Source organism: Staurois parvus, unplaced genomic scaffold (genome assembly GCF_062004578.1).
Source record: "Staurois parvus isolate SC_StPar_1 unplaced genomic scaffold, SC_StPar_1.0 ptg000054l, whole genome shotgun sequence".
Classification (NCBI taxonomy): domain Eukaryota; kingdom Metazoa; phylum Chordata; class Amphibia; order Anura; family Ranidae; genus Staurois; species Staurois parvus.
This window is the reverse complement of record NW_028317850.1, coordinates 1,990,968-2,063,056: the sequence shown is the minus strand read 5'-3', so window position 1 is coordinate 2,063,056 and position 72,089 is coordinate 1,990,968. Positions and strand designations below refer to the sequence as shown.

At 38.0% G+C, this 72,089-nt stretch overlaps 1 protein-coding gene across 1 annotated transcript; it reads right to left on the bottom strand.

Moving 5' to 3' along the window:
* Nucleotides 1-12,680: 12,680 nt before the first annotated feature.
* Nucleotides 12,681-67,640, bottom strand: ALDH1A2 (aldehyde dehydrogenase 1 family member A2). Its single transcript, XM_089667728.1, has 13 exons — nt 67,405-67,640; nt 49,526-49,630; nt 48,781-48,921; nt 46,478-46,607; nt 38,687-38,748; nt 33,932-34,060; nt 33,693-33,806; nt 24,762-24,864; nt 23,870-24,054; nt 22,771-22,935; nt 20,406-20,563; nt 17,439-17,513; nt 12,681-14,729 (listed from the first exon to the last, which is right to left on the bottom strand). The coding sequence occupies exons 1-13, from the start codon at nt 67,519-67,521 to the stop codon at nt 14,657-14,659; spliced, it is 1,557 nt and encodes a 518-aa protein (XP_089523854.1). The 5' UTR covers nt 67,522-67,640; the 3' UTR covers nt 12,681-14,656.
* Nucleotides 67,641-72,089: the final 4,449 nt, after the last annotated feature.

Genomic DNA, 72,089 nt, shown 5'->3' with positions numbered 1-72,089 from the left:
TTATGGCAACAATAGTAGAGTCCATTCACATAGAACAAGATAGACTGAGCTCTTTAGGTCACCAGCTGATGTCCCCTTTAGACAAACACACCACTTACTCTCTAGCACAAGAGGGGTGGCAGCAGATCTCTCACAGCAGCCTGTACTCACAAATGTACAGTGAAAGTTGATTGCCTCCTTCCAATGTCCTTGCAACACCTTTCTCCTGTGATACCAGACTAGAACTTCAGTTGGCCTCAAAGGCCTCACAAACATCGCACACATGGCAGCACTGCCCAGAGGCTCTGTGTCCCAGATAGTTTATACAGACTCCCAGCAGCCTTCAGGGACACCGTCTCTGGGATGGGCCAGGGCTGTATAAATATTCATACTGCTATTTGAATTGCTCCAAACCTATTCTACTGCTTTCTAAAAAGTAGAGGAAGCAGGTAAACCAGCAACAGCTGAAACATTAAGCAGACCTAACTAATCACATGCAGCTGCACTGATTACAATGAGCACAGCTAAATTTACTTAGCACAACAGCTACACTGGTAACAGTGAGACAACTTAAATTTACCTAACAAACAAAAATACAGCTCCACTGAATCTAAGAGAATGCAACATATGTACATACACACAAACACATATATATATATATATATATATATATACTGTATATATATATATATATACAGTTGTTCTCAAAAGTTTGCATTGATAGTATTAAGGATAGTGATCATATGAAGCCATTTATTATCACATAGGGTTTTGGCTTCTTTTTAAATCATAATGATAACAGAAATCACCCAAATGGCCATGATCAAAAGTTTACATACCATGGAATGTTTGGACTTGGTACAGACACACAAGTTGTAACACACAGGTTAAAATTGCAGTTAAAGATTCATTTCCCACATGTGTGACTTTTTAAACTGCAATTAGCCAATGAGTTTCTTAGCTCTCACATAGATGCACTGAGCAGGCTAGATGCTGAGCCATGGGGAGCAGAAAAGAACTATAAAAAGACCTGTGTAACAAGGTAATGGAACTTTATAAAGATGGAAAAGGATATAAAAATATAACCGAAGCCTTGAATATGCCAGTCAGTACTGTTTAATCGTATGCTAAAAATATAAAAATAAGTGCGAGCTTATAATAATAGTATATTGTTATAATGACAGCAGCTGTACACCAAAGGCACCGTATAAGACCTCCAAATGAACAGTAACATAAAAGAGGGTGCAGCGCTAGTAAAATTTCAGAAAAATAATAAATAAATAAAATCATACATATATATGAATGAATAAATATAATAAAGTGACACTGTGCAATTATATATATATGCCACTAGGATATGTGGCTGATATCGTGAGAGAAATGCACTATATCAAACGGAAGTAAGTCCAAGGTGAAAATGTGAGCGAGATCTCAGATGATCTTCTGACGTCCAATGACACAAATTGTGGATGAGGTGAGAAAAATAGGATATAGACTGCGCACTCACCAGATACGCAACCTTTATGCGCATTTGTGTAATATGACAAGGTCATCAGATGTCTTCACATAGGTCTGGTCAGATCTGGTCACGCATCCTTCACTGCCTCATGGTTTGCACTCAGCGTTCACATTTAAAGATGACCCCTCTGTGGATGTAGCCAGCTCCCTCAGGAGCTCAAAAAAACAGAGGAGGCTGTGGCAGACAGGCTAATCACCGGTGGAACGGGGTTGTGGTAAAAGGGAAGATCATGAATTCCGGTGTTCCACACAAGACAGCCAACATCAGTGGAATCTGAGAAACCATCGATCCCACCAGTGATTAGCCTGTCTGCCACAGCCTCCTCTGTTTTTTTGAACTCCTGAGGGAGCTGGCTACATCCACAGAGTGGTCATAACCCTAAGCACAAGGCCAAGTTGACCCTCCAGTGGTAACAGGATAAAAAGGTGAAGGTTCTGGAGTGACCATCACAATCACTTGATCACAATATCATTGAGCAATACCATATAATGACCCCAACCACAAGGTCAAGTTGACCGTACAGTGATTACAGTAAAAAAAAAGGTGGAGGTGAAGGAGCGGCCATCACAGTCTCCTGGCCCTAATATCATCAAGCCAATTTGGGGATTTCGCAAATGTGCGGTTCATGCAAGATGACCTGGAGGCAGTTTGCAAGATGAATAGGCAGCTATACCACCTGCAAGAACTCGGGGTATCATAGGCAGTTATTACAAAAGACTGCAAGCGGTCATTGATGTTAAACAGGGCATTATACAGTATTAACCTCCCTAGCGGTCTGATTATGTCAGTATTTCTGTGCTCAAAGTGGTAATTTTTTTTGCATGGAAATATGTATTTTTTTATTCTAGGCCTGTAATTTTTAGGAATAACTCACTGAAATCTGTCCGAACAAGAGTCTAGTAAACATCCCGGGTAGGATAAAACTTGAAACACTAAATCATAAATTAGAATTTAATAAATAATCATAAAAAATAATAATATAATAATAATAAATTTAATTCAATAATATAATCAAACCAAAAACACTGAAATTTGAAATTGAGCGCAAAGTTCGCACATCACTGAGCAAAGTTGCAAAATCATTTTCAGTGTCTGATGACAAATTTCCCCACAAATCATTATCACTCAATTCTGCAAGTGGTTCAGATTTACTATCGCTGTTCTCTAGCTGTCTAAAACCGCTTTTGACCAGTAAAAATGCAGGCAGGGCACAGGACAAAGCACTCGGGACAAAATGTATGTGAAATAGTTTGATACAGTAATGTTTTACTATGCGATTTTAGTGTATTTAGTGAATGTCAGTTTTTTACATTTTCAAATTTCCTGCCTGTTCCATCCCCCGTACGTCCTGATACTCGCAGGGGACGGAACCCAGATGACAGATGCCGGCATCCGCCGGAGGACATAGCGGGGGACACTGCAGGAGGGACATCGCGGGAGCGCAGGACAAGGTAAGTGATCGAGGGATCCCCGAGCAGCGCCGCGCGGTAAGCCTGAGTGTAAGCCCCGAGCTCGGGGTTATCGCTTGTGGTACTGAAACCATACCCCGAGCTACACTCGGGAATACCTCCAGGGGGGTTAATAGCTAAGGGTATGCAGACTTTTGGACAGGGGTCATTTAATTTGTTTAGTGGTCTCCATGTTTTGTTTTATGATTATGCCATTTTGTTATGACCAACAGTTGAATATGAATCCCATAAGAAATGAAAAAAAAAAGTTTTCCTGCTCACTTATGTGTAGCACCCTCCTAATTAGCTAGAGGGAGCTAGCTGATTATTATTTTGTTAGAAGAGCTGAGTAACAGCCCTGGCAATAGTCAGCAGGGTCAGGACTGAGAGGACTGCAGATCAGTTCCTTGATACCTCCCCCTGCTCTTAGACAAGATTCTAGAAACAGTGGACGGGATGAGGAAGGGCTGGTCTGCATACTCAATTGACTCCGGCCAATCCCCAAGCAGGAGGCTTGGCATGGGACCAGAGCAGCCCTTAACTATGACTGAGCCTGCTCAGCAGCAGGAGAGTTCTAGTGGAAGATGTGAGGAAGCTGGGATTCAGGAGCCTGGGAGGGGGCCAGTGGGAGGGCCCCACCTGCAGGCAGGAAGCTGGAAAGGAGGAATGTTTAGCCTCACCAGCCCCCAGGGCGAGGACCACCTGTAGAGCCAGGAAAGGAGCCAGCCCAGTGGAAGGCCTGAAGGCATCCACCTACCTCAATCAGCTTGCAGGACTGAGACTGAGTGAGTAGTCCTACACCCCTGGGCCAGTTAAGGGAAAAAGAGCACTCTGGTGGGAAACCTGATTAGCTCCTTACCCAGGACTGTTTCATTTAAAGTGGCAGGCACTGAATTCCCTTGCTCAGGGATTCCCTCAGACAGCTGGATAAGAAGAGCATATCTCTTAGATTGTAAGCTCTAATGAGCAGGGCACTCTGAATCCTCCTGTATTAATATGTATTGTAATTGTACTGTCTGCCCTCATGCTGTAAAGCGCTTCGTAAACTGTTGGCACTATATAAATCCTGTATAATATTAATTATTATTATTATCTGGGGTCTGGGGTGGTACAGCAGGAGAGGCGGGAGAGCTCTCCAAGAAGAGTTTCTGCTGTGTAAAGACTTGTACATACCCCTACTCATTCACCAAAAAAAGTGTAGTGTAAAAAAACACAGGAGGCAGTTTATACAAGTCATCTATTAAAAAAAAAATTTAAAAAATGTCTCCCGGTGTAGATCCATTGTCAATGACAATGCCCACTGTCAACCTGAAAAACAAAATCTCCTGACAAAGGCTCCCACAATCTGACAGCTCTACCGCCTACCCCCACTAAATAAACTAAGGGGCGGTGCTACCCCATACTCATTAACATGGGGGGCATGATCTGGAGCCCCCTTTGTAAAGAGAGCTTGCAGATTTTAATAAGCCCCACAACCACTGGCCAGGGTTTTGGGGAAGAGATTCTTGTTCCCATCAATATGGGGACAAGGTGCTTTGGGGGGTGGGGGCAGAGACACCCTGCCCCAAAGCACACCCCCCACCCATGTTGAGGGCATGTAGCCTGGTATGGTTCACGAGGGGAGGGGCTGCTCATTCATCTCCCCCCCTTTCCTGACCTGCTGGAGTGCATACTCCAATAAGTGCCTGGTATGGATTTTGGGGGGGACCTCACGAACCTTTATTTAAATTTTGGTGTAGGGGTTCCCTTCAAAATCAATACCAGACCTGAAGGGCCTGGTTAGGATCAGAGCAGGCCCCATGCCTCTTTTTCTTAATTTTTCATTGCCAGCAATTCTTTTTTTTTGCATTCAGTTGTCAGCAGGAAACCCTGCTGACAGCTGATGACTTATCAGTTGTTAAAGATGTGGCGGTCACCTGCTCCTTAACAACCAGTACACATTCCTTAAATGCCTTGACCACTATTTAATTACCACATTTAATTATTCTTTACCTTCTGTGAATTGAGTTTAATGTCTGTTCATACTGTATTTACCGAGCGTTTTCAAGGTTTTTCAGTAAATACTGCAAAACGGTATAGTGAATTGACAGATTCAAGATCGCATGTGGTATTTAGAAAAAATGTGTCTAGCTATCTAATGTACATACCACATGCAATCTGGTTCTGTGAATGGAGCCCACTGTACCCAAAGGAAATTTTTATTATTTTTGCACACATATAGAGCATTCTTTTGGTGGTATTTGATCACTACTGTTTAAAGAACACAGTAAAATAAAATTTTGCAAACAAATAATCTTTCTCTATAAATTTAGGCCAAAAATGTATTCTGCTACATTTCCCTAGTAAAATAGCCCAAATCAGTGGATAGTATTTAGTTTGTGTGTAAGTGTTAGAGCACGCCTTGAAATTTCCACTCACCAGCTCGCATTGGTGAGTGGAAATTATGGTGGGGGCGAGTGTGTCCCCAGGGCCGTCTTGCTGAGCAGGCTCGGAACTCAGGACCGGATCTGTCACTTGCACTGGGAGCCGTCAGACTGCTCAATAGTTGAGCAAAGTGAAAGCAAAGGAAGGAGTGTGTGCTGTGCTCTCTGCCTCCCCCTAGAGTGCAGTACCCGGCTCTGTGAGTGAAGGTAACGATATATTGCACATTTTTATAGGGCTGTGTCCATGTGTGTGTGTTTGTGTGTACATGTATCTGTGTGTGTGTTTGTGTGTCTGTGTATGCATGTACATGTGTCTGTGTGTATGTACATGTGTATATCTGTACATGTATCTGTGTGTATGTACATGTATTTGTGTGTGTACATGTGTCTGTGTGCGTGTACATGTGTGTATGTGCGTGTACATGTGTATGTACGTACATGTGTCTGTGTGTACATGTGTCTGTGCGTATGTACATTTGCCTGTGCATGTGTATTTCTGTGTATGTACATGTGTCTGTGTGTATGTACATGTATGTGTGTCTGTATGTGTATACATGTGTCTGTATGTGTGTGTGTGTACGTGTCTCTGTGCATGTGTGTACATGTTTCTGTGTGTATGTACAGGTGTCTGTTTGTGTGTGTATGTGTGTATGTACATATGTCTGTATGTAAACCTACATGTATGGTTGGTTTGGACAGGTTCAGGATTATGTGGTTATTATAGGTGGTAAAGTATGGGACATTTGAGGTACTGCTGGGTAAGATAGTAGGTAGGATATGCTTGGTAGAATTATGGTTTTGTGAGTGAAAGATTATGGGGGGGTTATGGTTGTATGCGGTACATGGTCTAAGTATGATGGAGTGTTTAGGGGGACATTGGAGGCCCTGATGTAGTGTGGGGGGACTCTGGGGACACTGATGTAATGTGAGGGGACTCTGGGGACCCTGATGTAATGTGGGTAACATTTAACAGTGTAATTTCATGAAATAATTTACCAGAGCGTGTTTAGGGTGGAATTAGGGGCGGGGCAGGGTAAGGGTTGGTTGGGGCAACTGGTAGCGAGTAACTCTTAAAGCCTGGTTAGTAGCTCAGGACTTGAAATTTTAAGCCCTGTGTTAGAGTATACCAAATATGATATATACAGTATAAATGAAAATCGATCAATGTACTGACAGCCCATCTAATTTCTTGCAGCCCTAAAATGCCAGGACAGTACAAATACCCCCCAAATTACCTCTTTTTGGAAAGTAGACAGTCCAAGGTATTTAGTAAAAGGCATGGCAAGTTTTTTTAAGTAATTTTCTGTCACAATTTTTTAGAAAAATAGAAGTAGAAATAGAAGTGTTAAAAGCTTATTTATAAAATAACTTATCAAATAACAAAATGGAAAGTACATGAACTGGAAGCGAAATCCAAATCAATTCAATATTTGTAACACAACATAACAACAATAAATATGAGTTATATAAAATATACAGCACAGCAATAGCCCATGTTACAAAGTGTATGACTTTGAGGCTGCATTTCTGCAGAAATTTGGTCAAGATGAATGGTGTCCTCAATACTGACAAATACAGGTAGATATTTATCCATTTTGCCATACCATAAGGGAAGCTTGTGATTGGCTCCAGATTTATCCTGCAGCTGGGCAATGACCCCAAACATACAACCAAGTCCTAGAAGTGATGGTTTGACCCCCACAGAGCTCTGATCTCAACATCCTTGAGTCTGTCTGGGATTACATGAAGAGACAGTAGGATTTGAGGCAGACCATATCCACAGAAGATCCATGGTTAGTTCTCTAAAATGTTTGGAACAACCTACCTGCCAAATTCCTTCAAAAACTTTGTGCAAGTGTACCTGGAAGAACTGATGCTGTTTTGAAGGCAAAGGGAAGTAACACCATATATTGATTTGATTTGGATTTCTCTTCTCTGTGTGTGTATATACTGTATATGATAATGTTAATAATGTCTGTAGCAGTACTAAATTCATAGCAAACTGATTTCAGCTGTAAACTAATCATTTTTTGTGTATTTAATATAGTGCTAACATGTTATTCTATTGCCTAACACAATGCATGTATCCAATTTCATTTATAGCAGAACATGAAGGAAGTAATAATCTAATGCATCTACCAACATCATTCACACACACACACCAAAGCAATAGAAAAATAATATTATTATTATTACTACACATGTCTGCGACTAAAAAGCTGTTTGATCATTTTCATCTAATTTCCATGTATTTTGGTGTGCTGAAAACAAATAAAATATTGAAAAAACTCCTAGACGTCATGATTTGCCACAAAATGCAAAATTGTCTTCAAATTTATCAAATATTTTTAATTTTTGGTATTTTTTTATATTATGGGTTTTTAACTAAATTTAAAGTCCAAATTACTATTAATTAATTCACATAAGTGCATTTAAGATATAAAATGCGAAAAAAAACCTTAAAGGTGTTGTCTGAGTTATGTAAAAAAAAATATAGCACTGTAAATCTGATGGTCAGCAATATATACATACGCTAAGCAAGTTTTAGGGAAACAAATTCTATTTCCTCATTTCCCTAGTTCTCTTCTGGCCCTTTGTTGTTATTTGCAGGTAAACAATCTCTGCCCCCCCCCCCCAGCAAAGGGGGTAAATACAAGTGCTGCTCTGAGTGACATGTCTGACTACTGGAATACTCAGCAGCATGCTGTATGTGTAAGCCTCAGCCCTGAGTCTGTACTTCTAATGGTAAAAGGGGTTAATCTTTCCTGAAGAATCCAGTGGGTGGGATACCAAATACCCTTGTTTTCTGTGTCTATGGGACAGTCCAGTCAAGACCAACAAAATCACTGGACCAAGAATAGTTGGCAGCAGAGGGTGCTAACAGTCGGTGAAAAAAATGTCCTCTGAGAAACTTTGGTACCTTCCCATAAAGTGCTTCTACCATCTCTCCACATAAAATTGGGATTGATGAAGCAATTCGTAAAATCACTTCCAAGAGATGGAGAATGCTTCAAATACTTGGTCACCAAGTTTCCAGGCCTGTCGGAGGGAAAATTGAAGGAAGGTGTGTTCGTCGGACCAGACATTAGAAGGCTTATAGTTGATCTAGAGTTTGTCAATACCATGACGGATCCTCAAAAAGAAGGGTGGATTGCATTTAAAGAAGCCGTACAGACATTTTTAGGCAATAACAAAGATCCTCACTACAAAAAAATTGTCAGACGAATGCTGAAAGCATTTCAAGCTTTAGGTTGCCTGATGAGTTTGAAAGTGCATTTCCTCCAGTCCCACCTTGACTACTTTCCTGAAAATTTGGGAGCTGTGAGTGAGGAACAAGGTGAACGATTCCACCAAGACATTAAAGAGATGGAAAGGAGATACCAGGGAAAATGGAGCATTACAATGATGGCAGACTACTGTTGGATGCTTCAGAGAGACATTCCAGATGCTACTCACAAGCGTAAATGCACCAAGAGGAGCCTCACAGGGAAGAAGAATCGAGTTTAGTGTGTGTACGTAGGTGAGCTCATTTCAGTTCAAAAAAGGATTTTCATGAAAAAAATGTAATAAAACTTTAATTTTATATGACTATTTCCATTTTTTTTTAGGTATTGCCTTATTTAACATAGTTACCTAAATTGTCAGGAAATGTGATGTCCTATGACACAATGGAGGTCATTTTCAGATTCAGCGCACCAAAAAACATAAAGATTACGTGGAATAACCAAAACAGCTCTTGAAAAAACATTTTTGCAGACCTGTGTTATTATACAGGATTTATATAGCGCCAACAGTTTGCTTAGAGATTTACAATATTACGGGAGACAATACAGCAACAATACAGTTCAATACAAGAGGGTTGGAGCTTACAATCTAAGAGGGAGGGGCTAGTGGTACAAAAGATAGTAATTGTGGGGAATGGACTGGTAGGAGGAGTAGAAGATTCTATTATTGGCTGAGGGCAGGATAGGCTTCCCTGAAGTGATTGAAAAAGGTTTTCAGAGATCGCCTAAAAGTGAGAAAAGTAGGCAATAGTCTGATAAATTGGGGTAGAGAGTTCCAGAGGATGGGGGAAGCTCTAGAGAAGTCCTGGAGATGAGCATGGGAGGAGGAGACAAGGGAGCTAGAGAGCAGTAGATGGTGCGAGGAGCAGAGAGTACGGTTTGGGTGATATTTGGAGACAAGATTGGTGATGTAATTTGGGGCAGAGTTATAAATGGCTTTATATGTTATTGTTAATGTTTTGAATTTTATCCGTTGAGCAATGGGAAGCCAGTTGAGGGATTGGCAGATACACAATGGTTAGTAAGGTGGATGAGTCTGGCAGCAGCATTCATGATAGACTGAAGAGGGGATAGCATGCGATGAGGTAGGCCAATGAGGAGGGAGTTGCAATAATCAAGGCGAGAGATAACAAGAGAGTGAATAAGTTGCTTAGTAGTTTCCGAGGTTAAGAACAGGCATATCTTGGAGATGTTGCGGAGGTGAAGGCTACATGATTTGGACAGCGATTGGATTTGGGACTGGAAGGACAGATGGGAGTCTAGGATTACACCTAGTACCCTGCCATGAGGGGAGAAACTGATGGTTGTGTTATTGAAAAATAGAAGCTCATGAAGGAATTCCAAGGAGACAGTATAACCTTACAAGTTATGGTGAGTTGGGTCAAACGGGACCGAAAGTTCTCCACTGAACCAATGCATAGCATAGTAAAGCCTTCTTAGAACAGAAGTTATTTACATGTCTCATTCCACCACTAACCCCAAATTGGGTCAACTGTACAATGAGAACCATTGGAGTATGGCAAAGATACAGCCTAATATTATAGAGACATTTATTCCATGTTGCCTACAGCTGTGTAAGGCTTGTTTGCCATTATGAGTGCATGAAAACGATACTTCTATGGAGTAAGGCTTGGAGTCCTCCAAGAAAGTATAAGCAAACAGGTTATGGTGAGGTGGGTAAAATTAACCAAATGCTCTCCTCTGTTTGCCTTCTTATAACAGAAGGTATTCACATCCCATCACAAGTTCCAAAAATAAAGAGATTTCTTTATCTAATTTCAAGCCAATGCAGGAAGAACAGACTGTATTATCCTAGGTCAGTGATGGCAAATCTTTTAGAACCTGAGTGCCCAAACTGCAACCCAAAACCCACTTATTTATCGCAAAGTGTCAACACTGCAATTAAACCTGATTGCCAAGCTGGACCAATGCTGTCTACACTAACCTGAAAAAACACCATTCAGTATAATTTTTGCACTTTGAAGAAAGCGATTATATTAGGTTATCATAACAGTGACATACATAATGCAAAACAGTCTACTTTTGATGTAGTACATATAGGCAGCATTGTACATAACAATCTGCTGAACTGCTATATGAGTATATGTTCAGCTGTCTATGCAGTCAATAGAAAATCTTGACAACTTGTTTTTTCTGAAGCTGACCTCATGCTTAAAAGGTTAAAGGTATGCTCCATTTACAATATTTTACTTGAAAGGCTCTCAGCAAAGACTGTTGGGCACATAGTATTATATACTAAGGATACCTTAAAGAACAAGTTCAGGCTTGATTCAAAAGCTTCCAACCCTTATTTCCTACCCCCCTAAGCTACCCTAAGCTACATTCCCCTTACTTTGGTGCCTACTTATCTTTCTGTGATCGCAGCTGCCTCCCACAATGTGTACAACTTCCATTTGGAAATCTTCTCAGCTCTGTCTGCCAATGACTTCCCGTAGACCATGGGTGTACTACTCTTGGTACTATTCCCTATCCATGTCTAGGGGAGGTTACTGTGGCACCAAGAAGATTACTAATTATATTGGGCATAAACACCATGGAAGGCTGTGGCTGTAGGAGTCAGGTATTTAGGCACTTGTATGGAGGGGTTTGGCTTAAGTAGGTCAGAGGGATAGTAAGTGAGGACCTTTCATCTGAACCTGTACTGACCCTTTAAACCTTTTATTGTATCATTATTGCATTCTATTGCGAATGTTCTTGAAATACAGTGCATCAAAATGATTTGTATAAGATAAATATAACCCTCAAACATATCTACTTGGCTTATAGTTATTCTAACATGTTTTTCTTTGTAAAGTAGTATACATTACTAACCAAAACATATTTTTAAGAAATGTACTCCAGATAGCAGGTTCACTTAGAATTTTGAGTTAGTTTGAATTAATATAAAAAAAAAATCTAGTCTAAATGGTATATATATATATATATATATATATATATATATATATATATATATACATACATACACACACACACACATATATATATATATAATATTGTACCATAAACAGGTGATAAAAGAGAAGATGAAATATATTGGAAGTAAAAGTACAGTAGCAGAATCCTTATTTAACGAATTATAAAGCAGGTAGCAGCTTACCCACAACCAAACTCTGATATCGATATTGACTCTTGTAAGCATTGGCTTTAGAAATCTATACAAATATTTAAGGTATGCAAGCCACAGGAAAGTTTTCCTGGTGACTAGAAAGTTTTTTCCCATTGAACTTATGCCTACGTTTGCCTGCAATATGGTCACTGAGATTTTCCTCACGTTTTTAGCAGAGATTCTGAAAGTCTAACTAATGGAACATTTCATGTCACTAGACTGTTTCTACCACACCCAAAAACCACAAGGAAATTTCTCAGAATGTACCAGTCTATTTCTTAAATGCCAATGGCTTTAGGCATTCTATCACAGTTAGTATCAGGTTGGTACGACCCTTGGCTCCCACCAAGTAACCCAGCTCAGGAATGGTTAGAAGAGACTCTCAACTCCAATCACTGGAGTCAAATGCATGTTTTCCAGGACTTGTAACAGAATTGCTGTTGAAATAATCCATGCTATAGCAATAAATAATAATTATTTTAGGCTGTTGCTGATAAAATAGCTGTATTACCATCTGGAAGACATTCACATTTGGTGGCCTACTGAAATTGAGAACAGTGCTTTAGGGCTTCTTCTTTTACTTCTTAAAAGGGGTTTCTCCTATTGGGATTTCCTCACTGCTGGGTCTGAAGGGTGTACTGACGTAAATGATACAGTATACATGTATGTGTTTGCCATGCTTCATGGTGACACAAATGTATGCAATGTTTAGGTCTTGGTAGACTAAGCCAGCCTATTGACTTTCAATTGCTTTTCCCTACTGCCTACTCACTACATGGTGAGCATTGGAAAGCTAGGGGAAGCACTTTCTGAAGTATCATTGAGTTTGGACTTGCTTCTACATTTAGTGCATAGGTGAGCATTGCCTAGCAGTGTTGTAAGAAACCACACAGAGACCAATCAGTTAACTGAAATTTTAATGGAAAAAAAATAGAAAATATTAATATCCTTTACATTTTAATAGCTGTACATACATGAATTATGATCAAGCAAAACATGCATGTTGATTTTGCAATATTTTGTGACATTCATCATTTATTATAAAACGGTCAAAGTCTCATTGGCTTGCATATAAGTTACTTTTCCCCAGCCCTATACATTAAAACATCTGCAAAACTACCCTTTATAAATATCAATCTCTCTGGGCATTGTAGGTAAGTGAATTTGTAAATCACAGACTTAAAGCACTGTTTTTTTCAGTTAACATGAGGTATGGTTAAAAAAAAGAAAAAAAAATGTCTGTCACCTGTAAAGCCCATATATGATTGTTTTTAGGATTCTTAACCACTAATTATGCGTGTACCATGAGACTACCTGCTAAGATCATAATGCCGCTATCACACAACTACAATACTCTATCATGGTCCATTCATATTTTCTTGTTGCTAGGGTTTAAGCAGACATTATCTGAATATGTCATTATTAAGGAACCAATATCCCCATGAGAATTTTAGAGCAAACATGCAACTGTTATCATAATTCATGGCTATCACATCTCAGTAGACATCAGGTACATTTAAAACACTGTGGACCACCATAAACATCTTACTCAAATGCAATATACCATGAATATTACTGGTTAAGTTGAGGGCTGCATTTTAACAATCCTCTAATTTAGATTTTGAGAATAACATTAGTGTTGCAGGGCACCTACATTGCATGCATCTAGAGAAAGGCAGATTATATAGTTGTGTAAAGCAAAGACATAGAATAAAATACATATATATTTATATACACGCACATGCAGCACATATTTAAAGTTATTGCAGACAGATTAGGAACAGGAAGACACTTAACCCTGCCCTCATTACAATTTAAAGCAAATATATACAAAGCTAAAAACTCAACCTATAAACTTATAAAACAAAGTCAAAAGAGAAAGCCTTTATGAGTAGGAGTACAGTAACTTTAAATCTGAATGGTTTTTTTTTTTTTTAGTTTTAAGGTCTCCTACAGTGCTCTATAATGGATCCTCTTAAAAGCAGAACTCTTCCAGATTTTATTAGCCATTTTTCAAGTAAACATTTAAAATGTCCAAAAAATGAAACATCTGCTTGATTTATCTAGTGTCCGGTTTATTGAGCAATAAAGCCAGTAATGGAAGCTTTAATATATCATTTAGAATGCTAAGGCCTAACATAGGGCCTTCAGAGTAATCAAGAACAGGAACTACTAGAGAAAGCCCCTGCCCTCCCACCTCCTCTTTCATTTTAAGACCATAATTTGTAATAAGAATCTTACAATTAAAATCCAGTTTAAAAAACATTGGCTAGATCACAGGAAAGTTCAGGGTTCTTATAAATAGGGTAAGTTATCTGGCTTTGAATCTCGACGTTATTATTTTTGTATACACATAAGTGTAAACTTGGCCAAAAGTGGCAAAATCTGGAAGACTGCAAAATGTCCAATGACCAACATGCTAGCAGAAAAAATATCAAATATATTAGACACGTCAAAGAGCTAGAAGACCTATCTACAAGCTTTTACGCAAAAAAAAGTATTTTTTCTTTGCATTACCTATCTAACAACCTCAATACAAAGTTCATCTATTGTAGATGGCAGTAATTTGGCTCCCTTATGTATTAGATTGAGTATATCAAAGACCTAAGGCTGGCTAATACATATTGTCCAGGTTTTACCTGGTAGATACAGAAACAGCATAAAGAGGTCATTGTATAATACATTCTGCTTCTGAGTAGTGGTCTAAATAAACTTGACAGAAGGTGTCAGATATTCTACAAAAAGAGCTTATCCCTAGATATATCTTAACCTTCATCCAGTCAGCATCAGTAAAGTTGTCTAGAATACCAACATCTTAGTTCTTTTTAGCGAGCAATGGTCATCTTTATTATAGTATGCTGGCTTTCATAAACTTGTTAGGAATTCTTCTGTGGGATCTTTATGGTCACTGTCTTTGCTTCTGTGTATTCCCGCAATCCATATTCACCCCTGAAATAAAGAAAAACAAATAAGAAATTATGGGCTTAAGATTCAGTTAAACTGCAAAGTAAAAAAAAAATCAAAGTGACATCCCAATATAAAGTGTTTTATTAAAGACAGAGACATTTGGATTGCTATATGATAGCTTAAAATCTGTACATGCCAGAATGTTTCAACTATGGAAGTAAAATATGGGACATTTATTTATTAAAAATGTAATGCACTATTTTCTAGCATTACTTTCTCCTGACCACTCAACTCTCTTTGTCACTTACCCCTGATGCCTGAACTCTCTGCATTACTTACTTCTAACCTCTGCACTCTGTACGTTACTTACACCTGGCTCCTGCACTCTCTGTGTTACTTTCTCCTGATCTCTGCACTCTCTGTGCTACTAAAGTTGGCCATAGATAAGGAGAATTCGGACAAAAATTCTTAGAAAAGAATGTTCTAAGAAAGTTCATTAATTTTTCTAATCATTAGTGGATCAAATCAATGTTTGTTTTCAACTGCTGTAATGAGAAAATTCAAAGGAACAGGATGGAACATTTTTTCGGACTAATGAATTTCTAACAGTGTATGTGGCCTTTGTTCGATAAAGTCCATTCATTCCAAAAAGCAAATAATACAAGCAAACAAAATATTATAAACAATATTCAAATGTTCTGAGAATTTTCATACATATTTTGGTAAGACTTTTCCTAAAAATTTTCCTTCGAAATTCTATCTATCTATGTCCAGCTTTACACTTGACCTCTGCACTCTATGTGTTACTTACTCCTGATCCTTGCACCCTGTATATTACTTACGCCTGACCCCTGCACTCTGCGTTTTATGCATTTGTGACCCAGAACAGAGTATGTTCAGGCTTTATTTAACGTCTTAGGTTTGTCAAACCTCACTGTTGCCACAATTTGCTCTGGTGCACATTGCTGCACTAATTCTCTTTTGCTTTATTTTCTTTACATATCTTCCTCTTGTACCAAAAGTCTGTTTTTGGGCATGTTACTAATGGGGCATGTTAATAATGGGGGAGTAATTTTATAGGTGTGGCTACAAATGGGGCCATTTTGTGGCTGTGGTTAAAAGTGGGTATGGTCAGTAGGGTGTCCCCACATTTAATTTTCAAAATCTGGTAGCCTTAACTTAATAAGTGAATGAAAGGTGCAATAAAGTAGACATTTACTTTGCAGAGAATAACAAATCATGTGCAAGGAAAATGAAAAAAAATTCTGTTTGAACATGAACATGTTCTACTCCTTCAGTAAATCAACCCCACTGTTTTCATAGTTCTTATTTAAGGGTTTGGCAACCCAAACAACCGTTACTATCGAGACACACAAAGAGCTTGCTAAAGGTTTATACAACCAAGCCTTAATGTAAATATAAAGACAAAAACTGACTGTGGGTCTACTGTGCCCAGTTTCTGACTGTAGGTTCCCCTTTTATTATATTTAGCTACTAGAGAAAACCTAATTTATAATTTTTTTTATAGTAGAAATATTGGAGTTGATTTACTAAAGACAAATAGACTGTGCACTTTGCAAAGTGCAATAGCATTCTGCAAGTGCAGTTGCTCCAGAGCTTAGTAAATCCGGTAAAGCTTCCCTTTGCCAATAATACCCAATCACATGCCAGGAAAATAAAAAACAGCATTTGTGCTTGCACACGATTAGATGAAGGAAGTCAGCAGAGCTTCTGCTCATTTACTAAGTTCTGGAACAACTGCACTTGCAGAGTGCAATTGTACTTTGCAAATTGCAGTTTAATTGCCTTTAGTAAATCAAACCCATAGTCAATTAATAATTGACTAGCTTGTGCAGGGGATAGTTGGAACACAATGGCAGAGATTTACTAAAACTGGAGAGTGCAAAATCTGGTGCAGCTCTGAATAGAAACCAATCAGCTTCCAGGTTTTATTGTAAAAGCTTAAAAGAACAAGCTGAAGCTGGAAGCTGATTGGCTGCCATGCACAGCTGCACCAGATTCTGATCACTCCAGTTTGAGTAAATCTACTCCAATGTGTGATATTGAGACCTTATATTGCAAACCTAGGTATAGACACTATAAACATATTCCAACTTACCAAACTTCTGGGCTATGTCCTGTCCAACTGCTATTCCCCTGTCCAGTAAGAGCAATTCAGAGGCCATTATGGCTATTTTTATTGTACAGGGTGCTGACAGGTGGAAGAAGAGTAGCCCTGAAGTCAGAAACAAGCCTCTAATAACAAAAAAGAAAACATAACCAGAAAGTAACAAAAAAAGTATGTTTTCTTGCTAGTAAAGTTAATAGCAGATGCCTTTTGGTGACTGCTCGTAGGCTGGAGTTTTGCATTCTCTGAAAAGTATATTCTCTGATCAAGTTGCGATGGATGGTTCCATTCCAAGACTCATGTACTATGTGCTGTTCTTGTGTAGTGGCTCCATGACTACATTTAGTTTGGTTGCCCCAGAGTTAAATGCGGAAAATGGTTTGGGGAATGGATTCTTTAACTGCAGCCTCTTGACTCAGGTGTTTGGCTTTAGGAGAGATGTTCTTTACATGTATTTTTATAAATAACTACATATGTTACAGTGGTAATGCCATATTTGACATGAAAAGGTTGACACTAACACCTGAATACATGTGAAAACAATTTCTTGTATAAAATGGCAAAGTACTGTCATTCATATATAGAACGTGATGATTTCATAAGATATTTAAAAGTGAACTTACATTTCTCTTCCATTTCCAGACATTTTGTATCCTCCAAATGGGCTTTGAGCATTTAAAGCATTGTAACAATTTATCCTGCGTTAGGAAAATATGCACATTTAGTTTGCATGAAAACTATATTACTTGCAAATTTTCAGAGGCTAACAGTTCCACATACTCTAAATATATTGTTTAGCACTCGCCTCTAAACATTCATCATTGTACTGGGAAAATGTCTAGTCAACTCAATACACATTAGCAGGACAGGATTTAGTTGCTAAAATACACATCAGTTGACCAGTGGTACAATACACATGGGAATTCATTTATAAACATCAAAGTGTTGTGTATTGCAGCTAAATTTAAGGTGATATTTATCCAAAGAGAATTTCTGGTGAATAAATGAAAATTTTTCAAGGTATTAAACTTTAGAGTTACAGGATTGGTCTTTTTTTGTGCATTCTTTGCCATGCCTGGAGGATATCTCTAATCGGAGTAAACAATTTTTTCTGGTATACTTAGCAGATAGCCTGTGTAATTAAAAAAGAAATACAGCCTTACAATTTGTGTTAAAAATAGAGTTTTTAGTGCACAACATTTGCAAATATACAGTATGTGGAAACCCCACTGCCTTGTCTGATCCCCTCTGTAAAAAGCAGTCTTCTCTTTAGACTATGAGAGCCTCCATGCTGGAATCTACTTTATATAGCAATTGATAAATAGCTATAATAAACCCCACGAGATATGGTAATGATTAAAGAACTAATTAAATCAAACTTCAAATCAATTTTGTGATTTTTTTAAAGATAATTTTTACTTATTTCAACTCATTGGATCTTTAGCTTCATATTATTGCTCAAGACTAAAATAGTGTTTAGTTAGCTTAGTGAATAAATTGCATCTATGTTAACCTAAACATGAGCAAGGCAAAATACTTTTTTTTATTCTCCAACACACTATTCGCTACTCAAAATAATCTGTTTTCCTTTTAATTTATGCTGTTTGCATCCATAATTGTTAAGGGTTGGAATGCTACTAAATTATTTTTTACGATACGTCCCATGCACGATTATTACACCACACTATATTATTGTATAGTGTAATATATATATATATATATATATATATAAAAATAATGTATATTATACTATACAATAGCATATTATTAACTTTATTACCTTTATATATATGAATTGCCAACAAATTAAAAGTATATGTATAGCATATTTAAAGCATAGCTAACCCAGGGCAATAATTTATCACAGCTGACCAATCTTCAGAATTAGTGGCTGCATTAGTTTTTTTATATACGGTTTTAAAATATTTTTTTTAAACCTGGTATTCCAGCCAGTAACACATTCTGTCCTAGGGTGACAACATTCATTCAGTGAACTGTGTTTAGAGCCATTGTTGCCACCTTAAAGTGACACTAAAGCTTAATTTTTTAAAAATAACAAACACATCTATACTTACCTGCTCTGTGCAGTGATTTTGCACAAAGCAGCACCGATCAGGGGTGGACTGACCATTTGAAAACTCGGGCACTGCCTGAGGGCCCGGAGTCAGTAGGGGGCCCCATGAGATGCCCCTGGTACCTTTTTCATAGGCTTTTTTGAGTTTGGGCAAGAGCACAGGGGCCCCATGATCCCCTATTGCCCGGGGGCCCCATGAGTTGTTAGTCCGCCCCTGGCACCGATCCTCTTCTTTTCGAGTCTCTGCCGGCACTCCTAGCTTCTCCCACTCAAGCAGTGCCCCCAGGAAAAGCTGCTCAACCTCGAGCCACTGCTCTCTCCTCATTGGCTCACTGGCTGTGATTCAAGCAGCAGGAGCTGTCTTGGCAAATAAGGAGGAAGAGTCCCCGGACAGCAGAAGCTGTTGAGAACATCGCTGTATCGGAGGGGGCTCAAGTAAGGATTGGGGAGGGGGAGCTGTGGGACCACTCAACACAGAGGGTTTTTTTACCTTCCTGCATAGAATACATGAAGGTAAAAAACTTTGAGCCTTTAGAACCACTTTAAGGCGGGACTCAAAAACCACCCCATCTCCCTTTCTCCATAACATAGGGAAGGGGAGCTGTATTCCTCAACAATAGCAGGGAGCAATGTAACTAACAGAAATGCAGCATAGATAGAGAGCATAGGAAGTTACATCTTACAACATTTTTGACAAGCCTAACAGGCACTTATTCACCAGATGTAACAAGGAGCTTTCAATAGTATATTTAAGAGACTAAATAAGAGAAATTCATTGTTAGTGTTTAAATACCCTTTAATTGATTAATTCTGCTCCAGGGGCGGACTGACCATTTGGAAACTCGGGCACTGCCCGAGGGCCCGGGGTCAGTAGGGGGCCCCATGAGATGCCCTTGGTACCTTTTTCATAGGCTTTTTTGACTTTGGGCAAGGACATAGGGGCCCCATGAGTTGTCAGTCCGCCCCTGTTCTGCTCTTTCCTTACTAGTGATGGGGGCAAAATTCAGAACGTCAAGAGCTCCAGTCTTAGTTTGAGGTTCTGCTGAAATGTCCTTGCAGCAGTTTCATTTGTATTTTTACTATAAAATTCAGAATATAGTTGTTATTAAATAGCTCCTTGGGCTATATGCAGCATAAATAGCACTGTAGCTAAAAACAAAAAGCTGACGTCATATATGCTTTAATTAGGCTTCTTTGCTATTAAAGTATTTTCATGGACTCAGAAAAGGCCATATTGATCTATATAAAAATGCCAAAGGAAGAAATCCAAATCAGCCTGTATTTTTATTTAAGAAACTGCATTTTGAAAAAGACCGATATTGCAGGATCTTAAAGTTTTTTTTCATATTTAGTAAGGTTTACATTAATTTAAAGTTAGATTGTATTGGATATATAATTGTTTGTCCATTTGTTTATATTAATTGTTATGATAATGCATAATAAAAAAAATCAATACAGCATAAGAACAAAAATTAATTTAAAAAGTTGGAAAATAAAATCTAGAGGTTTTTCTTACCACACTGTTCCAGCCTGCATTGCAGAGGAGACCGTAAGGGCCTTGTTAATATCATTGGTAAATACAGCTGCAACTAGCCCAAAGTCAGAATTGTTGGCTCTTTCAATAACTTCCTCCATCGTTTTAAACCTTAATATTTGTTGGACAGGCCCAAATATCTAAAAGGAATGTTTTTGTTTAAAAAATAAGTGTCTTTTCTTTTACAATGTGTAATTTCCATATACAATTTACTAACTACACAAGCATTCCTGGACATATATGGTTAAAGAGATCCCAAAAAGATGCATAATTACTGCAATAATTGTATCATTTTTAAACTGAGTAGATTCATTAACATAACACTGAAAACTCTCCAACACATTCTGGTACATGGTATATATTTTATTTCAGGATTCAAAAGAAACAATTACTCAGGGAGCTCATGTACTGTGATTACAGTGTGAACCAAAAATACACTATAATGCCAAAAGTATTGGGACACCTGCCTTTACACACGCATGAACTTTAATGACATCCCAGTCTTAGTCCGCAGGGTTCAATATTGAGTTGGCCCACCCTCTGCAGCTATAACAGCTTCAACTCTTCTGGGAAGGCTGTCCACAAGGTTTTGGAGGGTGTCTATGGAAATGTTTGACCATTCTTCCAGAAGCGCATTTGTGAGGTCAGGCACTGATGTCGAATGAGAAGGCTTGGCTCGCAGTCTCCGCTCTAATTCAACCCAAAGGTGTTCTATTGGGTTAAGATCAGGACTCTGCAGGCCAGTCAAGTTCCTCCACCCCAAACTCGCTCCATGTCTTTATGGACCTTGCTTTGTGCACTGGTGTGCAGTCATGTTGGAACAGGAAGGGGCCATCCCCAAACTGTTCCCACAAAGTTGGGAGCATGAAATTGTCCAAAATGTCCTGGTATGCTGATGCCTTAAGAGTTCCCTTCACTGGGACTAAGAGGCCAAGTCCAACCCCTGAAAAACAACTCCACACCATAATCCCCCCTCCACCAAACTTTACAGTTGGCACAGTGCATTCAGGTAAGTATCGTTCTGGCAACCGCCAAACCCAGACACGTCAATTGGATTGCCAGACAGTAAGCGTGATTTGTCACTCCAGAGAACTTGTCTCTACTGCTCTAGAGTCCAGAGGCGGCGTGCTTTACACCATTGTATTTGACACTTTTCATTGCATTTGGTGATGTAAGGCGTGCATGCAGCAGCCATAGAAATCCATTCCATGAAGCACGCTACACACTGTTGTTGTGCTAATCTGAAGGCCACATGAAGGTTGGAGGTCTTTAGCTATTGACAGTTGACGACTTTTGTGCACTGTGCGCTTCAGCGTGCACTGACCCCGTTCTGTCATTTTACGTGGCCTACCACTTCATGGCTGAGATGCTGTCGCTTCCAGTTGCTTCCACTTTGTTATAATACCACTAACAGTTGACCATGGAATATTTAGTAGCAAGGAAATTTCACAGATGGACTTATTGCACAGGTGGCAACCTATCAAGGTGCCACACTTGAATTCACTGAGCTCCTGAGGATGACCCATTCTTTCAAAAATGTTTGTAGAAGCAGTCTGCATGCCTAGGTGCTTGATTTTATACACCTGTGGCCATGGAAGTGTTTGTTACACCTAAATCCAATTATTTAGAGAGGTGTCCCAATACGTTTGGCAATATAGTGCATATTGGTAGGTGTCAATACACAAATATACTGCAACCATATTGAAAAGAAATTGTGAAGAGAGACACTATCTTACAGGTACCGAATCAAATTTTAATTAAAGTTTTCCAGAATACTGATTAAAAATTTAGTTAAAAGTACCACGTCCCCGTCAAACTCCCCTTCCCTCCTCATCCCAATGAACCCTACAAAATGAAAAATAGACCAAAATGAAAGAGCAAAAACCACCTCATATCCCACCATCCTGCCATAGAAATAATGGGAAATAAAAATAAAAAGGGTCAATGAATCATTGCCTCTTTTTATTATTTCTATGCCAGGAGAACACACTTTGGTGATGGAGTGTTTTTTTTTTAATCTTTCACTTTTCATTATTTTTTATTTTTCTGACGTTTTGTGGGAATGGTAGGGTTCATGGGGTTGGGGAGGGAAGGGAAAGTTGAGGGAGACTTGGAATTTTATATTCAATTTGTAATGAGTATTTAATTTCAGTCAGTGGTTGCTTATAATTTAATATACTACTCTTAATGTCCCTACTATAGAAACGATGGATGGACATACTAGGGTTTGAAAGGTAAACTTGGATTGTGGAACATGTGGAAACATGTACTAGATTTTGTGGGAACCCTATTGATATACACTATATATATATTTATTGTTGTGAATTGTCCTTGTGGCACACCTTACCTCCTCTTTTGCAATTCTCATGTCATCTGTCACGTTGGAAAAGACAGTAGGCTCTATGAAGAGTCCTTTCCTTCCCAATGGTTTGCCACCACATTCCAATTTGGCACCTTCGGCAATACCACTCTGAATCAGTTCCAAGATTTTATTGTACTGCTTCTTATCAGTCTTCAGAAGGAAAGAAAAAGCAAAAAATATGTTTATTAATATATACAGTTATACAGTAGAAGGCTGGAGAAGTTAAAAATACAAATGATTCATAAGGTTTTACTTATCTACTTAAAAAAGTCTACTCAATAGATAGAAGTCTGTTATACCTGACTTACCATTGCAAGAGGGCAATGAGTCTACAGTCTTCTATGTTAATACCAGAACATCTGCACTGCATTGATGTTTCAAGAGGGTGAAACTCCATAAAAATGCCAGCCTAAAGATGAAGAGGTCTCCCCCTGCACCTCACAATAATGTGTGGGAATGTAAAGGGAGTAACTTTTTTACCCATTATTGGGTAAGTAATCTGCTATTCCTTATCCTGGTGGTGTAGTAATGGAATTAATGCGACCTGGCCAATTAATGTAGCACATAAAGAACCCCACATTGTTATATCTCCTCTAGGCCTTTAACAAAGGGAACTGAAGGTATTACCTGGGGAAAAAGGGCATATAGGCTGGTATCACCTGCATGTGCACACTGGGCTGTTATCCAAACAAACTTTTGGTAAATATTGTAAAAATTAAAAAAGGTAAAGAAGTAATAAAAAAATTGGTTTACCATGTTGGTATCTTTAGGGGGTGGGCATGACTTGTGGATCTGGTTGTATCTACCAATATCCATTATGTATGAATCAATTCAATCTATATCAGATCTTAAGTGGCACCAATAATAGATAAATCTATATCTTCATTAATGACTTATATCAAAGTATACAGCACTCTACTGTAAATATTCAATGAACACTTCTTGTGAAACCCCCCCTGACTATATTCTCTAGTTCCCTATGTTAATTTAACTGTCAGCCAAAAATCAATGCAAGTCCTTTGAAGGAATGATCAGTCTTATATTAACAGATGTGCAAACTGTTATGCCATTAATTTCTTAATACCTGTGGGCCTTGTTCTGTCGTTGGATCAAAAGGACTCCCAACTACTCTCCTCTTTGCACGTTCAACACTTCTCCGAACAAATTCATCATAGATCGACTCCTCAACAAATGTTCTGGAGCCTGCAGTACAACATTGTCCTTGGTTGAAGAAGACACCTTGGTGTGCTTGTTCCACTGCATAGTCCACTGCAAGAGATATAGAAATACCAAAATGATCAGGAATATGTATAAAAATATGCATTGTGAAATAAAAAGAGATCCACCAGCCAGCAAGCAGGACATAAGGGACGTAAAGGAGCATAAGAACAGTGATGAGATCATCCCTCTGGTCAACACATGTGCATGCAGCCAAGCCTAAAGGGCTTCTTTTACATGCCCTCCCCGTCTCAGACGACAGAATTACAGGTGACTGATATTAAAACAAATTCATGTCCCTACATTAGTTACATTAAAAAAATAAATGTAACATTTTTAATACACATAGAACCATATTAACTAATTATTTTTTATATGCATTGATTTCAACTTTGAGAGGTTCAGTTGATGTTCTACTAATATAAGAATGGAGAAAACGTGTGACCTAAGCATCTCTGACTATTAATTGTAGGTACCAGACATTACTGGATACTACATTAGTTCTAACCAAGTGTACAAAATGTTTAAAGAATGATCACCATGCATTAGCAAATAAAAAATATAGCAATATAACATTAAAAAAGTTTAAGGAATGATCATCATTCAGGAACAAAGGTTATACACCTTACAGTATTTCCTGTGTTATTACCAGAAAAGGAATACAATTATATTACTAAATGTTTTAGATCCCATATGTTTAAGCCCAACCCAATCTGCCCAGTCTCTACCAAACCAAAAAGACTTCAATATACACTTACGGTCTGCATCTGGAAAAATAATGTTAGGACTCTTTCCCCCTAATTCAAGGGTCACTCTTTTCAGATTGCTTCTTCCTGCTGCTTCTTGGATCTGTTTTCCAACCTAGAATTAAAAGAAGGAGTTAATACAGACAAAACAGTAGTAGTAAAATGTGCAAAATGTAACATTATTGCCTTTCAAATAAATAAGTAACCGACTTAAATCACTTTGTGAATTTCCTATTTTTACAAAGTTTGGGTTTAGTATATTCAGATAAGCCAAAAAGACCTATGGACATAACCATAGTCATAACACTAGCACTACATCTAAACTAGGGTATAGGATGGGGGTGGGAGAGTAATACAGGCTTTTATCATAATAACCCACTTAGTACTGTGGAAAAGGGGACACAATTGTAGTATTTGTTATTGGGGCTATGCCTATTTGACATGTTTGTAGACCATTCTTGAGTTAAGAGCACTATAACTAAAATAAAATTAAAAGGCACAAAAGTTTGCTAAAAGTGTTTCAAACTAAAAGCACATTATTCTAGTGAGATTTTCTTTATAACGCTATAAACATCGTTTAAATTTTCTACTTTTATTTTATATATCTTAAAAAGCCTTTAACAATTTAACCATAAATATATTATTGTTCTGTTTTCAGTCCAGAGTATATGGTGGTAGGGTCGATTTTACGTTACAGGTTTCTGTCTTCCCTCTAACTATACTTTATAAAAGTAAATGTACACTAAAGAAAGAAATCAAACAGGACATGTGAAAGCCTTATTTCCAGTCCTAGCTATGAGGATTAGTAGATAATTGTGCCAGGTATGGTTCCATTTCTGACCTGAAATTGGATTCTTTTACCATGGTTTTCTTTAGGCCCATAATATGAAATTGCTTAGTAAAGGGTTATATTATCCCGTATTTTATTTTCTTCCTTTCTCATAAATCTATTTCATATACTCCCTGCTTGTAGAAATATATAAACTTTATTAACAGAAGTCATTTCTAAGACCATGAAATGAACTAATGGAAGTGTATTATATTTAGAGAAAACAGAGCTCAGTGCAACCTATGAAAAGCACACATGAAATAGGCAGTAAAGTGTTTATTACAGAGAAGTGAACATAGTAGGCCAACATCCCCGCTATTTGCAGCCTTTTTAGAAAGTACAATATTAGCAAACAACATAATGGTGTTTATCTATTAAAGGCAAATAGACTGTGCACTTTTCAAATGCAGGTGAATTGATTTTCCCCAGAGCTTAACTGGTTGACGCCAACAGTACGCAAATATGTGTCCTCTTGGCGGCTCGCTACTTGCAATAGGGACCATTATGATCACGTGACCGCTGCTACAGCCAATCACATGATCACATGACCTTAAACCCCACCTCGTGAAGTCACAAACCTCTTAAAGGGCTAGGAGGCGCTGGCATCAAGGGGTTAATGAATGTTGTGAAGATTCACTTTGTAGAGAATACCCAATAAGGTGCAAGGAAAATTAAAAAAATATAATTTTTGCTTGCACATGTTTGGATGATGGAAATCAGCAGAACCTCACCACATTTACAAAGCTCTAGGGAAAATGAGTGCAACTGCACTTGCAAAGTCTATTTGCCTTTAGTAAATCAAACCCAATGTTGCATGGATACCAAACTAGTTGGATGGGCAAATGCTAGCTTAAGATACTTTTATCATACATTGGGGTTGATTTACTAGAACTGGAGAATGCAAAATCTGATGCAGCTCTTCATAGAAACCAACCAGCTTGCAGTTTTTTTTTTTTTGTTAAAGCTTAATTGAACAAGCTGAAGTTAGAAGCTGGTTGGCTACTGTGAGAGCTGCACCAGATTTTGCCCTTTCCAGTTTTACTAAATCAACCCCAATATCTATTCTGGTGGTCATGAGCATGCCTATAAATCCCTCGTAATCTAGATGACCAACAGTTACCCTGTTTGGCTATATTGGATGGGATTGGCTACCTGATTGCTGGTTAAGTCTGTTGGTTGATGGCAATTAAAATGAAAACTGTAAATTTGTTTCAAGCATGTAGGATGCTAATTACCTAGTAAGCAGCAAACTGCTGGAGAGGCACTTTCAGCTGCAATGTTTCAAAATTTCTGGTTCTGCATAAACTAACAGTAGGCAAAGTAAATCAAAATCCAATTTAAACTATTCTCAAAGATTTGGATAACCTTATAGGTACTAGTTGTCAGATAGCAGGGTTGTAAGGACTGCACTGTATTTACCCCAATGGCACACATGTGTACTGATCAACTATGGGAATTTTATCTATTTTTTTTTTTTGTGCAAGAGCTATACTTAGTAACAGATGGTATAACAACACCTTTACTTTAACACTACAACTGTTGGGCCAGTAAGTACACCGAATGCTTCTACTGGAGGTTAAGCCTGGTTTTTAATGTATCCTGCTTCTGGCTCATTAGTTACCCAAAACATTGCACAACAGAGTTAAGAACTCATTATTTAGCCAGAGGTCAGAAGCTCTGTATATACTATACATGACATTAATCTCACTTAAGAAATGAAAGGGAAATCCTGCTGAGTAAATTAGAATCAGTGGTAATACAGCTGTTTGCTACAAACATTTGTTTGGCATTAAACTATTGCAATTCTCCTGTAGTGCACTTTGATGGCTTCACTTGTATCTAGTTGAGTAATGATGAGATCATAGTTTGTATAAAGAAAACACATGGCCAAGCATAACAGAACGTAAAAATAGGTTTAACAGTGTCTGCGTATACTTTTGTATCTAAATCAGCATTTACGGTACTTATTTTGTTTTGTGCTGTGAAAGCAAATTATAATACTGTCAAAAATGGCTCCTGTCAATATAGTCATTTTAGGAAAAAAAGTTGAATGTGTAATTAAGCTGTGATATTTGCCAAATACAAAGCACAGCCTCCTCACATTGCACAATAAAGTTAAGATGCAGTCTTCCACTAGGAAAGAAATAACTATTTCTTAGTAAACTGTATGTACATAATAGGGGATATTTACTAAAACTGGTGCACACAGAATCTGCAGCTGTTCATAGTAACCAATCAGCTTTTGGGTTTAATTGTCAAAGCTTAATTGAACAAGCTGAAGTTAGAAGGTGATTGTTTACTGTAAACCACTGCATGTGATTCTGTGTGCACCAGTTTTAGTAAATCTCCCCCACTGTCTGGAAACAAGATTCAGGAACCAGCAGATACTAGCCTGAACGTTACGTTCATTATTTTAGACTTGAATAAAGACATTTTTGATTTTTAAATTGGTGTCTCTACTTATCGCTTCACCTGATCTGAGCTATTAAAGCAAACTTGACCTGTAATGACCCCTCCCCCCCTTCCCAAAGGGTATAAATTAATGTTATCAATAACGTGCCAGCACTTCCCATCAGATCAATTCACTTGTGCGGATCTTAGGACCAGTCTGTATGCAAGACTCCATCAATGTATCTACAGTTATTACACCTGAGAATTTCCACTAGTAATGTATCTACAGTTATTACACCTGAGAATTTCCACTAGTAAGAGAAAATATTTGTCCTAGAATGGATCTTTTTACTCATAAGATAAATCAAGGCATCAGTAGAAAGCTCAAGATTTCTGTGATTAGACCAAGGCCACCATATTGTTAGCAAAACTGGAGCACTGTCAGTAAGCTTAGATAAATACAGCTACCCAGTAAAACAGCTTAAAAGTAAACTACACACAACAAGTATAACACATGAAATGTTTATATAGAGTTAAAACATTTCCTTGCATTTTAGTATCCACTTCTTTGGTCCTGTTGCAGCTTTATTAAGACCATAAATCATAGTCTTAATTTCCCTAATTAGTCATAATCAGGATTTCCCTTTCATGGCAATATGAACAGGTCCATAAAGCTATTTATGTGGTATTATGACCTGGCCCACAAAGCTTTCAGAGAAGTCCTTGCAATAACATAAGCAACCAACTTCCAAGTAATCAGTTTAGTAATCATTTACAATCCTTTCAAAACAAAGCATGGAGACTTCAGATAATCTCACAGTAAACCTGTGAAAACATCATGCACACTAATGTATTTTAAATATTCTGAACAAGCAGTAAAAGCACCTTAAAACAAGGTCTCAATCATCTCTGTATCTGTAAGCATTTTGAAGGAATTAATTTATGAAATTCACAACAGAGGCATTGGGGTTGATTTGCTAAAACTGGAGCGTGCAAAATCTGGTGCAGCTGTGCATTGTATTTAATCAGCTTCTAACTTCGGCTTGTTTAATTAAGCTTTGACAAAAAAACAGGAAGCTGATTAGTTTCTGTGCAGAGTTGCACCAGATTTTGCACTCTCCAGTTTTAGTAAATCAACCCTATAGTCTTTTTGTATGAGAACAGATATTGGCAGCCTACCAGCCCTTTAACATAAACAGTCAGCAGGGTGTTTCTAGTTTTCACATGGGTGGCCCAAGCAGAGCTGCCTGTCAGTTTTTCCGACAGATCTGAATGGAAGCTCCATGTTAGTCTATGCACAGATGAATGCAAATAGACTTGCATGCATCCATTTACAACCGACACCCCCAAGCCTGTCCAGGTCTGAAATAAAAGCAAAAAAGGTTTACATCTCTTTCCAGTGAAGGGATGTGTTGCCCTCTATTGTCTGTATTTGTAAGTGGCTGTGCTTGTAATTACCACATAAGTGGTTATAAACAGTTACTTCCTATTCCTGCTAGTTGGGTCAGAAAACCAGATTGGAGGACTGTGATATTTTATAAAGGGAAGTTTCCAGGAAGCAGATAGAGAACTGAGCTACATGACTTTTACACACAGAAGCTGATGCTGCTGTATTTTACCCAGACCAGAAGCAGAGACTATTAAGCAAGTATTCCTATATTCTAATAGTTTACTGCAGCTGCCCATAGCTTCTTGAGTGTGTATCTGAATCCTTATGATAATTGTTTCTTTGTCCTTATGTATAAGTGTATCTTGTTATTATCTCACATGCAGAGTGCCAGATAGCTTGGTGTGTGCTACTGTATGTGTGTAATGACCACCTTCTAGTATATTAGTAGGTGAACCTGTTCAAAGTTACATAGGTAGTCTGGCAGAAAAAAGACAAACGTTCATCCAGTTCAACCATTAAAAAAAAGTTATAATCTTACACCCACAGTTGATCCAAAGCAAGGCAAAAAAACCCCAGCAAAGCATGATCCATTTTGCTACTGCAGTGGCAATCAGATATTCCCTGGATCAACTTTACCTATAAATATTGGTATCCAGTTATATTCTGTGTACCCAAAAAAGAATCCAGGCCTTTTTTTAAACAATCCACCGAGCTGGCCAGAACCAACTCTTGAGGGAGTCTATTCCACAATTTCACAGCTCTCACTGTGAAGAAACCTTTCCATGCTTGGAGATTAATTTCTTTTCCTCCAAACGTAAAGAGAACCCCCTTGCCCTCTGTGATGACCTCAGGGTGAATAACTCTACACCGAGTTCAATATATAGTTTATATGCAGCTCATTGCAATATAGTTTATATGCAGCTCCTGTTAATTTAGTTTAGTTATCTTCTGTTCTGCGATTCTGTAGCTAGTTTTAGCTCAGGGTTCAGTAACCAGCATAGGCTAGAGTCAGATTAGGCATCCAAAAGCCACTTGATGGTTAGAGGTCTGGTTGCATGGCAGATTAGAAGCTACTAGGCACTAAGACACAGAGAAGACAGGCTGACTCTGCATTCCAATGCCACACCACAGCTTCTACTGGTGAGAAGCTGCATTCCAAGCTGGTTGGACTATGGTTGGAGGTTCTTCCAGTCAGTGCTGATCTTGTCTTCAGGTTTATGGAACCAAGACAAATGTCACATCACGATCATCCTCAGTGGTCCCTCCAACTGAACTTTGCTGCAATGTTCATCAGGAGGTATCTTTTTAATAGCTATGTATACTCAGGTATATATGAAAAATTGCATCAGGACTCTTGTTAGGCACTTCGCTGATAATACCTGTTTGTACATTGGATAGATGTATTATTATTAATATTTTCTTACATAAAGCTAGTGTTATTTCCATATTGGTGTGCATCTGTATACTTATGGTTACTGTTACATGCTGGTTGCACCAGTTCCTCTGTTCCTAATCATTTTGATTAGGTTACTGGTTACTTTCCCAGGAAAGGGATCTCCTCAGTTTACAGTGGCCTTTCCTGGGTGGAGGCACTGTCAACTTTATTATCACACTCACTGTTCCACTTAGCAAAGGTTCTAGTTCTCTTATTTACTCACAGGTTTAGTGTTATTTTCATACCCCCTCCCCAACAAAAAGAGGGCTACACAATTTTTTCAGATATAAACATGATGAATCTAAGGTAGTTTGATGTAAAAGGACGCATGCCCATTTACATCCACCTGCCCAAAGACTTAATGTCGGTTAATTAAAATCTTGGAGGGCAGAACTGAATGGAGACTAGACAGGGATGTCACAGAAGTGACATCTGTACTTTTCAGCTCCCCTGCTGATCAGAACAGACACAGCTGGTGTGAAGGGACCCTGAGAAACTGACTGAAAACTGACTTTAAAGTTTCTGTTGTGTTCTTTATGCAATAATACCTGTACACTAAAAGTAGCTAAAGAAGTTAGTGGTGACTCGTTGTAAAGCTTTTTTTTGCTGCTTGTTAACAATATGTAATTTAATGTCCATAGTCTGTGTACAGGTGCACTTTAAGCTTCAGGTAGCTTTTCTGCTTTTTGGTCAATGTTTTTTGTTGGTTTTGCCAAGCAATCACATCTCTAAAAACCAGGTACCTGCAGGACTTGCCAGCTCTGGAATTTACAAGTTGCAGCTTTAATGTGACAGTTGCTTGGACAGAAAATAAAACTGTCATAAGAAAGAAGGGGACCAGCTTTCTTTTCCTCAAATAATTTTTTTTTCATCAATTGAAAGTAAAGTCTTGTGTTTACAAATTGTTATTACAGTGAGTGTGTTTAAGATGTGATAATGTTGACCACTGTCACAGGAAATCTAGAATATGGAACAGTTTATGTTAGCCTTGCATTTAAAACTTCCATCTGTTCTTGCTTAGCATCTTAAGAGACCCCTTCTCTCATATTAGTGTTGCTTGCCACTTCCTATTACAAAGCCTGTTGTATTACTAGCTAAGAAGCTTCCCTTTAAAAAACTATGACAGCTTTTGATCTTTAAACCCTGTTAACTAGTTTCAGCTGAAACTAAATATTCTGTTATGGAGGAACTGTGGTCTGTAGTCTTGACACCAATGATTGCATTACAATTAAACACTTTACCAAAGCTAAATACTTTTTTGGACACTGGACAGAAAGAATCAGGAAATGTTGAAAGCGTTGTACTTTGTGGCTTCAAAAAAACAAAGTGTTTTGGCTTGGCATAGAGAAATGAAATGCTTAATTGCTATATTAACATGCACAGTTTTCCACCCCATAGTAAATGATGACAATGATTTTTTTCCTCAACTGTCATTCAGTAGAACTGAGTACTATTCGGTAACACATAAATAGTGTTTTTTTCTGATGTGGTCATTATGCAAATACATTTACTATCTACAAGTAAGCCTTTACACATCAATGTTCTTATATATCAGCTATGGTTGAGGCTATGTTTCAACTGTGAGCTAAAGCTTTGCTGAATTCCATCATCCAATCATGTTCAAGGAAAAATTGTGTTTTTTTTTCCTTGCATATGATTGGGTATTCTTTGCAAAGTGAGGTCAGGTTCATTTTAAAGTGGTTGTAAAGGCTCAAGGTTTTTTACCTTCATGCATTCTATGCATGAAGGTAAAAAACCTTCTGTGTGCAGCAGTGCCCCCAGCCCCCTCAATACTTACCTGAGTCCCATCGCAATCCATCGATGTGCATAACATCCTCAGCTGTCCCGGGTCTCTGCCTCCTCATTGGCTGAGAACGCAAGCCAGAGCCATTGGCTCCTGCTGCTGTCAATCACAGCCAGTCAGACAATAACGAGAGAGAGGGGGCAGGGCTAAATCACGGCTTTGTGTGTATATGGACACACGGAGCAGCAGCTTGGGAAAACGTCTCATCGGTTCTCCCAATAACAAGCTACACCTGACAGAAAGGGGACCTGAGAAGAGGAGGATCTGGGCTGCACTGTGCAAAACCACTGCACACAGCAGATAAGTATAACATGTTTGTTATTTTCCCCCCCCAAAAAAAGCAAACCTTTAGTATCACTTTAAGAGGTTCTGTTCATAGGTTTTCCACATAAAAGTAAGGCTGGCCATACATTATACAATTTTCTTGTACAATTTTCCTTTGGAATTACTAAAACCATATAATATGAGGTCAAATCTAAATACTTTCAATGTGTATGCACTCAGGCAGGCCTTTGCACTACATAGGTGAACGTTAATGCAAAGGAAATCGAATAAGAAAATTGTATAATGTATGGCCGGCTTAAATGCAATACAAAAGTAACTTGAAGCAGGTCTATGCAGCTCAGGGAAACTCAGAAGAAGCTTTAGGTAAATCCTTCAGCAGCCAAGAGGCAAATCAAAGCAACCCAAACCCAAGTGAAAGCAGTTCAGCGACACCTGAAAGCATACTGCATTTTACTTGCATCTCAGTCTGATGCCTTTGTAAATGAGCCATACGATTCCTGTAGAATGCCATGGTGTTTTCAGATAACTATGAGTAAATGGAAAATTATTGGATGAATGATTGGAAGTGGGTCTAAGATTGGTACTGAAAAAGAACCAGTATAAATATTTAATTCTAATGTAGCCAAAATCTACAATACTTTGGTGTAAGCTCATAAACCCATATAAGAGTTCTCATATGTGATCATTTACTCTAGTTTCTAAAAAAATAAATTAAGTTCACACTACAGTGTAGGATGGAAGACCATCCATTTAGAAAATAGTTGAGACATGAAGAAACATTGCGCTTCATGTACAGAAAATGTACATACCTCTGTAGAGCCAGTGAATGCAATTTTATCTATGTCAGGGTGAGAAGTTATCACTGCGCCTGCAGTTGGCCCATATCCTGGCAAAATATTCACAACTCCTGGTGGAAACCCAGCCTAGTAAAATAAAATTGAAAGGGAAAATGGTGTGTCAAAACTATCTGCATACATTTAATTTAAAGCTCTTAAGTTTAGCACTTGCAAAAGTAAATTATTCTAACTGCTGCTTTTTATTTCTTTACCTCTTTGATGAGCGCTCCCATGTAAAGTGCAGTGAGTGGTGTTTGTTCAGCTGGTTTAATCACCACAGTATTCCCACAGCAGAGAGCTGGTGCCACCTTCCATGCAAACATCAATAGGGGAAAGTTCCACTGCAAAACAACATCAACAATGTGCTTGATTTATGAAATTAATACAGGTTGTCAGCCTATCAAAGTAAATGTTCACTTTAAAAAATGAAGAGTGAATAAGGTGAAACTTGACTATGAATACCCAATTGGGTGCAATCAGAAAAAAACATGTTTTTCTAACTCATGTCTTGATATTCAATTTCTTTTTGTATTGGACAGGGCATGATTAAAACATCTGTCAGGTTTTTTTTGTTGCTCTCTGTGTCCCATTGGGGAGATTTCCCTTCACTTGTCTCACACACAACACGACACATCGGGAAATTAGATGAAATCTCTACAAAGTGTACAAAGTGAGGGGAAATCACTCCTTTACAATTATCACTGATGTTATAAGGTCTCCTCTCTATAGAACAATTTCATTTTTCCCAATAGTCACTAAGGACTAATAGGGTAGGTGAATCTGACAAAGGTTTTAACCCTACCCTACGATGTCCAAAACTACAACAAAAAAATTGTCCTAAAACACACTTTAACAGAACTGGGCCTTCAGAATGCCTTGAAGTATACTACAACATTGAAAGTGTCTTAAATACAAACAATAGGCTAAGCTTAATGCAAGGCTTTCCTGCCTGACTGGTATCAACTGCCCCTACATTTTTGCAAACGTTTGCTGCTTCAAAGATTTGTTAGAAAACAAACTCATAGCTTCATTTCACCAAGCACCTAATTTACTTGTAACACAAATGTTTATATATCAGATATTAAACAATTTCTGTATGAAAAAATCCCATTAAAACAGAAAAAATGACCTAAAAGTCATGATGCGGGCAGCTTCCATTTAAAAGATTTTAGGTGCCAGATCTCCAAGTAAGCATTAGGCAAAGGCCAAGCTCTTTGTAAAACACTACTGCTGACTTTAGGGAAAATGAGTGACTACATTAAAGAATTTGGAAAATGTGTTGTTGAAATAGCTATTTATAACATTGGTGGAAAAAGATGGAGATACCACCCTTGTTTCAAAGACATGTTCATCAAGATTTTAAACTACTTTTATTGTTTTTTTAATAACTTACATAAAACTGTTAATTTGCAGTATTGTACTTATAAAGGAAGCTCTGAAAACACCAATTTAGATACAGAAACACGGTACATTCATGCCTTGACAATAACTATAGATGCTTTAGTGGGTATAGGTTCCCTTCACATCTTTAAAGTGGTTGTAAAGGTTTAAGGATTTTTACCTTCATGCATAGAATGATGCACAGAAAACCCTTCTGTGTGCAGCTCCCCCCAGCCCCCTTATACTTATCTGAGCCTCATTGTGATCCAGCAATGTGCATGAGAGCCTCCGCTCTCCGGAGACTCTTCTTCCTCATTGGGTGAGACAGCCGGTGAGCCAATAAGGAAGGAGGGGTGGGGTGCAGAGGGGCTGAGCTGTGGCTCTGTGTGTGAATGGACTTGCAGAGCAGGTAAGTATGATGATTATGTGCATAGAATGATGCACAGAAAAACCTTCGGTGTGCAGCCCCCCCCCAGCCCCCCCTTAAACTTACCTGACCCCATCACAATCCAGTAAAGTGCATGAGAGCCTTGGCTCTCCGGGGACTCTCCCTCCTCATAGGTGGAAACAGCCGGTGAGGGGCAGGACGGAGAGGGGCCGAGCTGTGGCTTTGTGTGTGAATGGACATGCAGAGTAGGTAAGTATGACATGTTTTTTTTTTAAACAAAAAAACTTGCCTTTAATATCACTTTAAATCATAAGGTGTAGGCTAATAAACAAAAACCAGTAAAAAGAAAATCAGTGACTAGTTTAACATCCAACCCTATCAGGCTTTTACTGATATCCAGGGCTTCCTCAGAGAAGCCTCCCCTCACATCCTGTCCTAGTGACTATGGTTTAACCAGACAGGAAGTGAGGGGAAATCTGCAGTAGGGATACAGATAGCAATAAAAGATCAGTACTCTATATCAAAATGGTTCGTACTAGGCCAATTGGAGAAATGGCAACAGATTAATGAACATTAATGTCCAAAAGTTTAAAATTTACCACATTATGTGCATACCTTTAGGTTATGCCAATTATGGTTTTTAAATCCACACATCAGAAATATATTTGTGTAGATAAACCCAAGAACAAAAAAAAATATTTAAATTACAGCTCACTAGTTTTTAGATGTGATGACTGCTTTTCTTTTTTATGTGCTAAAAACACTAAGTTCTTTATGTATCAACATGTTCTGAACTGGCATAACATCTTGGCCACTAGTCAACATCAGACCTCCTCTAAAAGTCTTTATGTGGCTGCAGAAATAACTCTCTAATAACTTTTACTAACAACATGCTGATATACAGTATAAGGTCCTGAATTCAGAGAGATGAAAGCAAATAACAGTTCTAAAAGTTTAAAAACTTTTTTTAACATATATATATATGTATAAAATGCAGAATCTTTTGAAGACCCCTTGTGTGTGTGTGTATATATATATATATATATATAATTTTTATTTAATTATTTTATTTTTTTAATTGCCTTTTTGGATTTTAATTTTCGTATAGATAAATTAAATTTTTCCTAACAAAATCAGCCATGTCTCTCAAATGGTCATGTGGGTGAGACAAGACAGAATGGAAGAGGATCAGAGCTTCGGTTGTGTAAGTCACCCTCTTGTTTGACTGCTGACCTCCATCATTGTGTTATTAGTCATAGCTGGATTAAATCTGAAGAGTAAAATAAAAGGCTTGGTGTCTTTAGTTAGGAATGCAGGTTGGTAATGTTATTTCTGTCCACCTTTGTAAATGAGTATGAACTTTAGAAAATCTACTGTGGTATCATAACAAATGTCATGGAGGAAAGATAATATGCCCAGGAAACGACGGGATAGGGAAAATGTTTACCATAAAAGCCAGCGTTCAGACTTGCTTTAATATTGCAGCAATACAGCATGCTTGCCACAAGAATTTTCCATGGGTGTGTTAAAGGGAAAATTGTATTGGATATTAAATGTTCCACTGGCACAATGGCACAGTAATTCATATATATTAGAACATAGACTGTTTTTGATTATGGACCTTAAGTTAATTGGACAGTCTAATCTCTCGGGCTAATGTCTATAATAAAGAGGGAGGGGAAGAACTGATCATATATGCATTTACGCCATCAATATTAAAAGACTGTTTCTTACAAAAGGAACATCTCTGTTTCTCTGTATACTTATGTTTTAAAACATGCCCACAAGCTGTAGCCAATTTTAGACAGGAATCAATTTATCTACTATTATGTCTTTGGAGTATGGGTGGAAACCTACCAGCACAAGGAGAACATGCAAACACCATGCAAACAGTGCCCTAACCAAGATATAGACTGGGGGCCTCAGTACTGTAAGATAGCAGTGCTAATCACAAAGTCACTGTGATCAGTGAGATCTAATGAGGAATCCCCACTTAAGTACTGACAAAAGAGCACTGCCCATTATTGCTCTGTACATAGCATAAAATTACACAGTCTCTATAATACAAACAAGTGTTTCTCAACCTTTCAGTAAAGGCACCCTTTAAAATTATGGACAGTCCCAAGGCACCCTTCAAAATTATGGACTGTCCACAATTTTAAAAGCGCACCCCATTCTAAAATGTTAAAAACTATTCTAATAGTTTTATATAATGCAGCGACATCCACACATGTAGGACACCCAACATCAGAGGTGATTTATTCTTCCAAAGAAAATACACTTTCTCTTCTCCCTCCTTCTCCATCACTCAGCTAATGTGACCCCAGCACTGGCGGAGAGGGGTCGGGGAGGGTCAAACTAGGATGCTGTGCAAGCAACCAACATACTCCTTATCAAATGATGATGTCATTGGTTGTTAGGATGCTGGCGGCTAGAAGGTCGTAATGGTGCACAATGAAAACTGTGCCTTGTGTAACTAAAAGGTAGGATTGTTCCACTCACTGGCTTGTATTCAAGTATTGGACAACTTTTATACATTTTGCCAAGGCACCCCTGAAGAAACCTCAAGGAACCCCAGGGTGCCTGGGCACCCTGGTTGAGAAAGGCTGATATAAACAACAATGAAACAGCATGTGTACATTCAGTAAGTTTAATATGGCACTGCTGTGCACAGGTATGGGATATGTTGCAATAAAGCGCTGTGCAAACTGTTGGCGCTATAAAAATCCTGTATAATAATAATATGCTATGATGCTATAGTGGCAAGTATTTCTAGTTTTATCCTTGCATTTTATAAAAATTAAATCATAAAAGATAAGTCTTTGGAAAAAATTGCATACAGGGGTGCAGAGGTTCACATACACACACATGCACACGCATACACACATACAAGCACACAGTTCCAAGATCTGTTTATTTCACCAAATACAGTCAATGTATTATGTATTTATTTTCATTTTATTCCTTGAGCCATAAGAATCCCAGTGCTTGGGAACAGCTCTCCAAGTTGCAGATTTAAATCCCCATTAACCTGTTTAAATAAGCAGCTGTAGGGAGGCTGATAAAAAATATGCCAATAGAAGCTGAGGATTTTTATTCCTCTCCTCTTGCTTAACAGAAATGCACAGCTGCAAAGCCCCATGTTGTGTGCAACTGCAGAGAAAGTCACTCAATGAAAATAAAACACTCTGATACTCACTGGGATGATCTGTCCACATACTCCGATAGGTTCATGTCTTGTAAATGTAAAATAATCTCCATCTAAAAACATGTTGTTACGGTTAGTGAAATGTATATCAGAAAACATTGAGTAGGCAATTTAATGTACATCAAACATAAAATAGGAAAAACTAAACAAGCTTATGTTTTATACAGCGAGTTAAGGAAAATGAGGAGGTTAGGCACTGCTAATTTAAATCTGCGTTGGAGATTGAGAGGCAATATTGTAATTCCACAAGTGGGCACAAGGACCATCAAATGAGGGTTATCATTAAGAAGATAGATAAAAGGTCACAAAAACGTACACACAAGTTGATTTATGGAAGCTTAACTAGTTCGAATTTATACTTAAAGTGATTGTAAGCCAATATTTTTTTAAAATAACAAACATGTCATACCTACTTTGCTTAATGGTTTTGCACATTGCTCTGATCTTTCTCTCTTCGGGTCCCCTGTTGGTGCTGCAGGCCCCCCTCCCTACTGAGTGCCCCCATAGCAAACTGCTTGGTATGGGGACATTTGTGCAGGCTTGCACCCGAGCCACACTCTGTGTGTCCATTGACACAGAGCGCATCTCGGCCCACCCCCACTCCCATCACACCCAGTGGTTCCTGCTGCTGTCTCTGGAGAGGCAGAGAGAGAGATAGTGAAGAGAACTGCTGCTCTCGTGCACAGTGCACACAACATGGAAATGCAATTATTTTAGTAAATATAAACTGCTAAATACCTTTTCTCATCAGCAGTTAGAGCAGTCTTGTGACTTCAGCAGAGCACAAGTTAAAGCTTGTAGGAGGAGTTTTCTTTCTGCTCTAGGAGGATGTGAAACCTCTGACCCTCTATCTGGACAGTGCTAATTGGCTCTGTGCTGATCACATGCACCCTCCCAAGAAAAAATAAAAACCTTTCTAGCAATACACACCAAACTGAGCATGTGCATGTGACCACGAGTTCAGTCTTTATCAGGTGGTCATTTCAATAAGAGGAAGGGCAGAGAAGAAAGGATCAAACAGCCTTTTTACATAATGCAGATGATTAACCCCTTAGGTTCAACAGTGAGTATATAACCAGCATGCGTTACTGCATATATAGACTGATTTTACTGTTGTGGGTTTAGTCACACTTTAAGGTAAAAAAAACTTCAGCCTTCAAAACCACTTTAAAAATCACAATTCCAGTGTTCCATCTGGTATTGAGCCACTCTGCCTGTCAAATTACAGAACTCAAATATCCACTAATAGGAATATACATATTTGCTTCTCTTTGTGTTCGTAGGAGGTTTATAATACAGCAAATATTCAGACAAAGGGGTACAGAGTACCATCTAAAGGGCTGGGAGCAATTGGTGGTTCCAATGTGTGGAAATAATCCTCTCTTCCATCAAAATGTATCTTTCACACTCCTAATAAAATGCAAACGCCTATTGGCACCTGTGTTTGTCTTAAAATCAGACTTTTGAGCCTGGGGAGGCCACCAGATCCAAGGCCAAGGCTGTACATAGGTTCTCCATCTTTCCATTTTAAGTTTAAAGCTGGCCATACGCTAGAAGAGTTTCATTAGGAATGATGGAAAATCTTTCCTGAATGAACAAATTTCTAACATTGTACATAGTTTTAATTTGGGAAAGTCCATTCGCTTGAAAACCAAATGTCAAAAGCAACCGAAATGTTGAAGTACTTTCAGATGCCATTCATCAAGTCAATGAATATACTGAGAATTATGATACAAATTTGAACCCACATCTACTAGTGTATAGCCAGCTTAGGCTCCACACTCTAATGGTCTGCAGCTCCGCCATTGGCAATAATTAAATGCCTGAGCTTCTCTGTCTAGTGCAAGCCTATTGTTCCTATAAGCACATTTAATGGTTTTCCCCAAAATAATATATAATAGTTCATGGGGACTTCAAGTGGATTCTATCATTCACTTATGTTTCTGGTAAGTTCCCCTTGTTTCTTTATGTTATCAAATTATGATAAATACGTCATTGGAACTGAAGTGAATGTTAATGTAGTGTTTCTCAACCTTTTTTCAGTCAAGGCACCCTTTGGACTTATACACAATCTCGAGGCATCCCATTCTAAAATGTAAAAAACTAATCTAATAGTTTTTCATAAACGTGCACACACAGAGGACACTCATTGTTAAAGGTGATTTATTCTTCCAAAGCGAATACACCTTTGCACCAGGGGCAGACTGACCATTTGGAAACTCGGGCACTGCCCAAGGGCCCGGGGTCAGTAGGGGGCCCCATGAGATGCCCCTGGTACCTTTTTTATAGTTTTTTTTGAGTTTGGGCAAGGACACAGGTGCCCCATGATCCCCTATTGCTCGGGGGCCCCATGAGTTGTCAGTCCGCCCATGCTTTGCACACTGTTACTGACTGGTATTTCAATGTTTCTTTTCTTCCTTGGTTTCTCTCCCTCACTCAGCTAATGTGACCCCAGAGTTGATTAGAGGGGCAGGGAAGGGGTGAAAAAAGAATGCTGTGAAGGTACCTGTCGTGCTTATCAACCGATCACGTCATTGGTTGTTAGAATGCCTGCAGCTGGAAGGTGGTAAAGGTGCACAATAAAAACCTGTGACTTTGCATAGCTAAAAGGCAGGCTTCATCCACCAGCTGGCTTGTACACAGTTTTGGCCAATTTTTAGGGCATCTTGCTAAGGCACCCTTGAAGAAACCTGAAGGCAGCCCAGGGTGTCTAGGCACTCTGGTTGAAAAAGGCTGTGCTTTCAAGACATACAAGCGTACAGGGGCGGACTGACCATTTGGAAACTCGGGCACTGTTCGAGGGCCCGGGGTCAGTAGGGGGCCCCCTGAGATGCCCCTGGTACCTTTTTCATAGGCTTTTTTGAGTTTGGGCAAGGACACAGGGGCCCCATGATCCCCTATTGCCCGGGGGCCCCATGAGTTGTCAGTCCGCCCCTGCAAGCGTATTAAATAAGAGTGAAAAAAGATCATTGACAAACTACAAACTCTAATAGTCCAAATCAACCAAATTTCACATGAAATGAAAGATTCATGTTGGTTGGCTGCTATACTATAATTTGCCTATTGTCATGTTTCCTTATACAGTCTTATCGCATAAGCCCATAAGTTCTTTTGAATTAGGCTACTAAGCTTGCCAATCTAAGCTGCTGGCAAGTCAGTGTCTTCAAATTTAATTTTAGTGACAATAAACAAATATGTCTGAAAAAAAAATTCTTCTGTTATGAGCACACGTAAAAATGTATATATTTGTTGCCAGTAGTGCCTCCACCCTCCCATATCATTTTCCTCCGAGTTCTTGACATATTTCATATAACACTAACAGCAGGTGGTGGGTGGAGGAGAAAATATTTATCCTGTGCAATGATTGCAAGATATTCTTCAATAGTGACATTATTTGGCACCACATTTTACAGATCATGGTAATCGTAAATAATGATGCCACTGGAGCACTTCCCTGTTGGGAACACATCTTCAGAACTCTGCATCTGTTTCTCTTCATGTATAATCAATATATACATTTCATATAATAGAGACAATATATATTAGAGAACTTTAAAATTACCCTGTAGCAAACATGGACAGCATAAAGAGCAGTACAAATCTCATAAACAATGATCAGTGAATCCAGAGATAAAGGCTGCAGATGTAAAAGCTAGAATATTACATGCCAAAGTTAAACTTGCTCTCCTCTTCTACCTCCAAGACCTTCCTTCAATATGGTAAAAGGCTTCAAACACCAATAGGGAGACATGGGAAGAGGGGGAAACCAATTTTAGGTTTTACAGAAAAATCCAAGATTTGAGTAAAAGTGTTGCTGCCTATATCTATGGATCTACTGAACATTTTGACATGATGTTCTAACTGAAAGGAACCTTTGATTATACATTGTTTTATCATATGCTCACTATAAATATCCCAGGTTTGTGTCATGTTAATTTTAAAGGAGAATATGTATAGAACACTTAGAATATGTAGCACCAATTGTTGTTTCTATTGAGGCTGTCTGGATTATTGTCATAATGGGGGTTATTTACTAAAACTTGAGAGTGCAAAATCCAGTGCAGCTGTGCATAGACACCAATCACCTTCCAGGTTTTATTATTAATGCTTAATTGAACAAGCTGGAATTAGAAGCTGATTGGCTACCATGCATAGCTGCACAATATTCTGAGTGCACCAGTTTTAGTAAATCTCCCCCTATGTAACACTAAACTCGGGTTACAACAGACAAAGAACTAGGAATATTATAGGGCACAAACCAAAGAACATAAATTCAACACATAAACATAAAATAATATTTCCAGATTTATTAATGACATCATATAAAAGTTTAAATGAATCAAATATGATGCACAATACAATATTCTTTTTTGACACACTACAAAAACCACTTATATATTCGTATTATACAGAGTGTCCCATTTCACAGGCAACAGGTTGCAGTCAAACATTTTGCAGATTGCTGTACTTCATCAGGCTCCGCAGTGAATGGGATACAAGACATCCATCCAATTCCATTGATCTCAGTGTAATGGTCATAATTGTTTTGTGGCATCAAAATTCTTCTAAAAATCTAAGGCTACACTTATTTCTACAGGAAAAAAAGCGACTGGGTTACTTCTACATGGTACTTTAGCAGGAATCTCCAAACTTTGTAAACAAACAGCCAGTTTACTGCTCTTCAGATTTTAGAAGAGCTGGACTGTGGCCAGTGAGAGCAGAAAATTCCCAGCATCAGTAGAATTAGAAACTATCTCAGACTTGATGGTCAGCATGATTTAAAAAATTACATAAAGGGGCCCTCAAATCCCTCTTGTATTGAACTGTATTGTTGCTGTATTGTCTCCCTTTATATTGTAAAGCGCTGAGCAAACTGTTGGCGCTATATAAATCCTATATAATATTAATAACATAGCACCTATGGTCAGTAGGAGGAAGAACAGAGCCCCAACATTGGTATTATTTGAAAGAATAGTGCTTCTTGTTGGTGTCAATAGTAGGGAAAATGCCCCATTGTTAGTGTCAGTGGGAGAAAGAGCTCTTCAAAGTTGGATAGCAGTGGAAGGAATGGTACCTTGTATCAATGGGAGTAATAGTGCCTCATATCAGTGGTAGGAACAGTGCCCCAAAGATAAAAGCAAGCAAAGGACCATATCTGGCCATCAGACCATAGTTTGGAGACCACTGAACTAAAGCATAGAGAGGTCCAGAACATAAAGTTGTGCTGTCACAAGATGGTAGTGCTGGAGAGACCTCCTCCATTCCCAATCCACAGAATAGAAATAGATGAAGTGAAGCTATCTGCAAAATGTGTTGGCTGCAACCTGTTACCTGTGAAATGTGACACTCAGTATAATGCAAATATATAAGTAGTCTTTATAACATGAAAAAAAGGATACTGTATTGTGCACTATCAATGATTCTTTTAAACTTTTATATGATGTGTTTCTATTCAAGTCTTTTATGTTTCTGAGTGCCATCCTTAAAAGTTCATAGTTCTTTGTCTGCTGTGGATTTTTTCAGTTTAAGGTTTTAGCCCAGTGTCACCCTGCTTCTCTTCCTTATTTTTTCAAACCATTAAATTCACTCTGGGTGACACCATTAAAAATAATTATGTTCAGTACCTGGGCATTGTTTAGTACTGTCCAGAGTTCCTGAACATTCTGCTATATACGTAGAAGGCATTGGTTTTCCAATACTTATTGGCAGCAGAAACTTAAAAGCTAAATGTGATTTGTACATTTTTTATGTCTTATCTACGGCACAGATCTTACATTACATTTTCAAGATTCACTTTATTTTTTTATCTTCCTTTCCTGTTTTTGCCATAACTGAAAATTAAGTATGTATGCATTGTGATTTTATCACCGAAACAACTGTCTAAACCAGTTTATTTGTCTCAGTGACTTTTGAGTGAATGTTTCACTTTACTCTTTGAAGCACATTATTTTCGTCATGCACAAAAGAGAACGGAGAACAGTGGTTAAATAAGTGAACTGTCCTAGCATCAAATCTTAATTTCGTGGCGCCAGTGGCTACAGCAAATTAAAATGTTTCCTCTGTGCATTGAAATTGGAACCAGAGTTGTTTTATTCTTTACCATTAAATAATAAATAAATTCAGTTTGAGAGACAATGTTTTTTGTGTTTTAAAGAAGTACCAGCTTTGAAACTGGTAGAGGGAGACAGAAGTTGTTTCAAGCGAAATCCTTTAGATAAGGGTTGTGTTGCACTAGTGATTTGGCTGCAAAGGCAGGATCACTAGATTGCAAGTACCACTTTGTTTAAAGAACATGTGGGTTGGGCTGGGTTGGACAGTAAGGAGGCAAAGTCACAGGAGGTAAGTTGAGTTATTATGATCATGTTGCTGGTGACACCAGTCCATCAAATGCCTAAGAGTTTGCTCCTGTTCACACATGAGAATTTTGATGCATAATTCCCAGAACGTGACAATGCTCAATACAAAGTATCCCAATAATTTCAATGGGCCTGTTCAGACATGAACTTTGTGTTGCTTGGTACCTGTCGCATGAAGCTCAAAAAAGGAAGTGAGCTTCTTGGGGAAGATTTGCACATTTTTTTACACCATTGACTCTAATGGGACGGCCTTAAAAATACTTGAAAATGCATCTTTCAAGTACTACTATTCTATGGGGCCAAAAACACATGACTCTGTCCCGTGCTACAAGTTTCCTGTAAATCATCTGGCTACATTCACACAAGGGAGTTGATTTACTAAAGACAAATAGACTGTGCACTCTGCAAGGGCATTTGCTCCAGAGCTTAGTAAATGAGGGGAAGCTCTGCTGACTTTGACCATACAATACAAGCAAAAATACAGTTTTTTTTCCTTGCATCTGATTGGGTATTCTTTCCGATGTAAAGCTTCACCTCATTTACTTAGCTCTGGAGCAAATGCCCTTGTATGGTCTATTTGCGTTTAGTAAATCAACCCCTAAGTGTTAATGGGTGCTTAGTAGTCCTCTTTGCAATTCAGTTGGATGGTTTTCTTGTTTAAAATAGGAAATTATTTTACGTGAAAATCCTTGTTAGTTGAGCAAAAGAGGAGTGCTACAACAATAAAAATCCACACTGTGAAAATCAGCGTCTGTGAATCATTCCATTTTAAGGGGGCACCAATTATGCATTATACTTTCAACTGGGTGCGTCCAATGTTTGCCCAGCTGGTGATTACACAGTTATTAAGAGGACAGTATGGTAACATTTTGAACTTGACAGTTCTCCTGATTAGAAAGGTAAAATTGGCTACAGATGCCCAGAGAGGAGTTTGTTTTGTCGTTCTCTGAACAAAAACTAATGTATTTTGTGATTGGCTGAACTTCATGAACATGTGTCTTTATTCAATCTAACTGTATTTAGCTATGACTTTTAAGTGGCAGACAAATGTATTTATTTATTACAGGTACTTATATAGTGCCATCAATTTACGCAGCGCTTTACATATATATTGTACATTCACATCAGTCCCTAACCCTCAAGGGGTGTACAATCTAAAGTCCCAAACTCACATTCATACATACACATACTAGGGCCAATTTAGACAGGAGCTAATTAACCTACAAGCATGTCTTTGGAATGTGGGAGGAAACCAGAGTACCTGGAGGGAAAACCACGCAGGCACAGGGAGAACATGCAAACTTCAGGCAGGTGGTGACATGGTATGGGATTCGAACCAAATGAGTACCATTCAAAAAATCCAAGCATTCCATAAAACAAAATATATCTATTTTTGCGTACTGAGGTGTGGTACGGTGTTACCTACCTGCTGGGATAGTCATGCCATGTATCTTGTCAGCCCATCCGGCATAATAGCGGAGAGTTTTAATCACACCTTGTAGATCCACATAAAATGACTGCAGAAAAGGCTTGCCGCTATTAAGGGATTCGAGTGTCTGAAAGGTAAATTAAAATGTCAGGGCCTCTAGTTTATAACAAACTTCTGATCAATGCAGAATAAACCCAGAATTTACGAGTCTGTATTTCCTAAACTGATAAAATCAATTAAAAACAAATCAGCCTGCTTACTAGAAATGTGTGCTGAATAAAGTATAAAATCCTGACATTATTACGCTAATAGCTAGAATCAAACAGTAACAACTGACACCTTGTTTCTAGAGACTTTACTCCTGTAGTTATATTTTCCGCTTTAAATTTAACTGGTCTGTAAAAGTTACAGTAGCAAGCAGTCTAGTGATCGAATATTGGCTGCCATAAAAGGAATTTAACTTGCTTTTTAACTGTGGATAAAAATGGGGTTGATTTATAAAAGCAAATAGGTTGTTCAGTTTGCAAATGAAGGTGCACTTCACAAAGGGAATTTGCCCCAGAGCTCAGCGAATATGGTGAAATTTCACTTTGCAACCATGTTCAAGGAAAACAAAAAACATTATTTTTGTGTGCACATGATTGGATGACATAAATCATCAGAGCTATATCTCCTTCTTTAAGTTCTTTAAGAAAAGAGTGAACAGACTATTTGCCTTTACTAAATCAACCTTAATGTCACTCCATCAAGCTCACTAAATCAGTCAGCCCAAACAGCAATGATAATATGTAAAGTGCTATAAATCATAGCAACTAAAAATAATTTCACAGAGATGACCTTACAAAAATCAGATTTGGTTTACTATAGTTACTGCATTTCTGCATTACGGCGTTTCTTTCCACTGTATTACTGAATTAGATAGTACGGCTGCCTTTGTGATGAGACGCATTATACTTGACAGTTATCGTATATTACATTTACACATTGCTGCAAGAGTACAAGTTGGAATATGGAAGATGTATGCCTCCTGGAGGTCTATGAATTATGCGTGTTCGGTCTGTAAAAGTGATATTGCATTATTATTATTAGATTATTGTTTAATAATCTCACCAAGTTTCGTGCAGAAAAAGTTATCCAGACATAGTATCTTTGCCAGTCATGCTTGACATGCTTTACTGAACATTTACAGCAGAGAGCAACATCTGCAAGTTATTATGGGCACCAAGTACTTTTGTAGAACATGAAAGATTTAAAAAGTGAATGAAGATCCGGCAATGGCAAGCAGTAACTGTTACATGTATGCTATAGCTTATGTTGCCTACAGCATAACCGGCTCTGGGCATTCTAAAAACCTTGAAGTAATGCCTTATATGTTATGTGATATAGTATACATATAATAAAACATGAATGCAAAAGAATGGTGTATGTCAACACCGCTCAGCGAGGCAGATTTATGAATCTCGAGTAAAACCTGTAACACTAATGGAGGAGTTGTCCCTTCAGGGAAAACAAAGTAAAAAACCCAAATGGTTTGTATAGGGTAGAGCTGCCATTTATTTAGCTCCACAAATCTTGCTTTTCTTAATCAGCACTTCTATTGCTTTTCATAATCTGCACTTTTTAATGTGAATTTGTCTGAACTTAAAAGTACCTTGAGGTGCCTTCGAGTAGAGTTGGCCAGCATAATAACAAATTTGGTTCATCTTAGTGAGGGTGAAAAGTGTTCTAAAGTTCTACTTACTAGGTGGACAGTGGGCTTCCCCAGGGAGGGAGCTTGTGCTCTCATTGGTCCTTTGGACACATTTTCCAGTGTTCTGAGCAAATCAGGTCCACTTGTAAACCTAACCTTTCTGGGTTTGTAACCAGCCAGGTTTGGGAAGATCTTTAGTTGAATCCAACTTCCACATGTACATTGGGGTTTGCTGCAACCACATATGCTTTAATTGTGCTTTGCAAGGTGTATTGGGGTTCCATTCAGGTAGTACTGCAACAGACCACGGTAAAGCAAAACTGGGAAGCAATCCTAAACCTAGTTAAGCTCCAAATTAAAGTTTCACTTGAATTATTGGGTTTGTAGTTAGCTTGGTGCCTACATTGATTTATTACAATCCTGCTTACCACTGTAACATGAAACTGACCTCACGCCACTATTTTTAATCAATGTCATATTTCTTCTTCTCTTAAATGTCATTTGAACCACAAATGACTGCATTCAATATATCCAAACACTGTGCAAAAATTGTCTCCAACTAGTATCATTATTCCTTTTATATGATTATATGCAATGATTATTTACTTACAGCAAGGATTGCTCTCTCTCTTTCTACCAGATCAGCTAGTTTATCCAAAAGTCGCCCCCTCTCAGATGCATCCATTCTCCGCCATACAGAGCTTAGAGAAAACGCTAAACGTGCGGCCCTTACTGCTTTATCCACATCAGCCTTTTAAAAGATGAAAAAATTATTACAGTTGACTTGAAAAAATGGACCACATTAAGAAAGTAGAATTTATAAATACATAATCTATTAGACTACAGGGATGGATATAATTATATGCTATCTACTGATTTAGCAACTTATTGTTATCTCCGTATTTGCAGCATGTTTATTTTAGCATGTTACAGATGAGAGGATTGCCAATAAAATAAAAATTATCCAATGACCTAGAAACAAAATTCTTCCTGCAATTTAGTCCTTAAAGAAAGGACATAATATTGTAGCTGCCATTCCTGTACTTTTCCTGCATGCTCTAGTGCTGACATTCCAAAATATTGTTTTACTACTTAGAGTGTGACTGACCTGGAACAAGCATGATGGTCAGGTGTCCTGATACTTCTCTAGCTACATGCTTGTTCCAGGTCAGTGAGGAAGTAAGGATGGCAGTCCTTGATCTACACCAGTTAAAACAAGCCAGTGACTGGAGCTCCGATATTTCCAATGTGATGGGTTCCCCTTTAAGAGTTATGGTCTGAAATACAAGTGCAGTTTTTAACAGAATTATCGCTAATATTTTAAGCAAACAGAATGGATGATTTTATGTAGTTACCTTTTCAGCTTCTTGGACCTCACAGATCTGCTCCCCGGTGGATGGATTATAGACCGGGAACACTTTGCCACTCTCAGAGCTCTGCCACTCATTGTTTATAAAAATCTGAGAGAAGTGGGAGAAAAAAAAATCAGTTCAAACACCCATATCTATCACATAATATATCTATGTCACAAATGTTCCCTCACTCATTTTCCATATTTATGCAAGAAAAATACAGATGATCTGTTGGGCAGATTGACCTCATTTTAGTAAGAATATAATACATTTCTATGTATTTCTCTAGTTACATATATTAAATTGTCAACATTCCTGCCAAATGGACATTCTACTAACAGGAGAGCTTATATACTCAGTCAAACACTGGCAGTACACAGTATACTTTTCAGTTTCATTTTGTGCTATTATGATACCAGAAAACATGGAGCAGGTGGTTAAGTGGAAAATGCACTCTGCACATGCATGACTACCCCCAGCAGCACATACCTACCTTTGCTCTCTTTAAGCTGGCCATAGACTAATCACATTTTTGGCAGATTCCCACTGAATTGGTTGAATTTCATTCCATGGGTGGCCCTGTTGGCACCACCCGACTCATCACAAATCTATTTTTAATTGGCCTTGTCAAAGAAACCAACCAGAAAATTGTTGGCTGAAGTGTGCATCCAAATCAGGCATTGTTCGGCTGGTGCCGGCTGTCAGTATACAGTAGCCAGCACTACAGATTTGTCCATCAATGCCATTTATCACGGATGGGGGAACTGAGTGAATTGTGTATGGCTAAGTTTTCACTCCATTCAGCTGCCTGAAGTTTAAACATTTAGCCTGAGCTTTTCTTCCAGCCCCATGCATCCCTAAACCTTGCAGTGCCAGCCATTTCTTTCTCTCACAGTAGCCAAACAGAACAATGGGCAAATGAAGGAAATGGCAAATATGCCAAGCCAGGGGCTGGGGGAGGGGGGTGTAAAGGAACCTGTTACTTCACTCTGTATAGGAAAAGCAAAGTTTCACTTTAAAATGTTAATATAGCATTCCTGTGTTAAGGTATAGTTCATATCTAACCATATGTGAAATGTATAGGCCTGCTTCACTTGACCATCTATATACAGCAGATTTATTTCAGCTGTCAACAAAAAGTTTATAAATGTACTGCCAGCTAAATTTAAACGAAGACTCCCATATTTATTTAAAAGAAGTACAGTAAATAGATAGCTAGCCAATTTTGTAATTTAATGCTATTGAAGTCTGCAACCAGCCATGATTCTGAAACCAAACAAAACTGAAGTTTCTCTTACATGACAACAGTGCATAGATTGTAGACAGATTGGCCATAATTTTCACTTTTTTGTACTTAGTATGCCGTTTTACCATATGTCTGCACGGAACGTAAAGGCAAGCCATGGCCAATGTCCTTTTGGTTTACTGAAATTCCTGAAAAGACTCCTGCCCTTCTACATGGATGCTGGGGTGCATTGGAGCCAAGCAGACACTTCCACTAACTACTGATCAGGGTTGCCAACCATCAGTAATTTTACGGACAGTTTATAATCAGTGATTTTTACAACTGTCTGTAAATATCAGAGGCTGATCATTTGTCACATTGTATTGATTTTACTAAGTGTAAACCAGTCAAATTACTTGTTATGGGTTTTGTCAGTTTTTCCATATTATTATTATACAGGATTTATATAGCGCCAACACTTTGCACAGCGCTTTACAAAATGAAGGCAGACATTACAGTTAAAATACAATTTAGTACAAATTGATGAAACAGAGGGCACTGCTCGTTAGAGCTTACAATCTAGGAGATATTGTGTTTATACTGTTTAAATATTGATTGTCTTAGTTTTTAATGTAATTTTTCAGGTTGTTAGTAAAAAAAAAAAAGTGCTCTGTCAGTAAACATTCCATGTTTTGTAAGTAAAAAATGTTGAGGTTGGCAACACTGCTACAGATTTTAAAAAAAGTGCACTGGCCTGGCTATCACAATATATTAAGGACAAAAACAGGTAAGAGCTTGCAAATCAGTGTGGAAAAAATGGATTTTCAGTTTAATAAGGTACATGTAACAAATCAACAAGCAGCTTTCAGCAGCCTGACAATACATGTGAAATCTTCTGTTTTATTAAAAATAAAAAATATTATGTGCACATTAAAAATACACATTGCCTAAGCAACATAATGTGCAAAAAGCAGTAAAGTATATCAATGCATCGGAAAAATATATCTTAATTGATTTGACTACAGCAAACTTATATCTGATTGGTTGCTGTGGGTTTCTGCATTTTGTACATCATGCATGTTCTTTGTTCTACCCTAAAGTGACTCTAAATTATATCCTTATTCTCCAAAAACAATCCATACACATCCACTATGTAATGGCCTTGCAATCTACTTTTCAGAAATTGCTTGCTGTGTTTTTCTGCCTCCTTGTAATGTCCTCCTTGAGCTCACAATCCTTTTTTCTACCTTCTCACTTCCATCTGTTTGGTCCAAGCAGTGCTCACTAGCTGTGGCCATGTGTACACCCCTATGTACATTAAACAACCCATGGTATATTGTCTATCTCAGAAGCGACCAAGAGAGGGTGGCTACATTTGTACATACAGTGAAACTGTGGAGAACAAATGTAGCACCCTCTAACAGGCAGTTGGATTGCAGCAGCACAAAAAAAGGAATTTGGTGATTTGGAGGAGGCTAAGAGCAATAAAAGGGACATTTTGAGTTAAAAATGCACACTTGATTAGCTTTTACTTTAAAACTAGAATGTATTGTCACTTCAATGGTAAACTTAAAATGTGTGCGGTTGCTTGTTTGTCTATACTATGGAAAGGAGCTTGGAAAATCCATTGGGACAGGTACACATGTGAATGGTCAGTTTCTACTCTGTGAAATGCTCCTGTATAAAATGTTGTCACTATATAATAATATAAACTGTACATGAACTGATCTCCTTTAAGCTATGTTGTATGAAGATAAAACCATCTTTTAAGACAAGATGCTGCTGTTCAGCTTTCCTTTTGACTCAAAGCAAAACACGTTATTGCCATTACTTTCTTATTAACACAAGCTGATCACATTTAAATTGGCTGTAAAAGTCCTACCATTTACTCCAGTGTGTGTAAAGTACCTCATCTAGCATCCTGGAACAGTTTCAAGTCTTGAAAAGCACCAGCTGTCGGATTTACTAGCAAAACCTTACACTTAAATAACTTTCTTTTGAAAGTCTTAAGTGTTCTGTGTCAGGTAGTACCAGCCTGCAGACATCCATACCACCAAGCCCACATTCTTTTGTAATAAAAGTAAATTCACTTGGGGCCTTTATATTCATATACAGAACTCGTCCAGCTATACAGATTCTGATGGTTGTCGATTAAATGTATATGTAGCCAGTACATTTAATCTGACTTTCATTATGGTCACTTCATAAAAGTGCCATGTAGTGGACAAGTGATGACACATGGCAAGAAAACACAAGGAATCCCTGCAAAGTTTAAATTAGTTTCCCCGCCAGCACACGTTCTAATTTATAGAGTGAGGGCTAAGGGTAGTCTGTAAATCAGATAAACTATGACATGAAATCATCCTATCCACTGAATATATATAGCCAACGCTGAAGGCTGTATGACAAAGAAATGGGAACCCTCAGTGCAGCAGGGCTTGTTTCCATGTAAATCACCCCACAGAAGCCTTAGAGCCCATTGTTCAAACTCAATAGCAAAAGCCATCCACTAGAGTCATTCTCCTGGATTCAGCGTTAATTAAGGCTGACTTTTTACCATAAATCAGCCCTGGTGTTTTTACAGCTTAATTCAGCATTAAGTACACATATGTAAAGAAAAATAAAAGTAATTGATTAACTACGGCATGCGTAGGGGTTATTTTCTCTAGTATCATATCTCTGGATACTCATCTTGCAGGTAAAGACTATCCAACTATAAGGAATCAGAACAGAAAAAGAGAATACAGATAAAATAACATTCTAACATTCCTAAAACCGTCCCTAAGCCAGTTTAAGAAAGAGGCAAAAAGGGCATTTGTCCCCAGCTACTCAAGAGACATGCAATTAGTGTGTCAGTAAAGGAGCTTTTATATTACTCCCATTTCCCCAATTCTGAGACCCCTTGACTTATAGAAGGGAGTATCATATTTCCATTATAGGAGCAAAGCAATCCTGAGCATCAGTGGTGAATGAAAAAAAAATTATATACGTATGTAACATTTAACTCTTACCTAACCAAGATCAATTAAAAACTGTGTACAGAAGGTCCTAAGAGAATCAAGTTTTCCAAAAATTACAAAAACCTTGAATAGCCACAATATGCTTAGATTTGCTTGACATGCCCTCTAAGACTGCAGTAGTAATTTTAATCAGTGTCACATAAGTATTTCTGCAAATATTACATAGAGGATTAATTATGTAGGTGTTGAAAAAAGCAAGATTCACTTTAGAATAAAAAAAAATAAAATAAGATACAAGCTTAAAGTAAAAAATTAAAGTCATGTATCAGTGTGCCGTTCATTTGGCATTAACTGGTTTGACACTCTTTGACGGGTACTTTCAAACTTAGAATTTGGAGTGGATAGGGTTAACTGCCATTGACCAAGCACTTGTTAATACTTTGTTGCCAATGCATCTAAGGGCATATTGTATGTGTTTTTATGCATTGCCATTAACTATTCTAGGCTGCACAATGCACTGAAATGTAAAAACAAAAAAAGCACTGTGCTGCATCACTGATATAGGAACAGACACTATCTTTATTATGAGGAATCACAACACGTACTGTACATTTTAGTACATTGGAACAAGTGCATTAAAAAGCAGAAATGTACATTGGCCCTTCCCACTTGCCAAATTTTGATGCTTTTATGTGGTGCAATTGTAGTGTAACTGTTTCCTGAACCATTAAGAATGAATAAAAGAATTACCAACACATAGAATGTGTGAATACAGAGATACCCTAGAAGAAAGATCAACTGATTCAGTTCCTTTTTCTAAATTTAGATCCCATGGACTTAAAGTACTCTTAATTATAAAAGTTTGTTTAATTCAATGTAATGCTTAAAATGTTAATAAACACTATTGTTATATTTTTACATATTTGAACACACCTTATACTAATGAATATTTAAAAGCTGACAGTAAACATATGTATTCTGATATTCCACATTCCCAAGGAATTCAATAAAGTCAGGAGAAGCCAGAAGCACTCTTCTGAATATGTGTGTGCCTTTGGTCCAAAGCACTAACTCAAGAAGATTAGCAAGAGAACCAGGCAAGTAGGAAAAAGAGTCAACAATGGCAGTCTCCATGTTTCTAACAAGACTGGTGTCCTCTATGGGGATCTACATGTTTTTATGCAATTTTAGACAGTACAGTAAATAAGCTCTTACACATTGAGTCATTTTCCAAAGGATTTGCGTTGTTTTGCTCTCTTGAGTTTTGTCACATATATTGAAATAGAAAGACCAGCATGTGTTTTGATTGCCCACACTGAATTTGTCACATTAATATTATTATACAGGATTTATATAGCACCAACAGTTTGTGCAATGCTTTACAAAATGAAGGTAGACATTATGGTTACAATAAAATCTGGCTTCATTCTAATAGCTCCAATAGATGTTGAACCAGGAATGGCACCGGGGACTTTTAACTATCAAGATGATTATCTTTTTTTAATCATATTTTTTTATAAGATTGGAATAAAAAGTAAAACCATACATTGTTCTATGCAGATATGGAATCACATCTGTTCCCCCCTAAGCAAATCTTTGTTTTATAAACAGTTTTAATGGGCATATAAAAGTGTGTCCAATGCTAAGATAATGGGCACCTGTGTATAAATCTGGACAGGAAATGTTCCTTTATGGATGTTTTACAGATAAAAAGGGCTGCCATTATTTTAAAGTTTTACAAAAGTATCAATGTACACAGAAATTGTGATGACTTTCTCCAAGAAATAATCCTCCTCAAACCACAATACAACATTGCTTATCATAACTTTTTAACACAGGACAAACCTGGTTGTCCAAGTGAAGTTGGGAAGACATTTGGTGCAGTTTGTACATGCCTTACACAAGACTGGGAGGTCAATATTGTTTGTTTTCAAAGCCACAGGGGGCAACCATTGAAAAACAGGATAGTACACAAATGTTTTAGCATGCTTGAGTTGAGATCAGATGGATTGTTTAATCAAACTGCTCAGTAGTTGCTCTGGACCAAAACTTCTAGAATATAGGATAGACTGAACTTGATGGACATTTGTCTTTTTCAGCCTACATAACAATGAGACTTAAAGTGGACCTTCACCCAGTTTTTCTACTTTACATATTTATCCCCCCACCCCCAAAAAAAATGTCTTTCACACAATCACAGGTTTATTATTTTATTTATTTATTTTTATTATTACTAGCTAGGGCTTCCATAATTATTGCCTAGGGATATACAGGTCATGCATCTCAGGGAGCTTTGGGGCCATTTTCATCACGCTGGCTGCTAGAACCTGGAAGAGACATCTGGCACCCTGAAGATGTAATATGGTGGAACTGTGACTGTGGATGATGGCAGGACATTACTGGATTCAGTCGGTGGGTGTGTATGTTACTTAAACTCAACCCAGTAACAAGGTGAGAAGGGGTTAAGAGAAAAATTAACCCTGTGGAGAGTGACATTCCTCTTTAAGGGCTGAGAATACTCATTCATTTTCCAATGAATAGTTCTAGCTCTACATTGTAAATAATGGAAAAATATAAGCCGGAATTAACAGCATTTTATGACAATGTTTTTTCATTATAATTCTTTCTGGTGTTTGTTACACTATTTTAATTTCTTGACAAAAGTTTTGTAATCTAAGTTATTAAAAAAGGCAAATGTGGGTTCACAAAACTGTTTGAATACACAATTTACTATTAAGTGGACTATTATTATTATTATTATTATACAGTATTTATAAAGCGCCAATGGTTTGCTCAGCACTGTACATTACAAAGGGGGACAGAACATGTGACAGAACAATACCAATACAATGCAAAACATGAGGGGATCGAGGGCCCTGCTCTTTCGAGTTTACAATCTAGGACTATGGACTATGGTCTCATTGATGCTGCCCATATTCATTCATTTGTTTTAAAGGCCAATAACTCTACGGAGTCTCAGACAAAAGCTTCACATTTTGAAAACCAAAACCTCCTCTAACATGTTTAACCCAATGGACTTAATCCTTTATGATTAAGCCCAACAGCCGAAACATATCAGAGGAGTGGTCCTAGATGTGGGACCATGTGCTGAAACATTTTGGTTTTAGGTTGGTTAAAGTTTTGTTTGTGAAGACATCATAAATGTACTGCTTTACCTTTGGTGAGCTGTACTGCTTTACTGAGATATATGTGGAGGAGTGATGGACTCCAAGCAACCAACTGATTCCAGTATATGAGGGGGAGTGCTTGGAGGGTTGGACTGGAGGACTTTTTTGACGCTACAAACTGTAGGTGTTTTAAAGATTAATTCACCCAAGCTGATATATCAGCTTTGGTATATGATGGAGAGTGTAAGCATTTGACATTCTTAAATATGTCTCTAGCTTTGTGAAACCTCTGCTCTTGAGTTCCAAGGTTTGCAGACCTACCATGGCTGAGGGATTCCCAACATGACATTTGGTTTTACTTTCTGTTGTGGAAAATGCTGCAGAAGGGATTGAATGACTATCACAGTTTCTTAGTCTGAAACGCACCACTTTTTGGTACCGATAGCAATAAATAGTGACACCAATACTGATAACAATAAATAAGATCAGAAATGGTCCACCTTTCCAAAAGACAAGAACTTTCTACACAACAAGCATACATATTAATCAGCTGGAGGATTGAGGCCAGGCACTGCACACAATGCTAGTGACAGTGTGGGAACAATTTAAATTGAGCAGGGTTTCTAACCAATCTAGTGGATCTTTCAAAACCCTCCCAGAGTATTACTAAAAATGTTATGAACAAATGACTGTCATCTCATATCTATGAATGGCTTTATTCCTTTGTTGATAAACATGCATCAAGCTACTACTTAGGAGAGATAGCAGTGTCAGCATAGCCACTTATAGGGGTTGATTTACTAAAGGCAAACAGGCTGTTCACTTTGCAAGGGAATTGTCACATTTCTTTGTGAATATAGTGAAAATGCACTTTGCTAAGAATACACAATCACATGCAAGAAAAATGTTAAGACCTGTATTTTTACTTGATTATGATTGGATGGTGGAAATCAGCAGAGCTTCACCTCTTTCACTAAGCTAAGGGAAAATTAATTTGCAAAGTAAAAATTCCCTTGCAAATTGAAAGGCCTATTTGCTCACATCATTTTTACTAGTAATCTCCCTATAGTGTGATGGGGTGACAACACAGAAGCACGTATGGGAGAAAGAGACAGAAGGTTGTCACCCTGTAAAAGGAAGTGTCTAATACAGGCTTTTACAGCAGGAATACCAAATATTTTAATAAACTCTGTACATTAAAAGTTTTCAAATGAGGATTGAAAATTTGATAAAGATGTTAATGATCTTACGAGATATGTATGATTGGGTTTACATCTGCTTTAGGAGTATTTCAGTTTTTATATTTTTATCTATATACACTACATTGCTATACAATGTCTTGTAATATATTCCTTTTTTTGTAAATTATAATGCTTTACCCTAAAGAAGAGTAGTATTATGCAGAAAGCCTCATGAAGAAGTCTTTCTGCAATATACACATCTTGCAGGATGTCACTGCTAAAGGTCATTAGATCACATAGCAAAAAGACCGAAGGGTACAATATACCATCCGAGCATTATTATTTGCTATACAGTTTTTTAAGTTTGTTGTTTCTGGTGAAAGTATCTAAATTAAGGACAGATTAATTTACATTAGGCTAAGCTGCACAAACAAGCAATTTAATTGAAAACATTCCTAAATTCTGGCTTGCTACCAGGCTTATATGAGCAAAAAAAAAAAGAACAGCCTTTGCTTATTTGTTAGTATGGACATACTTTCATTGATAGCTTTTATAATTGACACATCATCTTTCTCACAGTTCTCATCTGATACATGACTAAATTTAAACTTCAAGTTTCATATCACAGAACCATGCTAATATGCTGTGCTATCATATTCTATGTTGTATCAGATTTGCTAATAATTAACAATTTTCTAAAATAATTGGCTAACACTTGCTTTGCTGCACTTGGGTCCTGGGATTGTCATCAAAGACACCATATGCATGTGGTTTTTATATCCTTTTCGTGGTTGATCGGTAAAATTTACCAGTTAGTTGGCTTTCATGTAAAAATGGCATTGTTGTGTGCGTAAGACTGTAGCATGGTGTAACATTACATAGGGACACTAGCTAGTAAGCTTCTTTAGGGGTAAGTCCTAGTCAAAGGTTCAATTTTCCCTGTAAAGGGCTCTACAATAAAGTTTTGTTAATGTTTTATGAGTGCTGGCAGCTCGACACAAGTCAGGTTTCCCCATCATTCACCCTTAAGACACTTATGTTATTTGGCTATACATTAGCAGAATTAGCAAACCTAATCACTAGCAAACCTAATCACAAAATATGCAATAAATAAATAAATCTATTTTTCAGTATCTTTGGCACCATGCCTCACAATATACACCTTTCTTAAGCAAATCATTTTTAGGAAATTGTTGAACATTTTCTCACCTGAACATTCTGACATTATTGTATCAGTTGGTCTGTCTGACTGCTTATCTGATGGACCTGATGAGCAACCCAACAGGTCCACTGACAGAGATCCAACAGCAGGTTGACAATGCTGCTGCCAGTTGAGAGGCAGTAGCTTAGCGTTGTCAGCCTGCAACAAGAAGTGCTGTTACTGGCAGAACCTTCAGGTAAAGAAACTTTGCAACATATTTACAAAAATTAATTTTCTAAAGAAAATTGTATAAAGTTAGACATGCTACTAAACATACTGAAATGTAGATTTTGAGTTTGTTCCACTTTAAAGTGAAGGAAAGCCTAACTATAGCTACTGTATTTTTTTAAAATGCCCCCACCACCATCCTGCATACTATATATAAAAAAGGTGTATGTACTTACTAATATTTAATCTGGTCTGGCCACATGATCCCGCAGTTCCAGCTCCCTTGTATCAGTGAGCAGCCTCTTAAACGGAGAGGAGAGAGCACCAACAACAGCTGGATAATGGGAGCCTATAGGAGGATTTACTAAAACCGGATTACAAAGAATCTGGTGCAGCTGTGCATAGTAACCAATCAGCCTCTAACTTCAGCTTGTGCACATTAAGCTTTGACAATAAAACCTAGAAGATGATTGGTTACTATGCACAGTTGCACCAGACTCTGTGTGCGCCAGTCTTAGTTAGGCTTCCCCATGGGTGATATCATGCTCCCAGAATTATTATTATAGCTACTTGTATAGCGCCATCAATTTACGCAGCGCTTTACATGCATATTGTACATTCACATCAGTCCCTAACCCTCAAGGGGCGTACAATCTAAGGTCCCTAACTCACATTCATACATACATATATGAGAGCCAATTTAGACAGGAGCGAATTGACCTACCAGTGTGGGATGAAACCAGAGTACCTGGAGGAAACCCATGCAGGCACAGGGAGAACATGCAAACTCCAAGCAGGTGGTGTTGTGGTTAAGATTCGAACCAATGACGTCAGCATTGCCAGGTGGGTGTGCTAACCACTCAGCCACTGTGCTGCATTCACAACCATTGTTAAGTGCTCCCTTACACAGAACTGTAGGATTACACGAATGGACCAGAATGGATTAAAAATAGTTAAGTACACAGATCTTAGATAGATTAGACAGGATATGTAGGACGGAGGGGGTAGAGAGTAGATATAGTTATAGAAATAGTTAGGGTTTTAATTAAATTTAAACTTAAAGGGGTTCTAAAGCCTGAAGATTTTTACTTTAATGCATTCTCTGCATTAAGATAAAAAACCTTCAGTGCCCCCCCCCCCCCCCCCCCAGTCTACCTTATACTTACCTGAGCTCGATCTCAATCCAGCAATGTGCATGGACGGCTTTCTCCCTCCTCATTGGACAGAGAGGTGGCAGCTGGAGCCAATGGACTCACACAGAGCCGGCTCGAGAGTGAGCACACATGAGTACCTCCACAGCAAGCAGCTTGGTATGGGGGCACTTGGCAGTGGGGAGAAGGGAGAAGAGAACAATGGGGGATCCAAGAAGAGGAGGATCTGGGCTGGTCTATGCAAAACCATTGCACAGAGCAGGAAAATATGACATGTTTGTAATTAAAAAAAAAAACAAACATTAAGCTTTAATATCACTTTAATGAATATGCCAGCTCATACTTAGCCATTACTGTATGATAGAATTTCTGTGGAATCCCATGGACTGCACAATGTATGACAACATTAATGTGTATTTGTTTTAACTAATATACAATCAAAAAAGTGGAGGGTAACACAATTAAACATAATAGATAAAATATGCCACCCTAGATACAATATCATTGCACAAGAATAGCGTGCAGATAAAAAGAGATAAAAAATCCTTTTGTTAAATGCACACTGGCCTCCCTGCAGTTTATGTGACAGAATTATGTCCAGTGTTGCAAACACAATGACACATAATTACTGAAGAGTTAAAACCACCATTGTAGCATTAATCACCCAGATGGTAGAAATGGCCATCAGCATGTAAAGGCATGAATGGCCGTATTAATTACGCTACCCCATGCAGCCACATAACATTCTTTTAAAAGTACACCAATAAATATCCATTTGTGAAGGTTAATTTAATGCAGTTATCTTGTACTATATGTGTCGCCAATTTCATCCATTAATCAAGTAGTAAATTCTCCAGAGGGCCAGCTAAAGTCACATGCTGCTGTTCGAGGTTCACAGCCTTTACAGTCCCTACAGACTGGTAAACTAGAGTGGACTAATGTACAAATCATTTATTTTCATCTTCATGTACTAGTGTACAGTCATGTATGTGAATGTTACTTCTATGATGGCCTTTTGTTTAGATTGGATAACCAGACTTTTGCTGTATGGCATCTATGGCCATCTCTTCAGTCTTTTACATAATGGGAACCAATATTATTATTCTTCATTTCCCATATCATTGGGTTTAACCTTCACAACGTACTTTACAAGTCACTTCCGAAGCTATGTGGGTTTCTGCTTATCTGTGTATGAAGCATGGAAGCAGAACGCAATTTATCCTTGTTTTCACGGGCCGTGTACATTTATTTCCCTTTATCAGATAGTAGTATTTCTCATTACAATGTACAATATAGTAGATACTTTATTCCTTCCCAGTCAGAGTGAAACTATTATATGAGTTTTCGCACATATTTAAAAACGATTTTGCTGATGGAAGCCAGTTAGCTTGGCAGGGCCTGGGTAAAACTGGAGAATTTGACAGAAAACATCAAAAACATGTGTATGGCCTACAGACTCCATGCAGACAGTGAGGCTGATTTGCTAGAAGAGTAGCAAAGAAGTTGCAAAGAGAACATTCTCTTACCTTACTGAAAAAAATGAAGTTGTGTTCACAGTACAAGCTTCTTCAATTGTGTACAAGACAAAATCCATTTAAAACCAAATCTCTTGGGAATGATTGGGTATTTATAGTGAATACAGCTTTGCTTTATTTTCTACTCCTTTAGTAAACCATCACCAGTGTCTTGGTGAGGATGGGCCATGGTCACAGTGTTAACCATACCTCTGTGTATACACTGGAGTTGATTTACTAAAACTGAAGGGTGCAAAATCTGGTGCAGCTGATCATGGTAGCCAATCATCTTCCAGCTTCAGCTTGTTCAATTAAGCTTTGACAAAGAATCTGGAAGCTGATTGGTTTTTATGCAGAATTGCACTGGATTTTGCACTCTCCCGTTTTAGTAAATCAACCCCAGAGTTCAATGCAGCTGCTAAAAATTTTCTATATATTACAAGTCACAGTACAAGTGTATATTTATAGTCACAGTAGAGGATAATAGAAAACTATTTGAAAAATTCCACCTGGACTAGAGCCAAAAGTAAGTGGTTCATCCACACATCACACACTCTCCGCCATATAAAGGCGTTAACATTGTTGATATTGTGACAGTAAACCTGCAGGTTTAGATGATCCAAGGCACTTATTAGTGGCTATTGTATGTCATATTTGTATTACTCTATTTCTGTATGTTCTAAGTTAGAAAAGAGCACTGGGCTCAATTTCCATTGTACTTTGTACACATAGTTATGATTAGAATTTAATACTTTTATTGTAAATTATTTGTACACTATAGTAGACATTGGCACTATCACAGTTACCGTTATATGTATCAGTTTATTAACTGCCATGCCATTAAAATGAGAATAAATATTTAACATGTTAGATTGCAAGCTCCCATGGACAGGGCCCTCTGAGTCATCCTGTATTGAATTGTGTTGTAACTGTACTGTCTCCCTTTACTTTGTAAAGTGTTCACAAAGTATAAAAGTATATGTACACCCTGCAAACTCTAGGCACTATATAAATTCTGTATAATAATATGAACAATATGTTCAGTAGACACTGACAATATTACATTTTTATTATTATCTTAATATACAACTTACACTGTCTTAAAAACATCCTCCCTTATACAGTAGCAAATAAATGTAGGTCTATATCATTTGTTTTGGTAGTTTAACTCTAGACTTTGCCAGTTCTTTTAAATGGTGTACCTCCAAAATCTATTACAGAGAGAGTGGCCCTACACAATAGATTTAGTAGTATCCCTTTATGCCAGGACCACAATTGCCACATGTAATGTATCTTATATAATAATTATATTGTATCTTTCTGTCTTCTTTAGAAGTTTACCTACAGCCATTTGCAATATAGCTGCATGCTTTTGGACGTTTGGGGAAAATATTTCTTAATAACATGGGTTTTCATATTAGATTGTATGACTGAAAGCTAATTTAACATCAGAATTATTGATTAACACAAAAGGTTTTTATAGCAAAGGTCTGAACCTTTTCAATAAGGTAAAATGGCAAAAATGCTGTAACCACTGGAAACAAATCTATTTTTTTTTTTAATTAATCTATTTAAACTGGTGAAAGGGTGACATCTAGTTACTGCATGTACCATATTATTATTATTATTATTATTATACAGGATTTATATAGCACCAAGTTTGCTCAGCGCTTTACAATATAACTGGAGACAATACAGTTCAATACAAGAGGGTTAGGAGGGCCCTGCTCATTGGAGCTTACAATCTAAGAGCATATGATTATTGTGCTTTGCAACTCCATATTAATAATGACATACCACTTCTTAGTAATTAATCTGGAGGGCTTCTTTATTATGCAATACAGACAATACAGACCTAAAACTATACACCTTCTGCAACAGAGACATAGCAAGTAATATTTTTCCTGCACAATTATATTTTAAAAACGATTTTTCCCACTATACCTTTAATAAATAAATGGATGAAGCCAAAGTCCACTATGTTGTGTTTTGGCAGAGTTATATTTACATGGTCATTGAAACCTGGTATTTTTGTTTAAGCATCCATTGCTCTCCACATACAGATATGGATTAAATCAGGTCACTTTCTCAGGACCTTTTAGTCTGCCTAATAAAAATCTGGCAACAGGTTAAGATGTGTAATCTTTAGCTTTTAATAAATACCACCTTGTTATTGATGCACAGGTCAAATTTGGTATCAAATCAGCACAGGATACGGACTTCAGACTTTCCTTAATTGACTTATATGTGCTTGGAAACAGGAGATATGAGAGATGAAGATCAGAGAGTAATATGCAATGTTGCATTAGTACATAACATGGATTGCATGCACTATTTATATGTGTGATGCTTATTTATATAAAAAACTGGGCATTTAACCCATAGTATCTAGTGTGATTTACCCTTACCTGAAAAAAATCGTATTACAATACAAATCTTTCACAGACACGATGGGGAGTGATTGCATGCAGAGAAGTAGGATCGCTTAGAAGTTATAGATCGTACTGATGCACTATTGTATGTACAACTTTAACTTGGTAACTGCTGCATCATACAATAAACAGTGGTATTATGTAAAAACAATACATATATATAATATTTCCGGGATCTTTTGTATACATACGATTTAAATCATAGGGTTGTAAAGGCAAGGTTGGATCAATTCTCAGTGGAGGGAAGTATAAGGTGTCACCACCTCAATAGCTGCATCTCTCAAGTTTGCACACATTTTAGTGATGTTCTTCATTGGCTGAGTTGAGTTATGAAAGATGCAAGTTTTCGGGATAACTCAAATCCCTTTGTCGGGCTTTATTCATTAGCAAATAAAGGGTATACCTTAAACTCCTAGCTTTCTACATTAATCCCTGGCTACCACCCTCACTGTCTGCTGACATAAGGTCAATTTATTAAAATCCTCCAGGCTGTTCACTTAGCATTTGAAATACCCATTCATGTGCACAGAAGAAAAAAACATTTTTTTTTTTGGGTGTTAACAGTGAACACAACTTCACCAACGTGAAAAGTCTATAATCTTTTAATAAATCAACCCATAAAAAGGTCTACTGCTACATACCAATATAAGCATTTTTAACATTCAATCATGTGCACAGAAAAAAAAAAGTTTTTTCTTGCACATGATTTGGTGCTGACAGTGAACACAACTTCACCTTATGTACTCAGTGAAAAGTCTATAATCTTCCTATGAAGGTGGACGGTTACATGTTGTCATATAACTGAGGTCAACAGGTAGTAGGGAAAACAATCCATTGAAGTGTTCAGATATTAGACTATACAAATCTTAATAGTGTCCCCTATTGTACCTTTCATGAATTAATTATCAGTTATTACTGACTTATTGTCGAGTTACAATTTTTAGTGTCTCCTTATGTGTCCTTCATAAGATAATAATGAATTATTTTTTGTTTGATATTATTGAGTTAATTAATAACAATAATGAAAGAGCTTTTAGTGCCCCCTATTGCATCCTTCAAGATAATAATAAATTATTTTTTATTTGTTATTATTGAGTTAATTAATAATAGTCAAAGAGTTTTTAGTATCCCCTATTGCATCCTTCATAAGAATTATTTTGTATTTGTGATTATTGAGTTCATGAATAATAATCAGAGTTTTTAGTGCCCCCTATTGCATCCTTTAAAAGATAATAATGAATTATGCTTTATTTGTTATCATTGAGTTAATTAACAATAATCAGAGTTTAATTAACTCCCCTATTGTATCCTTCATAAGATAATGAATTATTTTGTGTTTGTTATTATTGAGTTAATTAATAATAATTAGAGTTTTTAGTGTCCCCTATTGTTTCCTTCATAAGATAATAATGAATTATTTTGTATTTGTTATTATTGAGTTAATTAATAATAATCAGAGTTTTTAGTGTTCCCTATTGCATCCTTCATAAGATAATAATTATTTTTTATTTGTTATTATTGAGTTAATTAATAATAATCAGAGTTTTTAGTGTCCCCTATTGTATTCTTCATGAAATAGTATTTAGTTATTTTTGAGGTGTTATTATTGAGTTAATTAACAGTATAATAATAGTGAAAGTTTTATGTCCCCTATTGTACCCTTTATGAGATAATCAGTAATAATTGAATTATAGTCAAGTGAACTAATAATAATGAGTCTTTTTAGTGTCCCCTACTGCACCCTTCATTGGATAGTAATGAGTTATAATTGAATTATAGTCAAGTGAACTAATAATAATGAGAGTCTTTTAGTGTCCCCTATTGCATCCTTCGTTGGGTAGTAATGAGTTATTATTGAAATATAATCCAGTGAATAATAATGAGAGACCTTTTAATGTCCCCCATTGCACCCTTCATAGGATAGTAATGAGTAATAACTGAATGAATTCATAATACTGATAGACTTTTTAGTGTCCCCCATTGCACCCTTCATAGGATAGTAATGAGTAATAACTGAATGAATGCATAATACTGAGAGTCTTTTTAGTGTCCCCTATTGTACCCTTCATAAGGTAGTCATGAGTAATAACTGAATTAATTCATAATGATGAGAGCCTTTTTAGTGTCCCCTATTGCACCCTTCATAAGATAGTAATGAGTAATAACTGAATTAATTCATAATAATAAGAGTCTTTTTAGTGTCCCCCATTGTATCCTTCATTGGATAATAATGAGTTATAACTGAATGAATTCATAATAATGAGAGACTTTTTAGTGTTCCCTATTGCATCTTCATTGGATAGTATTGAGTAATAACTGAATGAATTCATATTAATGACATACTTTTTAGTGTCCCCCATTGCACCCTTCATTGGATAGTAATGAGTTATAACTGAATGAATTCACAATAATGAGTCTTTTTAGTGTCCCCCATTGCACCCATCATCGGATAATAATGAGTTATTATTGAGTTATAACTGATTGAATTTCTAATAATGAGAGACTTTAGTGTTCCCTATTGTACCCTCCATGACACAATAGGCGATACCTATTAGAATACAATGTCTACAAAGTAGCTAATGTTAAAGCACAAATGTAAACATCCGATAATAAGAGTCAATAAACATAAAAGAAGTGTTTAGTAATACATCTCCCGAAGTTATGTGGCTGCTCTGGACCTGTTGTATCTCCAGTACAGTGTGTGCGGATTGCGAGTCCCTGTCCCTGGCAATGTCCCTGAATGGGCAGCAGGCACAATGTCCGACAATCGCAGGATGGGAGAGCTGGAGGGATGTGTGAATTCCTGCGCTGGGCTATAGGGATCACATTACAGAGTTCCAGCGCAGCCTGATAACTTCCATTAGGAGCGATGTACCCTGAGCTGCGTGCAGGCAGCAGATGCAGGCTGGTGACTCCTCTTACCTTGGTATGCTTGACCTCCAGGTTTGGGGTGGGTGAGGGCAGCAGATGTAGAGAGGCCATCAGGGCAGCAGGGTCTGTCTTCACTTCTCCAGGCATCTCTATTTTACTGGAAGTCATAGCTGGGATGGACTATGCTGGATGGACTAAGCCTTCTCCCTGTCTGGATCTCTTCAGCTGACCTAATATTTGTTTGTACTAGGGGAAGAGATGAGTGTTCTGGATATTAGCTCTCTTCCTCTGTATATAGGCAGGTGTCAAGCTGGGTCTCTTCTTATTGGACATCATGGGAGAAGCAGGGTGGGGATGGGGGGGGGGGCTGGTTCATCCTATGATGATATAATTACAAACGTCTATTTACATAAACCACTCAGCACAAGCCTATTCAGTCCCATCGCCAGTCAATGGGACTTCCCTTCCTTTTAACACGTTCAGTGCTGAAGAGTGTGATTGGGGCTCTCCTGACACCTCCACCCAGTAGTGTGATGGAGCCCTCCTTGGCATGCTCACAGCTCCATCCACGTTTGGAGAGACATGGCAGGGGATTACTTGGCACTAATTAAAAACGAATTAGCACCTCTGTGTTGTGTTCAGCTCATCGGAAAACAACCAAAAGGGTTTAGACAATCAGAGGGTGTCACACACTCACTACCCATTACAGACTAGCAACTCAGAACCTAATTAGATACAATCTGTAAAACAGGACCTCTGGATGTTCTGCAATGCATGACTGTGAACAAGTGATCCCATTTGTGTGCCTAATCCTTGCTGATTACTCTGTGCTCTGCTTGGGAAACTTTTCCAGAGCTGTTTGCTTTTTTACAGCTGCTCAGTTTGTGGGGTGGATTTGCAGGTAGTCAGTAAAGACTATACAGTAGGAAGTGTGACAATGTGTGGATGGTCCTTTTAAATTCTGCTTTATTCTTATTAGAGGCATTTATAGACAATTGACATTTGTTGTTCGTTCACATCAACCTCTGCTCTCAAAAAGCTTACACTGTAATTTATTTATTACAGGTACTTATATAGCGCCAATTTATGCAGCACTTTACACATATATATTGTACATTCACATCAGTCCCTAACCGTCAAGGTGTGTTAAATCTAAGGTCCCTAACTCACATTTATACATACACATATTAGGGCCAATTTAGACAGGATCCAATTAACCTTCCAGCTTGTCTTTAGAAGGAAACCCATTCAGGCATAGGGAGAACATACAGACTACAGGCAGGTGGTTGGTATTTGAACCAACAACCCTAGTACTGCCAGGTGGAAGTGCTAACCATTTAGCCACTGTGCTGCCGCAATCTAACATCTCTATTTCACATTATAGGGCAAAATTACCTAACAACATGCCTTTGGAGTATGAAAGGAAACCTGAGTACCTGGAGTAAACCTACACCCAGGGGCAGACTGAAAATTCGAGCACTCGGGCACTGCCCGAGGGCCCGGGGTCAGTAGGGGGCCCCATGAAGTGCCCCTGATACCTTTTATAGGCTTTTTGTGAGTGTGGGCGAGGACATAGGGGCCCCATGATCCCCTATTGCCCGGAGGCCCCATGAGTTGTCAGTCCGCCCCTGCCTGCACCAAAACTCCATGCAGGTAGTGTCATGACTGGGATTCAAACCAATGACACTAGTGCTGCGAGGCAGAAGTGTAAACCATTATGTTACTGTGGGGTTGATTTACTAAAACTGGAGAGTGCAAAATCTGGTGCAGCTCTGCATAGAAACCAATCAGCTTCCAGTTTTGTTTTGTCAAAGCTTAATTGAACAAGCTGAAGTTACACCCCGGTCACACCGATACCGACTTTGAAACCGTGCAACTTACAGTGAAGTCGTATGATTTCAAAGGCTGATGACATGTCGATTTGAGGTGCGATTTGCAAGACATCTGACACAGATATCTAGGCAAATAACACCAAAAGTAGTGCATACACTACTTTAGAAATTGGTGTGGCTTCAACCAAGTTGGAACTGATATGACCGCTGTCCGCTTAATTGTGGACAATAGGGTGCGACTTACCATGCGATTTGCAAGTCGTATGCCATGCAAATCGCATGCCTACTTGCACCTGGTGTGACTGGGGTCTTAGAAGCTGAAAGGCTACCATGCACATCTGCACCAGATTTTGCACTCTCCAGTTTTAGTAAATCAACTCCTGTGCTTCTGCTCCTCTCCTATTATTATTATACAGGATTTAAATAGCGCCAACAGTTTGCACAGTGCTTTACAAAATGAAGACAGACATTACAGTTACAATACAATTTGGTACAAAAGGAATTAGAGGGCCCTGCTCATTAGAGCTTACAATCTCTCCTACTAGTTTTTGTTGTTATAGCAGGTATGCAATAACTAAAGCAAGCTTTAGTGTTTGTATTTTAGGTATGTCCTATTATTGTATATTGACTACATGTACTACAGTTTAGAGCAGTGGTCTCCAAACTGTGGCACGGGGGCCAGATGCGGACCTTTGCTTGCCTTTATCTGGGCCTTGGAGTACTGTTCATCCCACTGATATGAGACACTATTCTGCCCATTGACACCAACAATGTGGTATAATATCTGCCACCAACAGCAAGAATGGGGTGCTATTTCTCCCATTGACATATGGCAATGGGGCACTATTCTATCCTGAATACCAAAGATGGGGCGCTGTTTACTCCCACTGATGCAAAAACAATTCTTTTTGCTCTGGCCACAGTCCAGTACCCCTAAAGTCTGAAGGACAGTTAACTGGCCCTTTGTTTAGGAAGTTTGGAGACCCTGATTTAGAGAATGAGTGTTGTTCATTTTTTTAATGTATTTCTGTATTTGTTCTTATATGTCTGGAATGCGTTTCTTTTGTGCATTATTAATAAGGAAATAGAGATTAGCATGGCACTAGCTGCTTGGAGTTCGCATGTTCTCCCTGTGCCTGTGTGAGTTGCCTCCAGTTTCCTCCCACACTCCAAAGACATGCTGGTAGGTTATTTGGCTCCTGCCTAATTGGCCCTAGGATGTGTATGTATGAAGGCAAGTTAGGGATCTTAGATTGTAAACTCCTTGAGGCCAGGGACTGATGTGAATGCACAATATATATATGTAAAGTGCTGAGTAAATTGACGGCACTATTTAAGTACCTGTAATAAATAAATACAAAATTTAAAAACAGGTATGCAATCTATATAATATATTTATCAATATACTGACATGCTTGGATAACTTCATAAAATGAGAAGTTATATAAATAATCTTTAGATTATTATTAGACCACCTGCATCAACATAATGAGGCTGATTTACTACACAGGAATAAAAACCCAGCTCTGGGAAACTTGAATATTTTCCCTGCACCTGCACTGCAAGAGTTAACTGCTAGTTTAGGTCCCAGGGGGTAAAAAAAAGAAGATTTACTTACCTGATCCTCTGCTCCTTGCTTCTTACTGCTAGACCAGTCCCCACAGTATTTTCTCCTCCATGTTCCAGCAGTTTAAGGTCCTGATGTCATCAAGACTGATGCAGGGTCCATAGCCATGCAGTGGAAGTGATAATGATGGGGGGCAGTTCACTGTTAAAGCATAGGGGAATACTGTTTACTGGGGGAACAGAGGATTGGGTAAGGAAAAATGCTTTTGCCTTCCCCTAGAATAAATGAGCAGTTAAAGTGATATTAAACGCAAAACAAAAAAAGTAATATAATGCTTCTTGCCAGTCCTCGGATGTTGTGACTGCATTAGTTTTCTTTTTGTTTAGGCATTCTTTTTTCTCTGTTTTTCACCTGGTGATCTTATCAGTAGAACACCTCCTGTATTAGAATGTCTAAACTATGGAGGAATGAGCACAGGGAGCACATTTCCACAGCAGCATTGTCAGTCTATGGTAGGGGAATGTTAGATGTACTATCAGATTTATATTCAGTTACAGCAAACAGGTTTTTCCTTATGGGATAAACGTTTTGCATGAATAAATAAAAGTTGATCATTGTAAGCACCCCTGTCAGTGTTAAATGGTTTGTTTTATCTCTGTAATCTGATACATTTGGAAGACAGCATGTTCTTTTGAAAGAAAACAGACCTACTGGCTCATCACCAGATGAAAATAGAAGAATCGAATAGAAAAGCAAGCCTAAAAAAGAAAACTAATACCACCATCACATCTAAGAATTGTAAAGCTGCAAAATAGTAAATGTTTATTTTGGGTTTAATACCACTTTAGCCTTATCAGTGTGGGTGCTGCTGGAGAATTTTCAGTATGCCCAGGAGTTTGGCTTTAAGAATCTTCACACAGTGAGAGCCCTTTTACACGGGCAGCGTCTGTTCCCTTCAGCAGGGGATCAGCGATTCTCTGCGGAATCAGAGCAGAACGGAAAGGATGTCATTTTTGTGACATCTGTATTTGTTCTTTTTTTTACTGCATCTTGTAATGGACCCACATTAGGTCTGTGGGCAGGCAGATATCAATGAATGTACATCTGTTTACATCCTTTTACCTCTGATTTGTCACATTTAGGGCAAGTTCACACCACAGAAACGCACTCTGGATGCATTCCTGATGCGTTTTTGCAGTTCAAACCACACTCCATTCTGGTGCATTTTCTTGTGTATTTTGCTATATTCCAGTGCAGTTCTGTGCACAAAAAATGCAGCAGGTTCTACTTTTTTTCTGTCCTGGAAACTGACTGGAACTAACTGCACTAATGTGAAC

Coding starts and splice junctions, on each gene's coding strand:
- ALDH1A2 (XM_089667728.1), bottom strand. CDS start 67,521: ATGACTTCCAGTAAAATAGAGATGCCTGGAGAAGTGAAGACAGACCCT. Junction 48,922..49,525: donor AGGTCCAAGAAGCTGAAAAG/GTAACTACATAA, acceptor ATCTTTTAAAAG/GCTGATGTGGATAAAGCAGT. Junction 14,730..17,438: donor TCTGGAAATGGAAGAGAAAT/GTAAGTTCACTT, acceptor TCTTTATTTCAG/GGGTGAATATGGATTGCGGG.